General features: G+C 46.3%; 2 long non-coding RNA genes across 2 annotated transcripts; both read right to left on the bottom strand.

Annotated features, from left to right (window-relative positions):
• Positions 1–6,767: 6,767 nt before the first annotated feature.
• LOC125148978 (uncharacterized) lies at positions 6,768–21,100 on the bottom strand. The gene is made up of 3 exons (XR_007145754.1): positions 21,090–21,100; positions 17,700–17,703; positions 6,768–6,964 (listed from the first exon to the last, which is right to left on the bottom strand). It is a non-coding gene; the product is annotated as an uncharacterized LOC125148978 (long non-coding RNA).
• Positions 21,101–35,875: 14,775 nt separating this feature from the next.
• On the bottom strand, positions 35,876–46,155 carry LOC125148976 (uncharacterized). The gene is made up of 3 exons (XR_007145752.1): positions 46,125–46,155; positions 39,484–39,488; positions 35,876–35,990 (listed from the first exon to the last, which is right to left on the bottom strand). It is a non-coding gene; the product is annotated as an uncharacterized LOC125148976 (long non-coding RNA).
• Positions 46,156–67,146: the final 20,991 nt, after the last annotated feature.

Below are 67,146 nucleotides of genomic sequence, written 5' to 3'. Positions count from 1 at the left end.
AGGTTTAAGTGAAAGGATATTTACCTTCCTAGGTCTTTCTTTCTATTTCATTTGGAGATGCTGGATTCATGTGCTCAGCTGGTCCATCCCTATGACCTTGAGTACATATCCGCCAGGGTCACCAGCCACCAGCCCCCCCTCCCCGTTTCTCCAGCCTTGACACATGTCCTGATCTCTGACCCAGGGCTCCTCCACTTCTTCAGGGACTTCACTCGGCTCACCCTACAGATCTCACCTTACATACCATAGCTGTGCTCAGACTCCTCTGTCCCAGCTGCCCATGTGCACCCCACATGCACACAGGCAGTCTCCCCATATGTGTGCCCCTGCCACACCCCCTTCTGTCCTTCCAGGTACCACATACAGCAGGAGACACGGTTGGAGCTCCAGGGATACAGTTGACAGAGATGGACCTTTTGAAATAAATCATAGATTTCCACTGAGGTGACATTCCAGTTAGGAGGCTGTCACTGTTCCCAATGAGAACTTAGACATTTTCTATTCCTTTAGATACTATGGGAAAAAAATAGAAACCAAATAAATTGGAACCATCTGATCTCTGAGTGGTTTCTATATGTTCCCTGGGAAAACGTCTGTATCTTCTGACAATCTGTGGAGGGGTTTTAAAATCACATTTTTTTTTATTGTTTCTAATAAAAGTATTCTACTTACTCAATTTATGTCTGATGGAGCCAGTTTTGTATCTTCCTAGGAAAGCGTGTATTTTTTCCAGTGGAGCAGAGTTGAAACAAAATGTTAGTTTATACCTATGCTTAATACAGGCTCTCAGATTTTTCGTTTTTCATTTTTCCACATAGGACCACCAGGTGATGCTGTGGGACTGTCCTGTGATCCATACACAGCTGCTCAATAAAGATCTTTCTTTCACTCAAAGGAGATTTGCTTCAGGGATGGGCCTTGTGCTCCTGTTGGAGACTCAGAACCTGTGTCCTCTCTGGTCTGATAGAGTCCTCCGAGTAGGAACATGTGTTCCCTCAGCAGGTGTTTCCTCCCAGGGCTCTCCACAGGGGTGAGGCCAACCTCCATGGTCCCCAGTGTATGGTCTGAGCTGAGCTCCAGCACCAGGGCTCAGGGACGGGCTGGGCAGTCACTGGATGAACCACATTTGCATGGACAGCCCCTCCTGTGGCAGAGGGTGGAGGAGAAAAGGAGGCCCGGGGCGGCCCAGCCCACTGTGGGGACCAGGGGCTTTGTCACCATGGCCTGAACTCCTGTCCTCCTCGCGCTCCTCTCTCAATGCACATGTAGGGACAGGCACCAGGGACACAGAGAAGCCTTCCAGGTGGTCTCAGCCCACCTGGCTCAGACACTAGGAAACTTTTTACACTGGTCCCTGCCCCATCGCCCATGAGTGTCTGTGTTTGTAAGTTCCCTGTCCCAGTCTGTGCTGACCCAGCCGCCCTCCCTCTCTGCATCTCTGGGAACAACAGCCAGACTCACCTGCACCCTGAGCAGTGGCTTTGGTGTTAATGCTGTATCCTGGTTCCAGCGGAAGCCAGGGAGCCCTCCCCAGTATCTCCTGTACTACTACTCAGACTCAATTAAGGAGTTAGTATCTGAAGTCCCCCGCCGCTTCTCTGGATCCAAAGATGCCTCGGCCAAGGCAGGGCTTCTGCTCCTCTCTGGGCCTCAGCCTGGGGACGAGGCTGATTATTACTGTGCTACAGCTCATGGCAGTGGGAGTGGCTTTCATTAGTCACAGCATCTCAGATAAGGAGGATGTGAGGCAAAAACTCCTGAACCCACAGACCTAGTCTCTGAGTATTTTTCCTGACAAGCTTCTGTGGAGGCTCCTGTAGGGGAGACACCTCTGTGGTGAGCCCTGTCCTTGAGGAGAAAGGAAGATTACACTGTTGCTGGGACAGCACAGGGGTTCCAGGAGCACATGTGGGTGGGAGCATAGATCCCAAGTGCACATGCCCCAGGGTGTGGAGAAAATTAATAAGAATGAATCATATAAAAGCAAAAGGCCTCAGTTTTTCCCTCCCACTGTATCTCTTTTATTATTCATCCAGAATGTTTTATTTCTCACACTTTGGGTCACCAATTCTATGTTTTGTTTGTCAAGTGATTGTCTACAACATCAGTTGCGGGTTCTACAATTTAAATAAATGTAACACTCAACTTATCTGCCTGGAAATGGTGTCAGATGCACAGGTTAGGGGCTCTGTCCCAGGAGACGACTTCTATTCCAACGCCGACAACAAATAGTAGTTAACCCATAAGTTCTGTCCAACGTGATGCGAACAGGGGTTCCCGTGAACCCTCCACAGGTTTGATTTATTTGCTAGAGCTGCTCACAGAACTCAGGGCAACTCTTACTTCCACTTGCCAGTTCACAGAATGATACTGAAAGAGTAGGATGAACGGTCAGACGAAGAAGCACATGGGTAGGGGTCTGAAAGGAGCCCCCAAACAAGAGCTCCCGTCCCCGTGCAGTTGGGGTGTGTCAACTTCCCTATATGAATGTGTCCACCTATGTGGGAGTCTTTGAATCCCATATTTTGGCATTTTTATTGAGTCTTCATGTAGACGTAATCAACCATTGACTCCACATTCAGCTCTTCTCCCCTCTCAGCAAGGGGGAGGCTGGATATTCCAAGCATCTGGTCATGGCTGAGACTTTCTGGGGACCACCCCCAGCCAGGAGCCTTTCTAGGGTTGCCTCACTGAAACAAAAATGCTCCTAGTGGCCTTGTCACCTAGGAAATGCTGAAGGCTTCGGGAGCTCTATGCCAGGAATCGGGACAGAAACCCGTGGTTTCTAAGATCTCACAATATCGTCTCAACTGAAAATGATGACAGTCATACTCATCCATTAAATGTAACTCTTTGTACTAATGATACATCCATAGCTGATATGTTAATACCTACCTTGGTCACAGACACAATTTTCTCTTTCTCTCAACCAGCTGACAAAAAAGTGGTCACAACTGCTTCTTACACTGACAATACCCCCCCCGCCCCCCCGCGTACCATACCCCACCTTTTCTCCCCTCTGTTCCTGCCTCCCTCAGGCTTCAGTCTATCCCTCTGGCTATTCAGGTGTGAATGCTGTCTCCAGGTTAGGATTTTAGAGAACACTGGAAACGATCTTGCTGTAGTTTCCGGTGTGCAGTGTCCATCTGTAGGGAGAAGTCGCAGAGATTGGATCAGCAGGAAATCCCTTCATCATTTGATTCCTGCTGTCATCCCCAGATTGTAGCTCCTATGCAGCATCAGCCTCCGTCAGTCTCTAATATGCCGACACGATTACTGTATTTCTTACAAACGAATGCTTATCTAGACTTGGAGCTATCGGTGTACTTATTTATCTTCTTCAGAATTAGTGAGGACCCGCAAAAGGTCACTGTTGAAATAGTCAAAAAAAGGAAGGATTGATTGCATATTTCAATACATGCTAACTTCTCTTGTTCCCCAAAATATTTGTTTCCTAAGACCATCAGGACACTCACTCAGCCACACACACTTTGCTCCAATCAGCGGAGTCTCATGCATCGGCCCTTTGCCAGAATAAGAGTAGATGCTCTCTCATGGTCAACACAAGGGAGGCATCGGGAGATCCTGGAGGTGCAGGGAGGATGGCTGTGATGCAGGAGTTGGGGGAGGGGGAATAATGGGGATGTCTGGTAACCCCTGGTCCTGTGCCTGCGAGACCTGAAGACCCCAAAGCTGCGGGGCTTTGTGTCTAGAGGGATGAAAATGGACAGAAGTCTCTCCATCCAGAAGACTTGGACTTCTGATTCAGTGGAATTACTGTCAGAGCTAATCTGCACCAAATTCCTCCTCCTCATGTAAATTCCATCCTTGTGCAAGAGAAATAGCACTCAGGACACTGACCTTCTTTAGCTCCAAGCTTCAGGACACTGGTGTGTGTTGCAATGAGCCAGCCCCAGGAATCAGTTTGCATGGAGATCAACACTCAGGGAGTTGAGAAATCAGAGACGGGCAGGGGAACACTTGTATTCATGCTTGTCCACTGAGTGAAAATCTTCCTGAGGGCACCGGGGCGTATTTTTGTTCTTTCTTTCTCTCTCTTTCATACACACACACACACACACACACACACACAGCTCTCTCCTCTCTCTCAGTGTCTATTGTCATGGGCTCTGCAGTTTCTGGGATTCTCTGTCTTTCCAGAAGTCAGGTTCAGCCTGTGCTCACCCTCAGAGTCACAACGTCCGGGAGGCAGAATCTTTTCAGCAGGAAATACCATGGACATCGAGTGTGACTGGGATTCTGTCACCGGGGCAGAACATGCCGCGAACACCTGCTCTCCTGGGACAAGGCTGATGCTCAGGAATCCCAGGGCAAGTCTCTATCTCTGTGGGCAGTTCAGCCCTAATAATCTTTGAGCTCCAGTCCATGCCTGAGGCTGATCAGCATGTTGATTCTGGGACAGCAGCCTCAGTGTTGCTCCCACAGAGCTCAAGGCCCTGGGGATGTAACACAGTCTCCCTGCGCTCTCAGGGCTGAACTGTCACTCCTGTGACACTCCAGTGGCACCTCCAGCCAGGATGGACCTCTGTTGAAAAGTCAATCTAACCAAGGGCTACAGGGACTGTGACCTCAGGGACATAGTGCCCCTTATCTCCACCTTACCCAGAGTCAAATGTGGGATCTTTGAAAGAATTTTCTGGGTCAAATTGGCCTTGGGTAATAGAAATACATTCCTCTGGTCATGGGTGACTGAATGAGCAATTAATTGCTCTGTCTTGAACATATGGGACACACAAAACACAGCAACGATTGTTTTACCCACCCCTGAGATGAGTCTGACTCCTAGTCAGTCCATCCTGGAAGTTCTGTGTTTAATTCCATCACTGAGATGAGTCTGAAGTTCACAGGAACAGGCTACTAATGGTGCTTCCCTGGGCACCATGTTGGGCTTTCCTTCTTGAAGGACCAGACCTAATATGCAAAGTCATGATTAAAAAATAAATTAATAATAATAACAACAGTAATAAAAATGATTTATTTTTTATTTTTTTCTTAACTTTATAATGTTTATTTAGTTTTGAGAAAGAGAGAGAGAGAGAGAGCAAGCATGAGCAGGGGAGGGGCAGAGAGGGAGATACAGAATCCAAAGCAGTCTCCAAACTCCAAGCTGTCAGCATAGAGCCCTATGCGGGACTCCAACCCATGAACTGTGAGATTATGACCTGAGCTGAAGTTGGATGCTTAGCCAACTAAGCCACCCAGGTGCCCAAAAGCATGAAGTGATTTAGAAACAAGTTTACAAGACCCCAATTAAACCAAGAACTAAAGTCACATCTTTTCCATTAGGTTTTCATCCATTTTCTCAACTACTGTTTCAATCCATAATTTCTCTGCAATAAGCATGAATCTATGAAAACATACTCATGATTGTACCCGCATCTTCCCATTAACAGTGTCATTGAGTTTAAATAATTCCTGCTGAACTGAATTTTGTATAAAATCACCCACCTTCACTTTGAGGTAGCAGTTGTCCAAGTGGTGACAGACACATAAAGTCTGCGACGAGGTCCCCATCAGAGCACCCGCAGCTGTCACTCCTTCCCTCCTGGAGCTTCCTGCAGGTTTGCCCTTCGTGCTCTGAGGTCAGTGCCACACCCGGGCTCCTGCAGACTTGGGTCTGTGTGCTGGGGGGACAGATCATAGGAGGGAAGTACTAAGCACAGGGTGTGGAGAACTGTTGTTTCGCGGAGGTGGAAGTAGTGACAGACGACGAAGATGGTCAGTGTGTAACCCCCCTAGGAAGGCACACGAGAGCATCTACCCACAACCTGGAGAAAAGGGCTCCCTGTCTTCTCAGTGCTGAGGGAACTTCTGGGAAAGGATAACTTTGAAACCAGAAAGGAAACAAGCAGAGGAAAGAAATCAGCCTCCTGCCCAGAACTGGCCAGGTGCCAATGTGGACCCATCACTGTTCTGGTCCTGATCCTCATCTGTGTGGTTGTGCCAGAGTCACCACCTCAGTCCTGCCCCATCAACAGACAAGGGAGCCGTGGACACACTCACTACATGGAGCCTGAGTAGAGCACAGTGTGTCCTGAGGTGATGGGAAGTCACACAGGGGGACACCTGGCCTGGCCTGAAGGAATGGGACAGTGGACACAGCAGTGAGGAGGCAGGAACTCTCTCTGATGGGCTCTAGTCACCATGTCACATAATGTTGTGTCCAGGCCTGGACACCAGGGGGCACATATCACTTGTTTCTGAGGAGTCACAGATGACCAGAGCTGGGACCTGCCACCTGCCATTGCTTGTGCCCTCTGCTCAGGGCTCACAACTGTGACCTCACCACCCTCTTACCCAACAGAGCCCCTCCCCTTCCCTCCACCCTGACATCCTCAGGCAGAGGGACCTGACCCCGTGCCATTGAAATGTCGAAGAGCTGAGGGTCTCATTTGCATGGATGGGCCCTCCCTCTCTCAGAGGATGAAAAGGAGAAGGAACAGATTAGGGGACGTCTGCTCAGCTGTTCAGCCACAGAAGGCAGGATCAGTGATGATCTCGACCATGGCCTGGTCCCCTCTCCTCCTCACCCTCCTCATTCACTGCACAGGTGACTAGATGTGGGAACAAGGGAAGCGGTCCTGGGATAACATGTGTGACCTGATTCTTCATCACCTTCTCTTTGTCTCTCCCACTTCCAGGGTCCTAGGCCCAGTCTGTGTTGAGTCAGCCACCCTCAGTGTCTGGGGCCCTGGGCCACACGATCACATCCCCTGCGCTGGAGGTGCCAACAACATCGGTATTGCTGGTGTGAACTGGTACCAACAGCTTCCAGGAAAGGCCCCTAAACTCCTCATCTATGATAGTAGCGATCAACCCTCAGGGGTCCCTGACAGATTTTCTGGCTCCACATCTGGCAACACAGGCTCCTTGACCATCACTGGGCTGCAGGCTAAGGACGAGGCTGATTATTACTGCCAGTCTCTTGACTTTACTCAAGGTGCTGACACAGTGCTCCAGGCCTGTGGGGAAGTGAGACAAAAACCTGCTGTCCTCCCAGCAATGGGACTTCCCATCTATCCCTGATTTTTGGCCAACTGAGCTGCTGCTTTGTTTGATATAAACTGGGGTCTGAGACCCACCTCAAGGAAGTTTGTCTACAGTCTTTCCACATTCTCTGAAATTTCTCCTTGAAGCCTCTCATTGGGAGCAAGATATTGTGTGATTTTCTCAAACTGAGCACAAATTTCTGCATTCCAGGGGCAGGCTGTCCTGAGGACACAGTCCATGACAGGTCACGGCAGACACAGGGACACAATATTCAGCTCTGTCTGAGTCAGGACACATGAGGAATGTCCAATATGTGTCCTGATAACAACAGTTCCCATAAATTGCCCCTAAATCCTCATCTATTATGATGGTTAGACCCTCTGGGGACCCTGATTCATTCTTTGACTCTGTGTCTGGAAACTCTCACTCTGAGATCATCACAGGGCTGATGTCTGAGGATAAGGCTGCTCCTCCCTGCCCCCTCACCCCCTCTGTGACAGCATCTTGGGCTCACACAGAGTCCCAGGCCCATGAGAACTGAAAGCAGACCCCTTTCTCACCTTCAGAGAGGGCGAGGCCGCAGCAGCTTACCAGGCTCAGCTTGTGGCTTCTGCTTCTGATGCTCCTGCTCCTGCCACCATGGGCCCGGTGCATGCAGCAGCACCACCTGGGAGTGAGGGCTCCTCCTTCTCTTCTGTCCCCAACGTCACGCGCAGCAGCCCCTTCCTAGACAAAGGGTCTCAAAGGACACAAGGAAGCTCCTCTTGCCCATCAGGTTGAGACACAAGGTTTCTTTGCACCGAAGTTCATGGACTGGGGGTTGTAGTTCCAGTGTTCTCAAGTCCCACCTGACCTCTGACGAATCCAAGGTCTCCATCCTTGGTCGTTTACCCATTTCTAGAAGTTTTCAGACCTATGTAACCCTCTTATTAGTCTTCAATAAGAATGCCTGTACTTTTTTTGCTCTTTGGGATGATTTCTTCTCTCACTGCAGCATAAGCCCTGGATTACCTATAGCTGAAACATATATTTCAGTCATTTGAAATGAGTCCCTGTCCATTCCCATCAATGCTGAGACCCAACCAATGACTTTTCTTCTTCACTTTCATTGTATAATACTTGCAGAAAGATGTTGAATAATAATGGTGTTTAGCTCAGATTAGTCTTTTCATCTTATAGAAATGTCCCCCCGTCCCCACCCCATTAGCTAATTTTCTGGTTGTGGGACTGAGTCTGATGTGTGGGTACAGAGTGTTTTATCACATTATAAAATCTCTGCTTCCGTTTTATGTGGTTTTTATTAGAGCTTTGCTTTCAGGTGGAGTGGACCAAGATGGTGGAGCAGCATGGAAGTTCTAGGCTTCTTTCATCCCTAAAATGCAGCTAGATCAGCACCAAACCACTATTTCTAGCACACCTAGAAAATTGCTCTGAGGATTCACACAACAATCCGCATAACTTGAGCCACAGAACTTGGAAGGTACTTGGCATGGAGAGGTGAACTGGGGGAGAGAGAAGCCACAGAGGGTAGGGAATGGTATTTGGGGACAGAGGACAGAGAAAGGAAGGAACATACAGGAAAAGCACTCCCTTCAAAAGTAGTTGGAGAGAAAGAGTGGAAGCACCCATAAGTGCCTGAATAAGAAAGGGAGAAAGCAGAAAGCAGAAAGGAGAGGGTTTTAGTATCATTAGGACTCTATTACCAGGGCAGGACAGCACTGGAAACACTGCAGCGCATTACCTGGCAGCGTGCTGGTGGGAAGACTGAATTCCCAAGGACAGGCAGTGAGGTCTGAGGGATCGACGGGCCACATGGGAGAAGCAGTTTCCCTGGTACCCTGCTAGGAGGGCATTTGGTAGAGGTTGTACAGACTCCCCACAGGCAAAGCTCCCAGCGGACCACGGAGAACACAATTGCTGGTATCGGAACAGAAACGCCAGGGTGAGGCAAAACCTGACGTGGGTAGTGTGTTGTTATTGCGTTGAAATGCTACCACTACACGATCGCACAAACTTATTCTGTGGCAGGCCAGCATCCAGCCACACCTCTGAGCCTCTACAGCTGCGTGATAGCAGGAACGTTCCTGGGGGCAAGCCGGCATCTGGCCATGGCCTAGGGAAACCATCCGTGAAAAGGTTGGAGCGGGTCCAGGTGGCAGGGCCCTCAGAAGTGAAGGGTTTGGAAATACAGCCCCATATGACATAAAATTTGGGAGGGAGGTGCTGCCTGGCAGGCTGATGTCTTGGACAGGGACAGTATAGAAGTGGGCAATGGAAGGACCCCAGAGACCAAGGAGGGGTGCTTGATTGCCAGTCAGAGCACAAAGTTCTGATCTAGAGACTGCAAAGTTAGGTGACGCCATTTTAACCTCTCCCATGCATCAACACACATCCCGCACACGGTGCCACACCAATCCACTTCAGTAAGTTAAGTAGCACCACCTAGTGGAGAATGGAGCCATGACAAGAAGCCCCGACCAACTGCACCAACCAAGCCCTAGAAGAACACCACAGGTCTCTCCCACTCCTTAGGGTATGGACCATAAAGTGCTTCATAGTTTGACTTGTAGGGGAAACTGGATGTAATTTCATTCCGATTTCATTGTGTTTGCTGGTCCATCTATTCATTTCTTTGTTTTGTGTTTTCTTTTTTTTCCCTCTTCTTTCTTATTCTTGGATACAGAAAGAGAAAAAATTATTTTTTACTTTCCACTTTCATATAATTTTTTTAATTTTTTGACTATATTTTTTGGAAATTTATGTTTTATTCTATTTTACCTTCTTCAACTCATTTTATTCTGTTTTATTGTATACATTTTCTTAATTTTTAAACATTTATTTTTTTTTCTTTTCTTTCCATTCCCTTTTTTCACTGTTCAATCAAGCTTCTTTCAACAACAAGACCAAAGCATACCTAGGATCTAGCTTCCTTTATTTGATTTTTTGGTTTGTTTTTAATCTTCTTAATTTTTATTTTTTATTTTATTAATTCTTTTTCTTCCTCCAAAATGACAAAACAAAGGAATTCATCCTAAAAGAAAGAATAGGAAGAAATGACAGCCAGAGACCTAATCAACACAGATATCAGTAAGATGTCTGAACTAGAATTTAGAATCATGATAATAAGAATATTAACTGGAGTTGAAAAAAAAGAAAAAAATCCCTTTCTATGGAGATAAAAGAAATAAAATCTAGTCAGGACGAAATTAAAAATGCTATAACTAGGGGCGCCTGGGTGGCGCAGTCAGTTAAGCGTCCGACTTCAGCCAGGTCACGATCTCGCGGACTGTGAGTTCGAGCCCCGTGTCGGGCTCTGGGCTGATGGCTCAGAGCCTGGAGCCTGTTTCCGATTCTGTGTCTCCCTCTCTCTCTGCCCCTCCCCCGTTCATGCTCTGTCTCTCTCTGTCCCAAAAATAAATAAACGTTGAAAAAATTTTTTTTTTAAAAATTAAAAAAAAACAAAAAAAAAAACCAAAAAAAATACCGCTATAAATAAGCTGCAATCTCGAATTGATGCCATGGCTGCAAGGATGGATGAAGCAGAAAAGCAAATTAGTGATATAGAAGATACAATTACAGAGAATAAGGAAGCAGAAAAAAGGAGAGAAACTAAGGCAAAAGAGCACAATATAAGAATTAGAGAACTCAGTGACTCACTAAAAAGGAATAACATCCAAATCATAGGAGTCCCAGAAGATAAAAAGAGAGAAAAACAAGTAGAAAGTTTATGCAAGCAAATCATAATGGAAAACGTTCCTAACCTGGGGAAAGACACAAACATCAAAATCTAAGAAGCACAGAGAACTCCCATTAGATTCAACAAAAACCAACTATCAATAGGCATAACATAGTCAAATTCACAAAATAGACAAGGAAAGAATTATGAAAACAGCAAGGGGAAAAAAGTCCTTAACCTATAAGGTAAGACATATCAGGTTCACAGCAGACCTATCCACAGAAACTTAGCAGGCCAGAAAAGAGTCGCAGGACATATTCAATGTGCTGAATTGGAAAAATATGCAAGAAATAAAGAAGTTCCCAGACAAACAAAAACTAAAGGAGTTTGTGACCATTAAACCAGCCTGCAAGAAACTTTAAGAGGGAGTCTCTGAGAGAAGAAAAGACAAAACGAAACAAAAAAGGCCAAAAGCAACAAAGAGTAGAAAGGACCAGAGAACACCACCAGAAACTCCAATTCTACACGCAACACAATGGCACTAAATTCATATCTTTCAGTACTCACTCTAAATGTCAAAGTTCTAAACATTCCAATCAAAAGACATAGGATAACAGAATGGATAAGAAGAGAAGATCCATCTATATGCTGTTTACAAGAGACCCATTTTAGAATTAAAGTCACCTTCAGGTTGAAAGTAAGGGAATGGAGAACCATCTATCATGCTAATAGTCACCAAAAGAAAGCCAGAGTAACCGTACTTATATCAGACAATCTAGATTTTAAAATAAGGACTGTAAAAAGAGATGAAGAAGGGCATTATATTAAAAATAAGGGGTCTATCCACCAAGATCTAAGAATTGTAAACATTTATATCCCCAATGTGTAGATACCCAAATATATAAATCAATTAATCACAAACATACAGAACCTCCTTGAAAATAATACCATAAGAGTAGGGGACTTCAATACCCCACTAAACAGCAATGAACAGATCATCTAAACAGAAAATCAACAAGAAAACAATGACTTTGAGTTATACACTGGACCAGATGGACTTAACAGATATATTCAGAACACTTCATCCTAAAGCAGCAGAATACACATTCTTCTCGAGTGCACATGGAATATTCTCCAGAATAGATCACATACTGGGTCACAAATCAGCCACCAGCAAGTTCAAAAAGACAGAGATCATACCATGCTTATTTTCAGACCACAATGCTATGAAACTCGAAATCAAACACATGAAAAAATTTGGAAAGACAATGAATACTTGGAAATTATAGAACACCCTACTGAAGAATGAATGGGCTAACCAAGAAGTTAAATAGGAAATTAAAAAGTACATGGAAGCCAATGAAAATGATAATCTGACAGCCCAAAACTTCTAGGATGCAGCAAAGGCAGTCATAAGAGGAAAGTATATAGCAATCCAGGCCTTCCTAAAGAAGGAAGAAAGGTCTCAGATACACAACCTAACCTTACACCTTAAGGAGCTGGAAAAAGAACAGTAAATAAAACCCCAAACCAGCAGAAGACATGAAATAATAGAGATTAGAGCAGAAATCAATGCTATGGAAATCAAAAAAATAGTAGAACAGATAAATAAAAACAGGAGCTGGTTCTTTAAAATAATTAACAGAATTGATAAACCCCTAGCCAGTTTGATCAAAAAAAAAAGGAAAGGACCCAAATAAATAAAATCAGAAATGAAAGAGGAGAAGTCACAACCAACACTGTAGAAATACGAAGAAGAAGAAGAAGAAGAAGAAGAAGAAGAAGAAGAAGAAGAATATTATGAGCAATTATATGTCAACAAACTGGGCAATCTGGAAGAAATGGACAAATTCCTAGAAACATATAAACTACCAAAACTGAAACAGGAAGAAATAGATTATTTGAACAAACCCATAACCGGTAAAGAAATTGAATTAGTAATAAAGAACCTCCCAAAAAACAAGACTCCAGGGCTGGATGGCTTTCCAGGAAAATTCTACCAAACCTTTAAAGAAGAGGTAACTCCTATTCTTTCGAAGCTGTACTAAAAAATAGAAATGGAAGAAAAACTTCAAAACTCATTCTATGAGGCCAGAATTACCTTGATTCCAAAACCAGACAAAGACTCCACTAAAAAGGAGAACTATAGTCCAATTTCCCTGATGAAAATGGATGCAAAAATTCTCAACAAGATACTAACCAACCAATCCAACAATGCATTAAAAGAATTATTCATCACAATCAAGTGGTATTTATATTTAACATGCAGGACTGATTCAATATCTGCAAATCAATCAATGTTATACATCACATTAATAAAAGAAAGGACAAGAACCACATGATCCTCTCAATAGATGCAGAGAAAGCATTTGACAAAATGCAGCATCCTTTCTTGATAAAAACCCTCAAGAAAGTAGGGATAGAAAGATAATACCACAATATCATAAAAGCCAAATATGAAAGACCCACCGCTAATATCATCCTCCATGGGGAAAAACTGAGAGCTTCCCCCCAAAGGTCAGGAACACGACAGAGGTGTCCACTCTCACCACTGTTGTTTAACATAGTATTGGAAGTCCTGGCCTCAGCAATCAGACAACACAAAGACACAAAAGGCATCCAAATAGGCAGGGAGGAAGTCAAACGTTCACTCTTCACAGATGACATGACACTCTATAAGAAAAATCCAAAATATTCCCCCAAAAAACTGCTAGAACAGATCCATGAATTCAGCAAAGTTGCTGGATATAAAATCAATGCACAAAAATTGGTTGCATTTCTATACACCAATAATGAACAACAGAAAGAGAAGTCAAGGTATAAAACCCATTTACACCTGCACCAAAACCCATAAAATACCTAGGAATAAACCTAACCAAAGAGGTGAAAATCTACACACTGAAAACTATAGAAAGCTTAAGAAAGAAATTGAAGAAGACGCAAAAAAATTGAAAAATATCCCATGCTCAAGTATTGGAAGAACAAATATTGCTAAAATGTCGATACTACCCAAAGCAATCTACATATTCAATGATATCTCTATCAAAATAACACCAGCATTCTTCACAGAGCTAGAACGAACAAATCCTAAAAATTATGAGGAACTAGAAAAGACCCTGAAGAGCCAAAACAATCCTGAAAAAGAAAATCAAAGCTGGAGGCATCATAATTTCAGACCTCAAGATGTGTTACAGAGCTATAATCATCGAGACAGTATGGTACTGGCACAAAAACAGACATTCAGATCAATGGAACAGAATAGACAACCCACAAATGGACCCACAAACGTATGGCCAACTAATCTTTGACAAAGTAGGAAAAAATATCCAATGGAATAAAGACAGTCTCTTCAGCAAATCGTGTTGGGAAAACTGGACAATGGCATGCAGAAGAATGAACCTGGACGACTTTCTCACATCATACACAAAAATAAACTCAAAATGGATGAAAGACCTAAACATAAGACAGGAAGCCTTCAAAATCCTAGAGGAAGTAGCAGACAAAAACCTCTTTTACCTCCACTGCAGCAACATCTTACTCAATATGTCTCCAGAGGCAAGGGAAACAAAAGCAAAAATGAACTATTGGGACTTCATCAAGATGAAAATCTTCTGCACAGCGAAGGAAACAATCAACAAAACTAAAAGGCAACCTACGAATGGGAAAAGATATTTGCAAATGACATAAAGGATAAAGTGTTAGTATCAAAAATCTATAAAGAACTTGTCAAACTCAACACCCAAAAAGCAAATAATCCAGGGAAGAAATGACATGAATAGACACTTTTCCAAAGAAGACATCCAGATGGCCAACCGACACATGAAAAAAATGTGCAACATGACTCATCATCAAGGAAATACAAGTCAAAATCACAATGAGCTACCACCTCAATGAGCTACCACAATGAGCTACACCTGTCATAATGGCTAAAATGAAAAACTCAGGCAAAGACAGATGTTGGTGAGGATGGGGAGAAAGAGGAACACTTTTGCATTGCTGGTGGGAATGCAAACTGGTGCAGCCACTCTGGAAAACAGTATGGAGGTTCCTCAAAAAATTAGAAATAGAACTACACTACAACCCAGCAATTGCAATACTATGTATTTATCCAAAGGGTACAGGGGTGCTGTTTTGAAGGGGCACATGCACCCCAATGTTTATAGAAGCACTATTGACAATAGCCAAAGTAAGGAAAGAGCCCAAATGTCTATCAACAGATGAATGGATTAAGATGTGGTACATATATACAATGGAGTATTACTCGGCAATCAAAAAGAATGAAATCTTGCCATTTGCAATAATGTGGATGGAACTAGAGGGTATTATGCTGAGCAAAATTATTTAGCCAGAGAAAGACAAATATCATATGACTTCACTCATGTGTGGAATTTAAGATACAAAATAGATGAACAGAAGGGAAAGGAAGTAAAAATAATATAAAAACAGGGAGGGGGACAAAACATAAGGGACTCTTATAATACAGAGAATCAACTGAGGGTTGCTAGAGTGGTTGTTATGGGATGGGCTAAATGGGCAAGGGGGCATTAAGGAGGACACTTGGGTTCAGCTATGGGTGTTATGTGTAGGAGACGAATCACTGGATTCTACTCCTGAAATCATTATTGCACTATATGCCCACTAACTTGGATGTAAATTTTAAAAAATAAATAAAATAATTTTAAAAACTTTGCTTTCAATTATGCAGATGACTTTTCACAGTCCAGAGAGATCACGTGATTTTCATCTGTTGATTTACTAATTTGTTGTCTTACCTTAGAGGAATCACCCATATGTAATCCCACTCCATATTTACAAAACTCACATGTGGTCATAGTATATGACTATTTTAGTCTGACAAGGGTATCCCACTATTGATATTTTATTTAGAATATTTATGTCAATATTTCATAATATTCCACAATTTTCCTTTTTCTGTATTTTATGTGCCAAGTATTTGTATCACTGTATATTTCTTTCCATAAGAATTTAAGTTTTCCATTGTTTTTTGATGATTTGAATATATATATATATATGCTTCATATATACATATATGCTTCATATACATGTTATGCTTATATGCATATATATATGCTTCATATATATATATATATATATGAAGCAAGCAAATGAAATTATGATCTCTGAAGATTGCTAGTGGTTTTTTGTGAAGTTAATCACATCTTATGCCTTTTTGTGGAAAAGTTCCTAATAAATTATCTATTCTTTTTCTAAGGAAATTGGTCTGCTTTTATTTTTGGAACTTTGTTTATTTTTTAAATGAAACCATTTTTATTTCCTAGTAAAGTATGCTTTTATTTATTATTAAGAGAGGTTAACAGTATTATTTTTTTTCATTTTTGATTTTTGTCCACGTGTCATTTCTCCTTTGCATATTTGTGTATTATCCACTTTCATGTAAAGGTTAGTAAGTGGATTGTTCTATTTTCTTATCAAAATCCTGATTGTCGGGGCGCCTAGGTGGCTCAATCGGTTAAGTGTCTGACTTCGGCTCAGGTCATGATCTCAGAGCTCGTGAGTTCGAGCCCCTCATCAGCCTCTGTGCTGACCGCTCAGAGCCTGGAGCCTGCTTCGGGTTCTGTGTCTCTATCTCTCTCTGCCCCTCCCCTTCTCTCTCTCTCTCTCTCTCAAAAATAAATAAGCATTTAAAAATGCATCTTCAAAAGACTAAACAAAAACCTGATTTGGGGGAGGAGGAGTTAGGATGGCAGAGCAGCATGGAGACCCTGAACTTGCCATATCCCTGAAATGCAGCTACATCAGCACCAAACTATTTTGAACACTTAGGAAATTGATCTGAGGGTTAACGCAACAATCTGTGCAACTTGAGCCACAGAACTGTACAGGTATGCGATGCAGAGCGGTCATCTGGGGGAGAGAAAATCTGCAGAGGGTATGGAGCCATTTTCGCTGAGGGAAGAGAGAAAGAGAAAGAGAAGGAGGTGGGGGGAGTGCAGTGCATCAGGATCGTGCCAGAAAAGCAGTCCCCCTGCAAAAGTAGCTGGAGACAAAGAAAGAGGGAAAAAATACTTGCAGGGGGCTGAACAAAACAGTCTGTTCCCCAAAACCATTGATGGGGAGAAAGGAGAGGTTTTCAGTGCCACCAGGATTCCATCAATAGTGAAGCACAGAGTCTGAAGTTTTCAGAGCTCAGCCCATGGCAGTGTCCTCAGGACTGGAACTGTGACCTCCTCCCTTTGCCTCCTCTTGCACCTGGACCTCAAACAGGTCAAAGCTGAGGTGTCTCAGGGAATGAGAGCCTTGTAAACCTGCAGGTCCTTGCAGGCACAGAGACAACTACCTCTGCCCCAAGCTGCATGCCTGGGAGGGAAGACTCTGTGGGAGACTCACACATCTTAGCCCTCAGCATCTCTGGGGGACACAGTGAAGTCCTCAGACCCTGGAGTAGCCATGGGACCATCGCCATCATGCTCAATTATCAGTTCCTTGTGCTGCCGTGACCTAGACCCTGTCCTTGCCCCCATTATACTTCCAGTCTGACACATGTGGACATTCCATATGCATTTGCTTAAAGAATGAATGAGTGAGTGATTGAATGGATGAATCAATGATGCAGACAAAGCTCTCAGGTAGGCAGTTACTGTAACAACTGCATTCTTCCTATAGGGGAGGAAAGGCATTCCTGCAGCCTTGATTGTCTGTGACATTTCTACACCTCTCCACACTTCATGGTTTCAATGTGACACAGGGACAGCAGACCCATCACCTGCCCTCCACCTGCTCTCCCACCTGACCTCACCTGTGACATTTGGGGCACCCCTATCTCTGTAGTATCACGATCCATCCACCTGACACTCTGGACCATCCCTCCCTCTCCCATAGCCCAGGGTCCAGTCAGTCATCTCCCTATGCCCCATCCGGGGACTTGTGCCATTTCTCCCTTCCCTGTTTCCTCTGCTGCCATCTTCCTCCAGCTGCCCCTCTGCCCAGTGTCCCCTTCCAGGTATCCCTGTCTCAAGTTCTGTCCTGGAACTTCCCTCAGAGCTCTATCTCTAATAAGCAGCACTGATGACAGGCATAGCTGGTATTAAAAGTCTCCCAGCACATGGAGTGGAGGTCACAGGATGGCGCCGTAGTGGTCCCTGCCCTGCCCAGGTCCTATTCTATCCCCACAACTGCAGCAGCCGCATCAGGGTTTGCTGAGTCCTGTCTGTCCTGCTCCAGAAAGGCCTCACATTCCCACAATGTGTGACCTCCTCAGTGAAGGTGTGTGTCCCCTAAGATAGCTCCTGTCCACACTCTGCCCCCAGAGTCAACCCACCTCCTCTGAGCCCTTCCCGGGGACAGATCCCCTCTGTTCTCTGTTCCCTGTGTCTTGTCCTCAGCTCCACAGCAGTTCACAGGCTTTCCCGGGTCAGGACTGCCTATGTCCTTCCCCTTGACTCCCATCCACAGAGGATGCATTATCAGGGACAGCACACCAGGATGGCATCTCTGTCCTTCCCTGGAGGGCCACTCTCATTTGATGGAAACACAAGCATCAGGGAAGCAGGAGAAAGAGATTTGAGCACAAAGGGAATGAAGGAGGGGTTCTCGTGGAGACCAGCCGGGGGCGATGTAAGACCATGTCTGGGGGTTTCTGTAGGACAGGGGTCCCAGCTGACAGGAGGCCTCAGGGCCTGACCCTGGCTTCCTAAGGGGACAGGGCAGGCATGCCCTCTCTGAGCCTGGCTGAGTCCCCTGTACACGGACCTGTGTGTGGTCTCAACAATTGCTTCCTCCAGGCCCAGTCATGGGGAAAACTAGAACATCAGATAGGCTTCCTGTCCAAAGGCTCCAGACCCTGCGTGTGCATACAAGGAGAGGCAGGGATGGGTCACATGTGCATGAGAAGCCCCACATGTGTGAGTTCCATGGGGAGGGGATAAAAGAAGCCAGAGGCAGCCCAGCCCCAGCTCTGTGGCCTAAGAAGAGGCTGTGTCACCATGGTCTGGACCCCTGTCCTCCTCATGCTCCACTGTCACCGCATAAGTAGAGACAGCCCTCAGGGCCTCAGGGAAGCCCCCTAGCCTGAGACAAATGCCTTTGGCTCGGGTTCCAAATAGCTGCAAATTGTCCCTTCTCTTCATTCTGATGTGCCGGTGTTTGCAGATTCTCTGTCCCAGCCACCCTCCCTCTCGGAATCCCTGGAATCATCACCAGACTCACCTGCACACTGAACAATGACATCAGTGTTGGCGGCTATGGCACATACTGTTAACAGGAATATCAGCATTAGCTGGATATTACCTCAACACCGAAATTTTCCATATTTTTAATATAAACAAACACTAACAAAAAGAATACTTCTTGGGAAATTAGAGGCAGATAAAAAATAAATTGTTTTATTTCATTTTTTATCTTATATCTAACATTGACATAGAGGGTAAAAATTATCAAAGAATATTGCTATGGCCAATACTACTTAATATTTCTCTTCAATTTCTTACTAATACAAAACGAATCTAACTAAAATGAGAAGTAAAGTGTAATGAGAAGGAGTCGAGTTTTTTTTTTTAACTTTATTTATTTATTCTGAGGGGGGAGGGGCGGAGATTGAGGGAGAGAGAGAATCCCAAGCCCGCTCCACACTGTCAGCTCCGAGCCTGATCCAGGAACCGTGAGATCATGACCTGAGCTGAAATCAAGGGTCAGATGCTTAACTGACTGAGCAAACCAGGGACCCCAGGGTTTTTATTTGAGAGAAGAAATATATTACATAGTGAGTTCAGGGTACTTACTTTAAAAATATTTTACTGATAAAATAATTCAGTAAAACCATTAGAAATATATAAAATAAAACTTGTATTACTTATTTTAATCATTTTAAAGAAGAATTATACTTCTTCATAAATTAAAGATAATGAAAGTGATTCTAATGGTATTACCAAAAAGGTAAACGTGCCAAGTAAACATCTTGAGACGTGTGCAATCTGTTTTAAAAAATAATTGCAAACTCCCTGAAAAATATGAAAGCAAATTGGAAAAACAAATTGAACATTTTTTTTGTCTTGAATGAGAAAACCAACTGAGTACATCAACAGTTAGTAGGTGATGCCATATAACTTACTTTCTACTTTCTGTTTTCCAGTGTGGAGTCTGAATGGAAGATGTTTTCTAACTACAAAGAAATTGAGGAAAATCTGACTATGTATTGCAGACAGGGAAAGACATAACAATGGATTACAGAAAGGAATGTGAGAAATGAAAGGTCATGGAGTGTCTGAACTAGGGACACCCCGGAGGGAGTTTCATAAATCCATGGTGGGAGCCGTCAGCATGGCCGTGTGCACCTGCAGCCACAGTCAGCTGGCAGATTGAGGGGGAGAAGAAGCATCCTGGTGGATGCCATGGGCGTGGGGAGGGGCTAGTGAGGTGAGGAGACTAATCCTTGGTGGGTGATGAGGGATGGAGCACGGTGATAATGGTGACCCATGACTTGATGTAAGTGAGGAGGGACAAGGGGTATAAGGAAGTGAAGAAATCAGCAGGGAAAGGGAAAGAGAAAATGCAGTTTCTTTCCTATTCCAAAAACCCTCCAACTCACCTTCACCCTGGACAGGAGGGGGTGCTATCTCTCCCACCCTGCCTCCTGCCTGGTCACCTTGACACCTTGGTTGTCGTAATTGTCACAAAAAATTGATTGTGATAAAAGTTGATCTATTAAAAACTAGATGACAGCAGGGCTCCCTCAGCCTCTCAGGAGGTGTGATTCTCTTCCAGAGACTTCCTGCAAACTTCAGAATATAGAATCATTTTTCTTATGCCCCAGAATCTCTTTCTTAAGAACTATCTGGACAGTAGATCCCCCATGGAACCATTCTCCTCTTGTCCCTTATATCACAGGCTTTAGCCCATCTCTGTCTCCTACTCAATCCCAGGAGACACCTGGGGACCCAGGGGGCTGTGGGTTGGCTGTGGGTTGGCTGTGGCTGTGGGGGCAGGAAGGAGGGGGTGTGTGCTCACCCCCTGTCCTGTGATCTCTGACACTTGAGGATAGGATGACTATAAGCTTTGTGTCTGTAGACAAAAAAATGGGACAGATTCCTGTCACTCAATAAGACCTGGACTTCTGATTCAGTGAATTGCTAACAGGTCTGTTCTTAAAGGAGTCCTCACTGCCGAATTAAATACTCCTCCAAGAAAAGTTCTTTCAGACCCTTGCCCTTTTAATCCAGAATCCAGGGTCCTGAACATTTTAACAGAGAATCAGCTTCATGGATAGATTTTTATGGAGAATCATCTTTCACAGTGTAAGAAAGCCACAAGAAGAACTGAGGGCCAGTTGGCCTCATTTTTGGTCACACAGAAACACACACACACACACACACACACACACACACTCATAGACACACAAGGATCTTCCCTCTCTCTGAGTGTCTACTATTTTTGACTCTTCAGTTCCTAGGCCTCTTTGTCCCTCCAGAAGTCAGGGACAACCTATGGTCACCCAGCCATCCTCAGGATCTCAGTAACTGGGAGGCAGAATCCCCATTAGCAGAAAACCCCAGGAATAATGAGTGTAACTGGGGTCCTGTCACCAGGTAGCCAGGATGTGCACTAAACACCAGCTCTCCCGGGACAAGGCCGATATCAGGAAACCTATAGCAGGTCTCTGTCCCCATGGGAAGCTCAGTCCACAACCATCTCTGGACTCCAATCTGCACCTGAGGGGCTGTGTGGTACATTGATTCTGAGAGCAGCAGCCTGAATGCTGCTCTCATGAGGCCAAGGCCATAGGGAAGTGACACACAATCTCCCCCTGCTGTCAGGGCTGGGCTGACACTCTCTCAGCGACACCTCCAGACAGGGTGGACTTTTACAGCAAACTCTACCGTTCCAACCCAGAGCCACAAGGCTTGTGACCTCAGGGACACAGTCCCCCTTATCTCCACCTCTCCACCACTCACATGTGGGCTCTTTGAATGACCTGGAACTTCTGGGTCCAGGTGGCCTTGGGTAACAGAAATTCATTCTTTTAGTCATGGATGGATGAATGAGTACTTGCTCTGTCCTGAATATGCTGCACACAAGGCACAGGGATACAACTTTGCACACCCCAGAGACAATTCTGACCCCAAATAGTTTTGTCCTGGAACCTCTCTCAGTGTTTAATAATTCCATCACCGAGATGGCTCTGAGATTCAAAGGAACAGGCCCCTTATAGGGTTTCACTGGATACCATGTTGGGCTTTCCATCTTGCTAAATCAGACCCATGATAATAAAACTCATGACTAAAAAAAAATAAGAAGAAATGAATAAAAAATCAAACTACTTTAGTAAAATTTTATAGACTCCTATTCACCTGAAAACAGAAGGCATTCCTATTCCATTGTTTTTCTATCCTTGATTTTAACCACAATCTCCATCCATATTCTCTCTGGAGTAAGCACAGACCTGGGAAAAATACACTAATGATTTTACCTGCATCTTCTCAATGACATCAGCATCGAAATTAAATCAATCTTAATGAGACGAATTTTATGTAAAAGGACACACCCATTTATATGCAGGTTTGGCTAAGTGGTGACTAATACATAATCTCTGTCAACGGATCCTTGTCAGAGCATCCGCAATTGTTATTCATTTTCTCCTAGAACTTCCTACAGGTTTGTTCCTTGTGCTCTGAGGTCAGTGCCACACACAGCCTCACATGGCAGGGCTCCTGCAGACTGTGCGCTGGGAGAACAGATCCTAGGAGGGAATCACTGCCCACAATGTATGCAGAACTGTTGTTTTAAGCAGGTGGAAATCATAATGGATTACAAAGATTTTCAGTGAGTAACCCCTCTATGCATGGGCACTAGGACTTCTATGCACAACCTGGAGAGAATCTCTCCCCATCTCCTCAGTGCTGCAAGAACCTCAGAGGAAGGAAATCCTGGAAACCAGGGAGGAATCACATAAGAGGAAAGATCCAGTGACCTGCACAAAAGGGGCCACGTGTCCATGGGGACCGGTCAGTGCTTTGGACTTGAACCTGATCTAAGAAGAGTTTGTGTAGAGACACCTCATCAGACCAGACCCATGAATAGCCAAGAGAGACATGGACAGACTCACCCTGAAGAATCTGAGTAGAGCATAGAGTCTGCCTTCAGGTGATGGGAAGACATATAAGGGGACACTTGACTTGGTCCTAATGCAGGAAACCGTGGACAGAGCAGTGAGGAGGCAAGAGCTGTCTCTGATGAGCTCTGGTCACCATGTCACACAATGGTGTGTCTGTGTCTGGACATTAGGGGGAGCTCAAGGCCAGTTTCAGAGGAGTCAGGGGTGATCAGAGCTGGGACCTGGCACCTGGCACTGCTTGTGCTTTCTGCTCAGGGCTCACAGCTGTGACCTCACTGATGGCCAAGGGACCTGACCACGCCCAGTGAGGGATCTAGAGCTCAGGTTCTCATTTGCATGGATGGGCCCTCCCTCTCTCCGAGGATGAAGAGGGTAAGGGAGACATTAGGGGAGGTCTGCCCTGCTGTGGGCCTGAAGAAGGAAGGAAGGATCCGCAATAACCTCCACCATGGCCTGGTCTCCTCTCCTCCTCATCCTCCTCGCTCACTGCACAGGTGACTGATGTGGGGACAGGGGAAAGGGACACACTTTCCTGGGAGGACAAAATGGGCCCTGCTTCTTCCTCCTGTCTCTATACCAGCATCACCTTCTCTGTCTCTCCCCCCTTTACAGTGTCCTGGGCCCAGTCTAGGCTGACTCAGCCGCCCTCAGTGTCTGGTTCTCTGGGCCAGAGGGTCACCATCTCCTGCGCTGGAAGCAGCTCTAATATTGGTGGTTATGTTGTGAACTGGCACCAACAATTCCCAGGAATGACCCCCAAAACCATCATCTATGGTAATAGCAATCGACCCTCTGGGGTCCCAGATCGATTCTCCGGCTCCAAGTCTGGCAACACAGGCACCCTGACCATCACTGGGCTCCAGGCTGAGGACGAGGCTGATTATTACTGCTCATCGTGGGACAGCAGTAGCAGTGCTCGCACAGTGTTCCAGGCCTGTGGGGAAGTGAGACAAAAACCTGCTTTCTCGTCTGTAAAGAGAGGGAACAGACCAGCAGTCGCCTGCTCAGCTAGGCCTGTGATGCTCCTTATTTTTTTGCTGATACTCTGGGCCCAGGTCCATCCAGCGACACCTCGTGTGACTGAGGCTCTTCCTGTCCCTTCTGTTCTCAAATTCACTCTGAGCAGACCATTCTTAGACAAAGAGTCTTCACGAAACAGATGTTTTGGTTTTGTTTTTTGTTTTCTAGGTTATTTTGCTTCTAGGCTGGATCATATTATTTTTTTCTTTTTTTTTTTTAAATAAATGAAACATTTTATTTTGCCTCTGAACTTACCATGGGACCTCAGTTACACCCATGCTCTTCTTGAAGAAAAAGTCAGTCTTGTTTGCGTATGATATTTTACCCAATTGGTTATAAATGGTGCTGGTTAGTTTTTGTCTTATTTCCTGATTTGAGAAATAGATGCCAACTTAAAATTACAAAATTATAAAAATAAACCCCAAAAAAATTTGTCCATAGGAAAAAAACTGCCTGTGAGTGTCTATAGCAGTTTCATTCATAAACACTAAAAATTGAAAGCAACCAGAAATCTGCACAGGGATGTTTTTTCCAGGCTTATCTCTAATCACTCAAACCTGGAACCAACTAAGATGCCACCAAATAGGTGGTACATTTATAAAATGGGATATGATTCACAGGATGATTAGAGTTATAGCACATACTGGAAAGGGCAAAACTCTCAAGAGTATGAACATTTGTGGTTCCTGGGGGACTGAAAGTAGAAAAAGAGTTGATCATATGAAGAGAGGAAAATGTTTCCCAGCAATACAATTATTCTATATGATAGTATAATGACCCTGAAATGACACTATGGCATTGCCAGAACTCATGGAAAACTGTACAGCCACATGACAGAACCTTAGAGTGCACATGCAAAAAACTAATTTAGGAGAGTTGGGGCCCATGATGGAATGCAGAATGTGACAATTCTATTGACTTCCAAGACAAATGCGTGAACCCACCTCGGTGCAGTGGTTGGGAGAAAGCTGCTGAGCTGTGTGACTTTGCAAATGAGTGGAGCCTCTACATGTAAAGACGTAAGAAACTGCATGCAAGTTCTGAACTCTAGGAGATAAGGTGGTATCCCATGGGGGAACAGGTAGATTATTTTGAATTGGCTGCACTATGTACTGGAACGGAACAAGCAAGTAAATGGTGGTGGTGGGGCCAGATTGCTCACTTTAAGAATGGAAAGTCACAACTATAACCAAGGGAAGAGACTTAAGTGAAGTGTGTGGTCATGGATTAGAGCGGGAGACGGCAGTTTGGAATCATGTGTAATATGGAAATAGTCACCAATATGTGCACATTGTTGGGTTAGTGTACTCATATATATGTCTTTGTCATCTGAACAAGACTGGAAGCAATGATGCCTCATAGCCATGAGATGCATTTTCCCACATACTGCCTTCTAATACTGTTCTCCAGGGAAGAGATGTAGGCTTCTTTGGAGAAATGCTTAATTCCTAGTCAGGAATTACACAGGATGAGCATAGAGTAACCTGTAGTGTCAGAAAGTGAAGAATCCTTCAAAACACACAAGCGCATCCATGCACACCCACCACATACATGCAAGTGTGTGTGCGTGTGCGCGTGTGCACACACACACACACACACACACAGCAGGGTGTGTCAAGGACCTCATGAGCCAAATTAAAGGGCTCCCATTGGGCAAAACTGGAAAGATTTGAGCAACCAAATAAATGTAATAGTATGGGGTTAAAACTCAAAGTCTAAAATATCTGTCCATGATCCATATTGTTAACTGGTTGTGTAAGTGAATAAATGGAAGGAGAAGAGACATATTCCCATGCAGATATTTCAAGGAACAAGTGTAAATACTTGGCCCTGAAGGATGTCAGGCATAATCCCCACTCAGTAAGTATGGACAAAGGTACAAAAAAGGAGAGTCTAGGGGCGCCTGGGTGGCTCAGTCGGTTAAGCGGCTGGCTTTGGCTCAGGTCATGATCTCACGGTCCATGAATTTGAGCCCCGCGTCGGGCTCTGTGCTGACAGCTCAGAGCCTGGAGCCTGTTTCAGATTCTGTGTCTCCCTCTCTCTCTAACGCTCCCCCGTTCATGCTCTGTCTCTCTCTGTCTCAAAAGTAAATACACGTTAAAAAATTTTTTTTAAAAAAAGGAGAGTCTAAGAAAGTTTCACAATAAGAGAAGCTTAAGGAAACATCATGACTAAACATCACAAAGAATCCTTGAACTGGATCTTAGAACAGAAGAAGGACATTAGGTAAAAACTAAGAAAATCTGAATAAATTGTTATGGGTTAAACTGTGTCTCTACCAATTCATGTGATAAAAAGTTCCCCCAAATCTTATATTTCAGGATGTAACCTTATTTGAAATGAGATTGCTGCAGATCTAATTGGCTAAGGTGAGACCACTAAGGTTTAATTGCATGTGTCATAATTCTTTTCTCTCTTTGGTTTTCCTCTGACTCTTTGGTTGGAGTGATGGTCAATTGTGTATGAATATTTTAGAGAACAGAGCCTATGAACCCATTCTTCAATTTCATAGAAGGCCTTGAGATTACAGAAAAGAAATATATAAAATGCTGTTTTCTTTTTAAGGTCAATCCCTAGGGCATTTACCAAATAAACATGATTAAGGCTAAATATGGGTTGGGTACCTTATCCTGGAGGCCCTTTCATGTAGAAATGGAGAAATTCTAAGACAGCAGAGGGCCCTTGTACAGTGTAATGGTTTATACCGGTCCTCATACTGAGAACAATTATAAATCTGGACTAATAAAAAGGAAAGTGAATCATATGTATGTCAGAGAGACAGAAGAAATAATGAATTCCCAGGGTAACTGTAAAGGGTAAGTGAAAACCCAGCCTGAGAAGCATGAACAGTAGACACGTTTTGGTTGAAAGCATTTTAGTCTCATGACAAATACAGACATCAAATCTCAGGACCTGTGCAGGGGGTTATGGTATGTAACAGGACACTCTCATAATACAGCAACATTGGTCTCCCTGTAAGGAAAACTCAAACAAACTTTTTAAATTTTTATTTACTTAAACTCAATTAGTTAACATACAGTGTAGTATTGGCTTCAGGGGTAGAACCCAGTGATTCATCACTTACATATAACACTCAGTGCTCATCCCAACAAGTGCCCTTCCTAACGCCCATCAGCCATTTAGCCCATCCCCCCACATACCTCTCCTCCAGCAACTCTTAGTTTTTTATGATGTATTTAAGAGTCTTTTATGGTTTTCTTCCCTCTCTGTTTTTATCTTATTTTTGCTTCCCTTCCCTATGTTCATCTGTTCTGTTACTTAAATTCCACATATGAGTGAAATCAGTCTTTCTCTATCTCACTTAGCATAATACACACTGGTTCCATTCACATTGTTATAAATGACAAGATTTCATTCTTTGTGATTGCTGAGTAGTATTCCAATGTATATATAGATACCACATCTTCTTTAATCATTCATCAGACGATGGACATTTGGGCTTTTTTCATACTTTGTTGATTGTTGATAGTTCTTCTATAAACACCAAGGTGCATATGCCCCTTCAAATCAGCAGTTTTTGTATACTTTGGATAAATACTTAGTAGTGCAGCTGCTGGGCCATAGGGTAACTCTATTTGTAATTTTTTGAGGAGTCTCCATACTGTTTTCCAGAGTGGCTGCACCAGTCTGCAATCCCACCAACAGTGCAAAAGTGTTCCCCTTCTACACATGCTCACCAACACCTGTTGTATTTAGCCATTCTGACAGGTGTGAGGTGGTATCTCATTGTGGTTTTGATTTGTATTTCTCTGATGATGAGGGATGTTGAGCATCTTTTCATGTGTCTGTCAACCATCTGGATGTCTTCTTTGGAAAACTGTCTATTTATGTCTTCTGCCCATTTCTTCATTGGATTATTTTTGGGAGATGTTGAGTTTGATAAGTTCTTTATAGATTTTGGATATTAACCCTTTATCTGATATGTCATTTGCAAATATCTTCTCCCATTCCATCGGTTGCCTTTTAGTTTTGTCGATTGTTTCCTTCACCATGCAAAAGCTTTTTATCTTGAAGTCCCAATAGTTCATGTTTGCTTTTATTGCCTCCAGAGACATGTCTAGTAGGAAGTTGCTGTGGCCAAGGTCAAAGAGGTTGCTGCCTGTTTTGTCCTGTAGGATTTTGGGTTTTTGTTTTGGGTTTTTTATTAATATAATTTATTGTCAAATTGGCTTACATACAACACTCATTCCAACAAGTGCCCTATTCAATACCCTTCACCCATTTTCCCCTCTCCCCCACCCCCATCCACTCTCAATTTGTTCTCTTAAATACAGAGGCAAGCCCTCCCTCTCTGTAACTATGTTTTCCCCTTCCCTTCTCCCATGGACTTCTGTTAAGTTTCTCAAGATCCACATATGAGTGAAAACATGATATCTGTCCTTCTCTGACTGACTTATTTCACTCAGCATAATACCTTCCAGTTCCATCCATGTTACTGCAAATGGCATGATTTCATTCTTTCTCATTGCCAAGTAGTATTCCATTGTATATATAAACCACATCTTTTTTATCCATTCATCATTTGGTGGACATTTAGGCTCTTTCCCTAATTTGGCTATTGTTGAAATCACAGCTATAAACATTGGGGTACATGTGCTCCTATGACTTAGAACTTCTATATCCTTTGGGTAAATTCCTAGCAGTTCTATCGCTGGGTCATAGGGCAGTTCTATTTTTAATTTTTTGTTTTCGAGAGCAGCTGCAACAGTTTGTATTCCCACCAACAGTTCAAGAGGCTTCCCGTTTCTCCACATCCTCGCCAGCATCTATAGTTTCCTGATTTGTTAATTTTAGCCACTCTCACTGGTGTGAGGTGGTATCTCAGTGTGGCTTTGATTTGTATAACCCTGATGATGACTGATGTTGAGCATCATTTCATGTCTGTTGGCTATCTGGATGTCTTCTTTGGAACAGTGTCTAATCATGTCTTCTGCCCATTTTTTTCACTAGATTATTTGTTTTTGGGATGTGGAGGTTGACAAGTTCTTTATAGATTTTGGATACTAGCCCTTTATCTGATATGTCATTTGCAAATACCTTTTCCCATTCTATTGGTTGCCTTCTAGTTTTATTGATTGTTTCTTTTGCAGTGCAGAAGCTTTTTATCTTGATGAGGTCCCAATAGTTCATTTTTTGCTTTTAATTCCGTTTCCTTTGGAGATGTGTTAAGCAAGAAATTGCTGCGGCTGAGGTAAAAGAGGTTGTTGCCTGCTTTCTCCTCTAGGTTTTGATGGTTTCCTGTGTCACATTTAGGATATTGTTGTGTTTCATTGCATCACTTAGTTCTCTAATTCTCCCCTCATACTCCTGGATTTTTTATCTCTCTTTTTCTCAGCTTCCTCTTTTTCCATAATTTTATCATCTAGCTCACCTATTCTCTCCTCTGTCTCTTCAATCCGGGCTGTGGTCGCCTGCATTTTATTTTGCACCTCATTTTTTAGCATTTTTTAGCTCCTCATGACTGTTTCTTAGTCCCAAGGTATCTGTAGCAATAGATTCTCTGCTGTCCTCTTTGCTTTTCTCAAGCCCTGCGATTAATTTTATGACTATTATTTTAAATTCATGTTCCGTGATATTGCTTAAATTGTTTTTGATCAATTCGTTAGCTGCCGCTACTTCCTGGAGTTTCTTTTGAGGAGAATTCTTCCATTTTGTCATTTTGGATAGTCTGTGGGGTGGCACAGAACTGCAGGGCACTTCCCCTGTACTGTCTGGAGTAACTTGTGTTGGTGGGCGGAGCTGCAGTCACACCCGATGTCTGTTCCTAGTCAATCGCTGGCATCACAGTCAGACTGGTGTGTACCTTATCTTCCCCTCTGCCTGGGGCAGGACTCATTGTGGAGTGGTGTGGCCCCCGTCTGGGCTACTTGCACACTGCCAGGATTGCGGTGCTGCTTGTATGGGATCTGGTGTATTAGCCAGGGTGGATCCGCAAGGTGCACCAGGGAGGGAGGGGTAGGCTCAGCTCAGTTTGCTGTCAGTGGTCACCTGCGGGAAGGGCTCTGCAGCACCAGGAGGGAAGCAGACAGAACCTTCCAAGGGATGGATCTACAGAAGCACAGTGTTGGGTGTTTGTGCGGTGCAAGCAAGTTCGTGATGCAACTGGTTCCCTTTGGGAGTTCGGCTCCAGGATGGGAGAGGGAGATGGTGCTGGAGAGCACCCTTGTTCCCCGTGGAGCTGAGCTCTGTCTTCTGGGGCTCAACACCTCTCCCACCCGGTGTCCTTTTGCCCTCCCGCTCTCCGAGCAGGGCTGTTGACTTTTAACATTCCAGATGTCAAGTCCCGCTGGTTTTCCGAACTCATGGAATCCGGCCCCTCCGCTTTTGCAAGCCATACTTGGGGGCTCTGCCTTGCCTGGCACGCTGCCCGCCCTCTGCCCCAGATCCCTCCCACCAGTCCGTGTAGTGGGCACCACCTCTCAGCCCTTCCTACCCTCTTCCATGGGCCACTTGTGTACGCTTGACTCTGGAGAGTCCATTCTGCTAGTCTTCTGCTGGTTTTATGGGTTATTGAGCAGATGTGGGTGCAATCTAAGTGATCAGCAGGACTCAGTGAGCCCAGCATCTTCCTACGCAGTCAGCTTCTCTGAAGAGCCTGCCTGTGTATATAAAATTCTAAAGATTGTACCAAAAAAATGTCAGAAGCAAGAAATAAATTCAGTAAAGTCACAGGATACAAAATCAATGTACAGAACTCTGTTGCATTTCTATACACTGATAACGAAGCTGCAGAAAGAGAAATTAAGAAATCAATCCACCTGTCTCTGGTTCTCACTGTGGCTTATCCTCTGGGTGCTCACAGGCCCTTGGGGAGCCCCAGGTCAGGCCCCACAGCTTTCGCTCCATCCCCTCCTGGGGTGAGATTTCCAGACAAGGGTCAGGTTCAGGGTTCAGGCTGGGGCTGGCCAGCCAGGGGGAGGGGACTGGTTTGCATGAAGGGTCTCTCCCTCCCCTTGGGCTGCTGGAGGCAATAAGAGAGACTCTGGGAGCCCATCTGAGGGACATTGAGGACACACTGCTGAACAGGGGTCTCCACCATGGCCTGGGCTCGTCTCCTGCTCACACTGCTGGCTCACTGCACAGGTGGCTGGAGGCTGGGATCAGGGCTGGAGATGACAGGACTGTGGAACCATGTATGGGCGGTGTCCATTGACCCCTCTCTCTCACCCCGTGTCTCTCTTCTGACTTGCAGGGTCCTGGGCCCAGTCGGTGGTGACTCAGCCATCTGCAGTATCCTAGCCTGTGAATAAGACTGTTACCATCTCCTGCACCAGAAGCAGCAGCAATGTTGGGGCTGGAGGTGTGTCCTGGTACCAGCAGCTCCCAGGCAGTGTCCCCAACATTGTCATCTATGGTAGCAGTGCTCCGCCTGCGGGGGTCCCGTCCAGACTCCCAGGCTCCAGGTCAGGGAACGTGACCTCCCTGAGCATCTTTAGCCTCCAGGCTGAGGATGAGGCTGATTATTACTGCTCAGTGTGGGATCACAGTCTCAAAGCTCACACACTGCTCCAGGCCTGTGGGGAAGGGAGACCCAAACCTACTGTCCCCTCAGCAATGGGACTTCCTGTGCAGCTCACACCCCTTGGCCCACGCAGCTGCTTCTTTTTCGTGTCTTCTAATAGTGGAGTCTTAGGCAAGGCTAGGGAATTTCGTCTAGAAATAGTGTCCTTGTTCTCTCCAATTGTGCCCGTTAACCCAGCCCTACTCAGCAAAACATTGTCTCATTTTCTTCCGTTGGGCAAGATTTACTGCACACCTGGGGTCAGGCTGTCCTGAGAATTGAGTCCCCGTTGGGTCAGACCCCGGCAGGTTTCATGTGTTCCTGATCAGGATAGACGACTGTACAGAGATCCGTCCCTGCACAGCCTGTGGTGAATACCAAGTATGTGCCAGGCATGACCCTTGGGCTTAGATACAGCATGAGTGCGCTAGGGACAATCTACGTCCTCATGCTGCTGAAAATGTCCTGGGAGAGAAAGAGGACAAAGAAGTATGAATAGCAACACATAAGATGTTTCTGGAGAGTGAACAAGGGTGAGGCAGTGAGGTGGACCTGGAACATTGGAGGGGTTGACAGGAAACCCCTGAATCTGACGTGCTGAGATGATGTCTCAGTGCTACATAGATGATCAAGGAGCCAGAGGGGAGCGTGAAGAGAGGACCTGGCAGAGGCTGTTGACTGTGTCCCCATCAGACCCCTCCTCCTCAGGTCAGGGGTCCAGGCTTGGGTCCTGCTGGAAGAGCTGTGCTGAGAGGTGGGTCCCAGGGAGCCACCTCTGTCTTTCTGACAAGGCAGAGCTGCCTTTTTCCAATCCCTTCCCCTGTGGTCCTTGTTGATGGACTCCCCAACTCCCACAAGCAGTAGACAGAAGAGGAATCCAGGGGAGGGCCCGGGGGTCTCACCCTGCTCAGTAAAGTGGGGTCAGAGGGAGAAGGAGCGCCCCAGCCTTCCCAAGCAGTGGGATGTGGCCAGTCCAGGCTTCTGTCTGCCCCCTATGCCAGCCGCAGGACACATCATTCCTCAGGGGCCAGGTCTCTGGTCACCCTGTCCTCCACTCATGTAAACCCATGAGGGAGGGTCAGGATCTGGGGAGGCTGCTGTAAGGAATGGAAGGGTGGGTGGGGGTCAGAAGGTTGCAGCCTAGTAATGGGCCCAGAGGTGAGGGATCTCCCCCAGTAGTGAGGAGGGGGCCTTGGAACTGGCGGGAGTCAAGAGGGCCTTCCCTTCCCCCAGGCGCGATACTCCCATTGCCTTTCACGTGCTTTGTCACCTGTAACGGGGCCAGAAAGGGGTGCTGTGGGCACGTGTATGAAGCACACGGGTGAGCCCAGAGCTGTGGACCCAGCACCTGGCAGACATCAGGAGCAGCTCAGTAACGAGGGTCCAGACAACCACAGGCCTCTAACTGGGGTGCCAGTTTTGTCACAGAAGACAGGGTGTTTTTGGGGTGTGAAGGTATGTGGGATAGAATGGAATAATCCATGTGGTTTTGGCCAGCAATCAGGGACAGAAGTCAGCGCCACCAGGGGGCCAGCCATCAGTGTGATCGCTAGAGGATACTCACCTGATAGGACCTGGGGCTCATCACCACCCAGGCTGCCTGTGCCCTTAGGTTAGCTCCTCTCTTCTTCCTCTGGCTCATTCCACCTGTGAAATCCCAGGGCACGGGAGCTGGACAGACGTACAGCAAGGGCGTACCTGAGTGCAGCAACTCCACCCACATGGGAATTTCTGGATAGAAGGAGATTTTCAGGAGCCCAGTCTCCGTAACAGAGCTTTAGAGGTCAGAGTCTGCGTGTCCATCATGACCTGGGCCCCTCTCGTCCTCACCTCCTTTCCTCCCCACACAGCTGAGAGCCAGACTCACCCAAGGTGGGTGGGAGATGCGCCAGCTCTGCTCCAAACCCTCACTCTCATTCACAGTGGACTCCTGCCCTGCTCAGACTCCTCTGGGTCCCTTTAGAGTGTCTGTGAGACAGGCAGAGCTGACTCGGCCACTGTCAGTGATCAAGGTCCTAGAATGATGGCCAAGTTCTCTTATACTGGACACAGTAACATTGCTGGAAATGAGGCAGAAGCTTGGCTTCAGCAACACCTGAGCCATGTCCTCAAACTTCATTTCAATGGAAGAACAAACATCTAGCCCTCTGGGATCTCCACAGATTTTCTGGATGCAGGGCAAGCAGCCTGGCTTCCCTGAACATCCCTGGTTCCGGCTGAGGGGGAGGCTGTTTATTTCCGGTCAGCATGGAAAAACAGCCTTGGAGTTGCACAGTGCCTCAGGCCAGTTGGGAAGCGACACCCCAACCCTGAGCTCCCAGGCGTCACCCATCACCTGAAGACCACGTCACTGGCCCCTGAAGAGACAAGAGCTGGGTTTCCACTGACAATCCTGTGGACCACTCAGGATTGGAAGACATAATAATGTGAGGATAAAAGGTCATATCTGCAGAATTAGCAAGTGCATGGGAAGTATCATTACGAATCTATTTGGCCTTTATGAATATATGTACATTCACGTGCTTTCCTGAAGGGGAGACACAGATTTCATGTTTAAGTAAATCGGTACTTATTTTTCCAGGTCTTTCTGTTCCATTTGGAGATGCTGAATTCATGTGTTCAGCTGGTCCATCTCTCTTCCCTCCAGGAGACATGTTCACCAGGGTCACCAGCCCCCACCCTCCCCTGTTTCTTGGGCCTTGGCACATGTTCTGCCCTCTGACCCAGGGCTATCTCCCTTCTGCAGGGACATCAGTTGGGTCACCTTACAAGATCCCACCTTACATACCACAGCTGTGCTCAGACCTCTGTGTCCTGATTCCCGTGCACACCGCTCATGCACCTGGGCAGTATCCCTGTCTGTATGTCCTTGGAGCACCCCGTGTGTCCTTCCAGGTACCACATGCAGTGTCTGACAACAGGAGACATAGTTGCAGCTCCACGGATACAGTTGACAGAGGTGGCCCTTTTGCGATAAATCATAGTCTTCACTGAGGTGCTCTGCCCTGAACACCTGCTCTCCTGGGCTGAGGCTGATGGTCAGGAATCCCCAGGAGAGTCTCTATCCCTGTGGACAGCTCATCCCCCAACCATCTACAGCTCCACTCAGAGCTTGGTCAGGACACTGATTTTGTGACATAGCCTCAGTGCTGCTCTCACGGAGCTCGAGCCTCATGGGGACAACAGACACAAACCCCCTGTGCTGTCAGCGGTGGGCTGTCACTCCCTCAGTCACTGCAGTGGTACCTCTATCCAGGCTGCATTCTGAAGGAAAGTCTTCTGTCCCAAACCAGAGCCACAGGGGCTGTGATCTCAAGGACAAAGCCTGACTTTTCTCCACCTCTCCATCACTCAGATGAGATAGCTTTGACACAATCTTTGGGGTCCAGGTGGCCTGGGGTACTAGAAATTCATTCATCTCGTCACGGGTTGTTGAATGAATAATTGCTCTATACACAACATGCTGGACACAAATTGCGGGGACTGTAGCTGTTCCCACTGCAGAGAGTGGTCAGCCCCAAATCCTTTTGCCTTAGAAGCTCTGTCTTTTGGTAATTTTATGAGTATTATTGTTCTGAGTGCCTAAGTAGAGACCCCTCAAAGGGTTTCATTGGGCATCATGTTGACCTTTCCTACCTGGAAGACTAGACCCACAATATAAATAAGTGATTTTAGAAAAAGGATATAAACCCCTCTTATACTGAGAACAGAACAAATTCCTGCACAGCAAGACCTTTCTCTTTCCCAGGAGGGTCAATCTCAAGTTATGGAAACACAGGCATCAGGGAAGCCAGTGGTGGGAAAGGAGAGGTTCACCCAGAGACCAGCAGGGGGCACTGTGACACTGTGTCTGGGGCTCTCTGCAGGACAGGGGCATCCAGCTGGGCAGTCCTCCACTGACAGAAAGCAAGGACTGGGCCCCTTGCGTCTAGTGGGCCAGGGCAGGTGTGTCTGGTCAGGACCTGGAGGAGTCCCTGGACCTGGGGCTGTGTGTGGTCCCCACAGCTGCTGCTTCCAGGCCCACCCAGGGGAACCCAGTGCATCAGGAAGTCTCCGTGTCCAAGGGCCACAGACCCTGTGTGTGCACATGGAGAAGAGGCAGGTGTGGGTCTCATTTGCATGAGCAGCCCCTCCTCTGTGACCCTGTGGTCGGGGATAAGACAGGCCAGGGCCATCCAGCCCCAGCTCTGTGGCCTAAGAAGGGCGTCTCTGTGTGTCACCATGACCTGGATCCCCATCCTCCTCGTGCTCCTCTGTCACTGCACAGGTAGGGACAGGATCCAGGGCACCAGGGTGGGCCCGCAGCCAGAGTCAAATCCCTGTGGCTCAGCTCCCCAATCTCATGTACCCTGTCCCTTGTCTTCCGTCTGCTGTGTCTGTGGTTGCAGGTTCCCTGTCCCAGCATGTCGTGACTCAGCCAGCCTCCCTCTCTGCATCTCTGGGAGCCACAGCCAGACTCACCTGCACCCTGAGCAGGGACATCAATGTTGGAAGCTATAACATATACTGGTACCAACAGAAGCCAGGGAGCCCTCCCCGGTATCTCCTGTACTACTACTCAGACTCAGATAAGCACCAGGGCCCTGGGGTCCCCAGCCGCTTCTCCGGGTCCTAAGATGCCTCGGCCAATGCAGGGCTTCTGCTCATCTCTGGGCTGCAGCCTGAGGACGAGGCTGACTATTACTGTGCAATTTGGCACAGTAGTGCTGGTCACAGTGACACGCACTCATGGGGAAGTGGGACAAATACCTCAGCCTGCTCAGACCCCTGCACTCTGACTCTCTTCCAGTTGAAAATAACTTGAATGCACACTGACTGTCTTTGGAAGTAGCTTCTAGGTCACAATACGCTTCCTCCTCCCACTGTCCTATTCAAGTTCTTTGTGTTGTCAGGAAAACAAACAAGCCAACAAACAAACAGGCATCAAAGAAACCCACGACAATGCCAACATTTTGTCTGGTGGTTAAAGTGTAAAACTCAGAGAGTGTTGAGCTGGCCCTTTTTCTCTTTACAAAGGCACATCCACTGTCTTAGTTTTCTGGTCAGAGTCTGGACCATCGCAGCAGGTGGACAGTCCTCCAGAATGTGGACTCTGTTCCTCCAGGGATTGGGGCAGAGGCTCCCTTCCCTGCAAGCTCCTGTGCTCAGAGCTGGCTGAACAGCTGTGTGTTCCAGGTAGGATGTACTAAATACGATTGGTGCCCAAGGAAGACTCAGAAGAGAAGAAATAGCGGGCACAGAGCTGGCTGGGCAACCAGGCTAGCTACTTGGCCCTTAAATTGTGACGTCAGGGGAGGGGGGTTAGCCAGGGGAGAAACTTAGGTGTCAGCAAAACTCTCCGTAGTGCTTGTGAAGGTAACATGCAGCGCTCCTTCATTGCTACAAAATGCTGGGTCTGCTCTTGGGAAGGTGGGAAGTAGATCCCACAGATGTGAATTTACCAAAGCAGACACCATCAGGGACTTTGGGTACCTCTGTGGCTGGTTTCCTGAACTCCAAGGCCCTGACTCTGTCCTCCTCTCTTCTCCTGTGACATCAGGGCTCATCTGTGATCCAAGCAGCAGGGAGGTTGTGGGGCGACAGGGCAGGAGGTCCCCTATCTGTGCACAAAGAAGTCCAGTCCTATGTCTTTCCAGAACGAAGTTCTTCCATTTGTGACAACATGGACGAACCTGCCAGATATTACCCTAGGAGAAATAAGCCCTACAGAGAAAAAAAATGCTATATGATCTCATTTATATGTGGAATCTACAGGAAAAATAATTTTAAAAATTACTGTCAAGTTTTACTGATGACGATGAGTTACAATAGGGTACCACATACCAGGACAAGAAGGATATTTGTATTAGTACAGCTTCTTACATATAATTTGATTTTGAACTGATAATTTATAGTGATGAAAATAAACATAACAAGATTTAATATTTTAATCACTCTTTATTGTGGAATTCAGAGATACTGAGTATACTCACCATGTTTTGTAACCACCACAACTGTCCATTTCCAGAGCTTTTTCATCATCGCGAGCACCCAACAGGGGAATGGGTAATCAGGAATGGCAGAGGAGCCAGGCCCCAGGAACCCATGCCAATGCAGGAAGCAGCAGAGGGCAGAGGGCAGCTCCCATGGGGGCTGTTGGCAGATGTGGCCTGACGCGGCTGAGAGAGTCTTTAGGCTGGGCTTCTTACCCCGGATTGACCATGTCGATGCATGCTGACCACCATGGCATGCGTACCAATGTGTCCCATTGCCAGGTGTCCAAGAATACCAGCTTTCTCTCCCAGAGTGTGTCAGGAACACCAGTGAGAACCTTAGGATCTCGATTGGGTCACCTGCTGTATGATTCATCCATATGCCTATCTGAATCCCCTCCAAACTCCATGTCACTTCTCCTCTAGGAACTTTGCAAAGGCCCTGTTTTCAGTGTACTTACTCCTTGGTGGTCAAGAGGAACTTGGATTACCTTCTGGTCTTTTTATTCTGTGGTATCTATCTATGTGTGGCTTTCTAGGCCAGTTTCATACTGTTTGTATTCCTAGAACCTTGTGTTAAATTTAAGCAGGAAGTATGGTGCCTCCAGATTTATTCTCCTTTCTCAAGATAGCTTGGGCACTTTTAGGTCTTTTTCTGCCTCTATATAAAAGTCAGGACTTTTTTTTCTATTTCTGTGAAAAATATCATAGGAATTTTCATAGGAATTGCCGTGAATCTATAGATTGTTTTGGGTAGTATGGTCATTTTAAGGTTACTTTTGTTGTGGAAAACACTGGATATAGGAATTCTGGATGAAATACATTATACACACAGCTTCCCTTATCAGCAATAGTCACAGATAAGGTTCAGAGTATTCTGTGACTTCTCATGTGCTTCAGCATTTTGTAGTGACGGATGTGAACTGATAACTTTTCTCTTAAGTTTTAGGTCTTCTTCTTCATCTTGAAATCTGATGCATATAATTACACCTTAACCACTGCCTCAAGAATGATTTTGGCTAATAGAATTGGATTTAATATGAATCTTTTTTTGACATTTATTTATTTTTGAGGGGGTGCAGAGAGAGAGGGAAACAGAGGAACAGAAGCAGGCTTGGCATTGATAGCAGAAAGTCCGATGCAGGGCTTGAACCCAGGAACTGTGAGATCACGACCTGAGCTGAAATCGAAAGTCAGATAGTTAATGTACTGAGATACCCAGGTGCCCGAATTTACTATAAATCTTTATGTCTGATGTGAGTTAAGTCTCTGAACACAGTTGATGACAAAGAAAGCAATGGCCGTATACGTATCACGAAACAATCTACTAACCATTCAGAAACGAGCATTGGATCACATTCTTATTCCACAGTGGGATGAAGTCCAATTTTGTGGCTTTTCTTTCACCTATTACTCCAGAAATTGTATGTTTTTCCATTTCCCCGGCCACCCTTCTAGTTCTTTCTGCTGCATAGCGACTACACAAGGCAAGGGTATTTTACAATGCCTCGGGATGGTTACACAATGTTTTCAGACAGTGCCATTTTCGTTCAGATTCTTATTTTCCCTGATGTTTGGAGAAATCTCATAATTTAATGGTGATATGATTACCTTCCCCTCAAAACCAGCAGTTACACTGTTGCTACTTCAGATAATAGATGGCTTCCAAGAGCAAATGAGGGTGACTTCCACAGCCTGGGGTGCCTCTGGTGTAGACTCCCCCACCTCTGGTCTTCTGCCCCGTGGCTATCAGGAGACAGGGACTAGGACTGAGTCAGAAGAGACCCTGTTTGTTCATACCCAGTGCGGGCTTTGAAATTCCCAGTGGACTCACTCCTGGAGGACTGACCACTAAGTTTCTCCAAAGAGACAAGAGTCCATTTCATTGGGGAGGGCAGAAAATATTCCCAGGGATGGGGTACATGTGGAATGAACTAGAAGCATGGCCAGGATGTGAGAAGCAGATGCATGCCCTCAGTCTGCCTTTCCAGGCAAGAAACTTGGGACTGAGGCCACCAGGGACATGGAGGAGATGACTCGGGGCAAGATGTCACCTTGTCACTCAGTGTCCCAGGCTCCCTGCAGTCATTGATTCTGGGTAGTCCCAATATATGCCTCTTTCAAGGTCTCCCCCAGGGGACATCAGGGTGACCAAGGGGCAGTAAAAGAGAGGAAGTTAATTTGCATGAAGCACCTCTCCTCCTCATAGGTCTGCAGGCATGAAAAGGCCCAGAGGAGACCCCAATCCAACCCAAGAACATGAGGAGGAAAGACCTGTGAGGATCCCCACCATGGCCTGGATGGTGCTTCTTCTCAGGTTCCTTGCTTATGGCTCAGGTCAGGGGAAGAGACTGCTTTCTTGGAGGGCACATAAAATCAAGGTTTCAGGGTGACCCTTGCTTCTCATAATAACACATGTGCCTCCTTTTGGTTTTAGGAACCAATTCTCATACTGTGGTTATCCAAGAGCTATCACAGTCAGTGTCTGCAGGAGTCATGGTGACACTCACCTGTGACTAGCTCTGGGTCAGTATCTATCAGTAACTTCCCTGGCTGGTACCAAAAGACTCCAGGCAGGGGTGCCCACACCCTTATCTACCATAAACAGTCACCTGTCTCAGGTCCTTGATCACATCTCCAGGTCCATCTCCAGGAACAAAGCCGTCCTCACCATCACAGGGGCCAGCTTGAGGATGTGGCAGATTAGCACTGTATGCTGTCTCCGGGTAGTGGCATTCCACAGTGATCTCAATCTATGGAGATGTGCAACCAGGGCTCAGAATGTCTCAGCCCTGAGCAGCAGGGAAGCAAGCGAGGGGGAGGATGGTCGACACCACCATGGGAAGGGAGGCTCCCTAGCCTGATTGTGCTGTGCAGTGGTTCATCCCGATGTGCCCATCCCATCTCTCCCAGTGTGTGTCCATCTCACCAGTGTGACCCCAAGACTGGGCTTCCTTTCTACATCTGCACATATAATGAAGGGGAGGGGGTTCAGCACCTAAATATATCAACAAATGGTCAGAGCCAGCAACCTCAGCAACCTGCTCCCTGTGAGATGCTTATTCATATGACATTAAGAGCCATGTTGTCATTCACTAATCTGCTGATGGGGACAACTGAATAAGTTATGCAGGCCAAGCCGTCAGTCAGGCAAATACTGTAACACCCACATCCTTCCTATGGGGGACAGAAGGCGTCTCTAAAGCCCTGGTTGTCTGTGATGTTTCCACGCCTCTCAACATGTCACACCGTGGTCTCAGTTTGACACGGGGACAACAGACCCATCACCTGCCCTCCATCTGCTCTCCCACCTGACTTCCCCTGTGTCAGTCAGAGCATTCCTGTCTCTGTGGGCATCACCCTCTAGCCACGTAACTCTCTGGACCATCACTCCCTCTCCCACAGCCTGCGGTCCATTCAGTTACCTCCCTGTGTCCCACTAGGGGACACAACCCATTTCACCCTTCCTGTTTTCTCTGCTGTCATCTTCCTCCAACCATCCCCCGGGGTTGCCTTCTACTTCTCCTCGCCCCAAAATCTGTCTTAGAACTTCCTGCAGTACTAAATCTCTAATGAGCAGCACTGACCAGGAGAAGCCCAGCTGGAATGAAAAGACTCCCAGCACAGGGATGGGAGGTTGCAGGATGGCCCCACAGTGGTCCTACTGGACTCCCAGGCCCTGCTCTGTCCCCATACCCTCAGCAGCCTCATCAGAGTTTGTGGAGTCCTTTCTGCCATGCTCCAGAAAGGCACAGATTTCCATAATCTGTGTCCTTCTCTGTGAAGGTTTGTGACCGCTCACCAAGTTCCTGTTCACTCATCACCCAGAGTCAGCCTGCCCCCTAGGAGCCCCCTGTGGGGGCAGATCCCCTGCTCTCTGTTCCCTGCATCTTGTCATCAGTTCCACCGGGATTCCTAGACTGTCCTGGGTCAAGATTGCTCCTGTTCTTCCCACAATAGCCCTGCCCAAGGAAAAACCCGGTTCAGGGAGAGAACACCAGGACCTCCATCCTTCTCTGAAGGGTCTGTCTCACATGGTGGAAGCACAAACATCAGGGACGCAGGTCAAGGAGAGCATTAGCAGCAGTGGGAAAGAACGAGAAAGTGGAAAGAATGAGACGTTTGCCCGGAGAGCAGCAGGGGTTGCTGTGAGATCATGTCTAAGGGTTTCTGCAGGACAGGGGATCCAGCTGGCAGTCCTGCACTGACAGGAGGCCCCAGGTCTGGGCCCCCGTGTTTCCTGTGGGGACAGGGCAGGTGTGTCCCATCAGGGCCTGGTGGAATCCCCTGGACTTTGACCTGTGTGTGGTCCCCTCAGCTGCTGCCTCCAGGCCCACCCAGGGGGAACACAGTGCATCAGGAAGTCTCCGTGTGCAAGGGCCACAGACCCTGTGTGTGCACATGGAGAAGAGGCAGGTGTGGGTCCCATTTGCATGAGCAGCCCCTCCTCTCTGAGGCCTGTGCACAGGGGATAAGAGAGACCCGGGGCAGACAAGCCCTAGCTGTGGGCCGAAGAAGGGGGTGTGTCACCATGACCTGGATCCCCATCCTCCTCGTGCTCCTCTGTCACTGCACAGGTAGGGACAGGATCCAGGGCACCAGGGTGGGCCCGCAGCCAGAGTCAAATCCCTGTGGCTCAACTCCCCAATCTCATGTACCCTGTCCCTTGTCTTCCGTCTGCTGTGTCTGTGGTTGCAGGTTCCCTGTCCCAGCATGTCGTGACTCAGCCAGCCTCCCTCTCTGCATCTCTGGGAGCCACAGCCAGACTCACCTGCACCCTGAGCAGGGACATCAATGTTGGAAGCTATAACATATACTGGTACCAACAGAAGCCAGGGAGCCCTCCCCGGTATCTCCTGTACTACTACTCAGACTCAGATAAGCACCAGGGCCCTGGGGTCCCCAGCCGCCTCTCTGGATCCAAAGATGCCTCGGCCAATGCAGGGCTTCTGCTCATCTCTGGGCTGCAGCCTGAGGACGAGGCTGACTATTACTGTGCTATATATCAAGGTAGTGGGAGCAGCTATCGTTACTCACAGTGATTCAGATAAGCAGGAAGTGAGACAAAAACCCCTGCATCTCTTTTATTGAGAAGCTTCAGTGGAGGCTTGTGTATGGGACACCACTGTGGGAACACCTGTCTTTGAGGAGGAAGGAGTGGCACAGTGTTATTGCCTGACACAGCACAGGCATCCTAGGAGTGCACACAGGTGAGGGAATAGAGCCAAGTACACATGCCCCAGGGTCTACAATAGGTAGACCCTTTATGATGATACAAACCCAGTTGGAGGTTTTAGTCACATTCGGTTTGCAGAAATGACTGAGTTTATATCTCCTAGCTGAGGCCAGAAGGTATCTGTGTCCTGCTAAAGGGTCAATCAGGGAACATAAAAAAAAGTCTACGGTTTGATTGAACGACCTTCCTCCCCCTGGGACTGGGCAACATAAGGATGGTTTTCCTGGAAAGAAACCTGGTCATGGCTACGCTGCCTTCTTTCTCTTTTAGGACCTGTGGCTTCAATACGCATATGCCTAATTGTTGCCCCTTCCCCCCTCCAATTTAATCCACTTTTGAACTTTGTGTCCTCCAGAATGCAAGAATTCCATATATGAATGATGGTTCAACAAGGATTCCAGCCCGGGGCACCAGAGGATCTGCCCCTCCTAAATCCCATGGACCAGGCCACCAAGGAATCTCACTCAAATCACCCGTCAGCATGATAGTATAATAACATGCTCTGGTCTATAACTGCACAGAACCCCAGACGGACAGACAAGTTTATGTATGGACAGCACACCCCCACTGTTCAACATGAGCCGCTACTGAAGATGAGACCTCTGCCTAAATGGCAAGGATTTGTCATTGTTGATCTAGCAAGCGGGAACATAGAGGCCAGTTTTAGGCGACAGGCTTGAGCAATGGTCACCTGAGTATGGTAGAAGGTCCCACAGTGACGAGTGGGCTGGATGCAAACAGGCCCGTTAGACAAGTCACCTCAAAATATCTATAAGCCCTAGCTGACTCCTACCCAGACACAGGTACCAAAAAAGGAAAAAAAAAGCCAAATATTTCACACCTCCTTACCTTCCCCTCTTGACCACAGCCCCCACCACTGCCTCCTGGGAGACCATCTCTGCTTTGCTGTCCTGCCTGCTGCTCCCTTACAGCGTATTCCCTAAACTTCTATCTCCTTTGCTCTGCTTGGGTGAATTCTTTCACCACCCATGCTGCTGGCCTACACCTGATTGGGTTGCCCAACAATCCAAAGTTTACTCCTAAATTAATCTAAGAAAGCAAAAACCTTTGTTGCACAGGTGGTAAGGAGGCTGTAGTGAAAATGGCGTCCCCAGTCTCACGGGTAATTATGACACAACGGTGCCACAGGCCCACTAAACTGGGACACTGGGCTGGTGCTCCTGGAATAGACCTTCCAGCACAAACAAACTTGAAGGTTGAGGTGACAGATGTTTCCTAGGGTCTGGAAACTCTCATGACTAACTCCCCCAACAGCAGGCCCATCTGGACCAAGAGAGAGACAGAGGCATAGACAGACAGAGGGAGAATGTTCTCCAGTCTGTTTGGTTGGCCAAAAAGTTGCACCCAAACAGGTACATTTTCCAGACTGTGAACACCAAGCAGAATATGCTCACTAGTCATAAAGCCAAGATATTAAGGTCATACAAGATGAAAGAGAAATCCACATCTGTTTATAATAATAATAACAATAATTATTATTATTCATTTATTCTGGCTAGGGCTTGGTTTCTTCAGCCACACCAATCCCTAGGAGGGATGTGGCATGGGGTTGGGAACTGAGGGGTGCTTTACAGTATACCTTCTTTCATGGAAGTTTTCCTCAGATTGACAGATCACCTAGTATCAATCTAATTTATTCTGCGACCAATTTATACTAACACATGTGTCTTCTTGAAGTGCTGAGTGCTCTAAATGCTTTGAAGACCTAAGCTCTGGGGAACTAGATGGCTCAGTTGGTTAAGCATTCCCATGTTGGCTCAGGTGATGATCTCATGGTTCATGGGTTTGACCCCATATTGGGCTCTGTACTGACAGCTGAGAGCCTGGCACCTGCTTCCAATTCTGTGTCTCCATCTCTCTCTCTGCCCTTCCCCCGCTCACACTGTGTCTCGCTCTCTCAAAATAAATAAATAAACACAGACAGTGTAAATAAATAAATAAACACAGTGGGTAATGGACAGAAGCCTGAGACAAAGGAGAGGTGACAGGGTGCGCATCCAAGAGGGTGTGAAATTTTTCTGCTCAGGAGACTAGAGAGCAGGATGCAGCCATTTTCGCCTGTAGCAGACCCACACTTACCCACCCCAGTGAGCGAAGCAGCACCACCAAATGGAGAATGGAGCCATTACACAGAGCCCTATCCATCTGCAACCTCTGGGCACATCCCCCAGAACAAGGCAAACCCCTTCCATGGGCTGAATCTGGGGACCATGTTGTGCTACAAAGTTTCAGTTCTAGGAGACACTGGATCTAGCTTCTTTCAATTTCATTTTGTTTGCTTGTTCGTTTGTTCTTTTGTTTGCTCCAGTTTTTGTTGTTGTTTTTATTTCTTTTCTTTCTTGGATAAAAAAAGAGCAAAACTTTTTACTCTATTTTATTTTCTTCATTTTGTATACTTTTATTTTTTAAAAAATATTGTAAATTTGTAAACTGTTTTTCTTTTCTCTTTTTTCTCTTTTCCATCAAAGATCTCTCCTCAAGCAGACCAAGACACATCTAGCATCTAGCTTCCTTTCTTTGCTTATTTTAAAAAATTTGTTTAATTTTAATTTTTAATTTTAATTTATTATTATTTTTCCCCAAAGTGACAAGATGGAGAAATTCACCCCAAAAGAATGTAAAAGGAGAAATGATGTGCAGGGATATAATCAACACAGATATAAGTAAGATGTCTAAATTAGAATTTAAAACCATGATTATAAGAATTCTAGCTGAGATTGAAAAAAACATAGTAGACCCCTGAGAATCCCTTTTTGCAGAGACAAAAGAACTAAAATCTAGTCAAGCCCAAGTTGTAAATGCTGTAACTGAGATGCAATCTTGAATGGATGCCATGACAGTGAGGATGGATGAAACAGAGCACAATCAGTGTTACAGAAGATAAAATTATGGAAAATAATGATGCCGAAAAAAAAGAGAAAAACAAAGGCAAAAGATGACAACACAGGATTTAGAGAACTCAGGGACTTACAAAGAGGCATACGTTCATATCATGGGTGTCCCAGATGATGAAGAGAGAGAAAAAGGGGAGAACATATATGTGAGCAAATTATAGCTGAAAAGTTCCCTAATCTAGGGAAGGTACAGACATCAAAATCCAAAAGGACAGAGAGCACAAATTAGATTCAACAAATAATGGGCATTACCAAGGCATATCATAGCTAAATTCACAAAATACACAGAAAAACTGAGAGTCATGAAAGCAGCATGGTGGAAAAGGTCCTTAACCTCTAAGGGAAGACAGATCAAGGTCACAGCAGATCTGTCCACGGAAATTTGGAAGGCCAGAAAGGAGTGTCAGGATATACTCAATGGGCTGAATGGGAAAAATATGTAGCCAAGAATCTTTCCTCCAGGAAGGCTGTCATTCAGAATGTAAGGAGAGATAAAGAGTTAACAGGGAAACAGAAGCTAAAGGAATTTGTGACCACTAAACAAATCCTGCAAGAAATTTTAAGGGGGAGACTCAGAATGGAGAAGACTCCAGGGTGCCCAGCCTCTTCGCTGGATCCAAAGATGCCTTGGCCAAGTCAGGGCTTCTGCTCCTCTCTGGGCCGCAGCCTGGGGACGAGGATGACTATTACTGTGCTACAGCTCATGGCAGTGGGAGCGGCTTTCATTGCTCACAGCATCTCAGATAGTGAGCAAGCGAGAGAAAATACCTTTGAACAAAGATCATGATCCCAACATCTTTTCAGTATGAAACTTACCTGGAGACACATGCAGATGGGATTCTACTGCAGAAAGATCTTTCCTTGAACAGGGAAAATAGAAATGCTCATGTTTGAATGTAATGTGAGAAAAAATTGGGCATCCCGGGAAGACACTGACAGTTGACATAACAGAGGCCAACCGCACATCCCCATGGGGTCTGGAGAAGATGTACAAGAATAAATACTGTGTCTGCACCTGAACGTGCTGCCCAGCAAACATTCATCCACACATCAGTGTCACCATGTGGTCCTTAAAGGGCTTTGTGTCACTACTGATGTACCCACAGGTGACATATGGACAATAACCCTAGTCATAGTCAAAGTGCCCTCTGTCTGAACCAGCTACATGTGAATCTGGACCAGATCCTGCAGACTCTCCCTGCCAACACCCCCCAAACCCTCCCTCCTCTTTTCCCATCTGTTCCCATGTCCCTCAGACCCTCAGTCTCTCCCTCTGGCTCTTCAGGTCTGACATCCATCTCCATATTAGGATTTCAGAGGAAACTAGAAGTGATCTTGCTGTAGTTTCCTATCTCCAGGGTCCATCCCTCGGGAGGAAAATGGACAGAACATACAACTGCATGTAGACCCCTCACATTCCCTTCCAGTTCTCAGACAACTGGGGAGTCCCCTGTCCCTCTGTCAACCCCTTTGGATCAGACCCCCAAGCAACTTCACCTCCATCCCTGCCCCATTACACAGGAGTGTCTGTGTTTGGAAGAAGCAAACCTCTCCCAGCCGGTGCTGACCCACATCTGCACCCTGAGAAGTGACACCATATATAGGCACTGGCAGAAGGCAAAGAACCATCCCTGGTTTCTGCTGAGATCCAAATCAGAGTCAGATGCACTCCAGGGATCTTGGGTCTCCTATCATTTTCCGGATCCAAAGATGCTTTGACCAGTTCAGGTTTTCTGATATCTCTGGACTCCAGCATGAGGACAAGCTGACTATTACTGTCTCATATGCCAGGATAGTGCTAATGCTTATGTAGTGCGTCAGTCCCATTGGGAAGTGAGACAAAATCTCCCTTCACTCTCTGGGTCTGGTGACATTACCCTTCAGGTGGCTCAGGGGGTGACTTCTGTGCTCAGATCTTCAACAGACCCTCCGTTGTCCCAGAGACAGATGATGTGACACTGTCATATCCTTTCCTTCAGTTATATTTTTAGACTGATGACCCATTCTCACCGTGCTCATGTTTTCAAAGGCAAACTTTGTTGCTGAGAGATAAAGAAAATATTCAGTGGAGATGTCCGAGAAGAAAAGGTGTTGATTCCCAATCAGATCTAGGGCTCAGTCGCAGATGGTTTGGGTCTGATTGCTTCAATTCTGGCCTTCAGGTTACAAAAACAGAATGAGGAGATAAATGGTAGTCTATATAGAGGCAATAAACCATCAATACATAAAAATAAAAGCAGTTCCATTTATAGTGATATAATTATGCAATTCTTAAGGATGTATTTTGGAAAAATTGAAAGCCTTGTATATGGAAAACTACAAAGCATCGTAAGAGAAATTAGAGAAAACTGGAATGAATGAATAGATATTCCTTGCTTGTCGATCAATATGCTGAATTGGGTTAAGGTAAGAATTCTTTCTTTTTTTTAAGTTTGTTTGTTTTTGAGAGAGAGAGAGAGAGAGAGAGAGAGAAAACGAAAGAGGGGAAGAGAGAGAGAAACCCAAGCAGATTCTGCACTGTCAGCACAGAACCCTCTGATGGGCTTGATACCATGAACCGTGAGACCACAACGTGTGCAGAAATCATGAATAGTACGCTGTGCCACCCTGGTGCCCCAGAAATCATTCTTTCTTAGATTGTCATTCAGTAGCTGGTGTCAATAGCACCCTAGCACAAAATAGACAAAAAATGGAATATGTCACACAAATAAGCAGAAAACTATTTCAAAGAAAATAAAAAAAAAAAAGGTATTCAGTTATCTACATGTATCACAAGAAATACACACAACGATGAAATGGGGTGTATTGTGGGTATGCAAGGCCAGTTTTATATTAAACAATCATTCAATGTAATCTCTAATATTAACAGGCTAAATAAGAAAAACCCTGGGGCACCAGATTGGCTCAGTTAAGCATAGGACTCTTGATTTCAGCTCAGGTCATGATCTCAGGGTTCCTGAGGTCAAGTGCTCCATGGGGCTCCACGCTGACAACATGGAACCTGCTTGAGATCCTTTCTCTCCTCTTCTCTCTCCCCCTCCCCAGCTCAAGCTATCATTCTCTCTCTAAATAAATAAATGAATACACTGAATTTTAAAAATTATTTAAAAAAAAACCTGGTCTTATCAATCAATACAGAAAAAGCATTTCACACAATGCAAAACCTATTCATGACAAAGAATGAGAATGAATGAATGAATGAATGAATGAAAAAGACAACATTTCTCAGGGAATGAAAATAGAGGAGCACATCCTCAGCTTGATAAAGAAAATGATGAAACACCACAGCTAACACACACTGAGGTGAAGCTCTGAAAGCTTTTCCCCCAGGGTGGCAACCAAGGTCATCATGTCCAGTCTCAATACTGCTGTTAGCCATAGGACTGGATGTGACTGACCAAACCATAAGGCAAGTCAAACAATGAGAGGCACCAGACTAAGGAGAACAAGAGCCAAAGGTCCCTATTTTCAGGCCAGAGGATGATATAGGGGAAAAATACAAAGGGAGCTATGAATATGTATGTAAATATATGAATTCAAAGGGTAATAAGCAATTTCGGGAAGGTGGCAGAACACATGATCAATGTAGAAAGATCATTTAGTTGCGTCTATACGAGCAATAAACTTGTGAAAAACAATGTAAAAATAACACTTCAAACCACTCCATGATGAAGTATTTGGGTGAATATTTAACAAAATATGTACAGGACATGGATGCTGAAATCTCGACAATGCTGGGAATGTAATCAAAGTGGATCTAAAACCGTGGAGGGATATGTTGTGTTCAAGGATTAGAAGAGTCAATATAGTAGAGATGACAATTCTTCCCAACTTGTAGAGAAGTGTAATTCAATTCCTATCACAAGACAGAGTGGTGTGGATGGAAGGTAGACACAGTGGCCAAAGTAACAGAACAGAAAACTCAGAACCAAACTCACAAAAGCATGGATAAGAAATACTTATGGATACTTATGGATAAGAAAACCTTATTGACAAGGTTGCAGAAGCCTTTCAGAGGAGGAAGGATGGCCTTTGAACAAATGTCCACAGAACCACTGGATGTCCATCGAGAGAAATGAAGCTCACCGAAAACTGTCACTTCATAAAAAAATTCACTAAAAGGATTATTGACATACTGTAAAGTATACAGTTGTAAACATAAAAATGGAAAAAATCTTCAGGCTCTAGGGTTTGTATAAACATGTTTAGATAAGACCCCATTAGCACAAGCCATAAAAAAACTGATCCATTGGACTTCATCAAAGATAAATTCATTGTTTTCCCTTTCCTTGATAAATCACTTAGCCAATAAATGAGCTAAAAAATCGCAGATTAAAACAAAACCCAATTTACTGGACACTCGTTGGCATCCATTGCTACAATGCATAGGAGCTGAAAAACATTCCCAAGGTTTACAGATGCTACATCACACACCAGTGCAGGGATATGATGTCAGCAGTATCTTCTGCCAGATGTCAACAACTTACCACTAACGGGAGGTAATGTTTGCATCTCACAGAGACCAGGACTCCTTCTGAGAGTGCAAAATACTGCAGTCATCACAGGCGGTACTATGGGATCACGTTGGCCATGATTCAGCTCAAGGATGTGTGAACAAAAGGAGCTGAGGAAACCAGCTGGGCTCTCAGGGCTGTTGGACACAGTGAGGTATGTGCCTGTCAGCCAAGAGGGGGCGCTGTGGGAGTACCCTGTGGTATCTTCACAACTGTGCAGAGCCTGGGTCTGGGGACTGGGCTCTGCGCTCCCTGATGGGAAGTCGGCACGTGTGTCCCTTCTGGTGTGGCAAGGTCCCCCGAGCAGGGACCTGTGCATTGTGCATGCAGGTGCTTCCTCCCAGGGTTCTCCCCAGTGGTGAAGCCAACCTCCATCGTCCCCAGGGTATGTCCTTCAGCTGGGCTGAAGCACCAGGGCTCAGGGAGGGGCTGGGCAGTCACTAGATGGACTTCATTTGCATGGACAGCTCCTCCTGCAGCAAGGGTAGAGGAGAAAAGGAGGCCTGGGGCAGCCCAGCCCAGTGTGGGTACTAGGGTCTATGTCACCATGGCTTGGACTCTTCTAGTCCTCATGTTTGTGTCTCAATGGACAGGTAGGGGCTTGCCTCAGGGACACAGGGGGATCTCAAAGGGTGCTTGCCATGCTCAGCATCCTGGGACATTTTCCTTGCATTTCTGGTTCCATTACTGACGAGTGTCTGTGTTTGCAGGTTCCCTGTCCCAGCCTGTGCTGACCCAGCCGTCCTCCCTGTCTACATCTCCGGGAACAACAGCCAGACTCACCTGCACCCTGAGCAGCGGGTTCAGTGTTGGAAGCTACCACATATACTGGTACCAACAGAAGCCAGGGAGCCCTCCCTGGTATCTCCTGTACTACTACTCAGATTCAAATAAGCACCAGGGCCCTGGGGTCCCCAGCCGCTTCTCCGGGTCCAAAGATGCCTCGGCCAATGCAGGGCTTCTGCTCATCTCTGGGCCACAGCCTGAGGACAAGGCTGACTATTACTGTGCCATAGCACATGGCAGTGGAAGCAGCTTTGGTTACTCACAGTGTCTCAGATAACGAGGAAGTGAGACCAAAACCCCTGGGTCCACAGACCTTGTGTCCAAGCCTCTTTTATTGAGAAGCTTCTGTGGAGGCTCCTGTAGGGGAGAGTCCTCTATGGTGAGACCTGTCCTTGAGGAGGTTGAAATGACACACAAGAAATTTAATAGTGAACATATGGGAATCAACAGAGACCTAGAAAGTCAAAAGACATGTAGAGAAAATGAGATCTATGTTTTTCTGAATTACATGGACGAGGTAGGGGTCTAGTATTCAATGCAAAGAAATGCACATCACAGAGAGAAAAGCATAGAGTAGATGTTGGGAAAACAATGTGTGCAGGGCCCCTGAGAAATGATGGGACACAGAGGACTGTGACCAAACAGGCCTTGCTGGCCGCCCCTCCCCCCACCACGGTCTCCCCCACCATGTCCATATCCTAGTGCAGTTGTCTGTGGTGCCAGCTGGCTTCCCAGAGCAGGTGCTCACACTGAATTTTTTATTCAGTTGAAGAGACATGAAGAGCTTCTCCTGTGTGTGTGGACCTTGACTGCTTTTTAACTCAAAATAATCTTCATCCCAGGGAGCCTGGGTGCCTCAGTCATTAAGTGTCTATTTCTGTCGGGTCATGGTCTCCCGGTTCGTGGGATCGAGCCCTGCATGGGGCTTTGTGCTGACAGCTCGGAGCCTGGAAGCTGCTTCAGGTTCTGTGTTTCCCTCTTTCTCTGCCCCTCCCCCACCGTTGCTCTGTTGCTCTCTGTCTCAAAAGTAAATAAACACACGAACGTTTTTTAAAAATAATACATAAAAAAACTTCATGCCCAGTGGCTCATCGAGGGGAGGCCTGCCCTTGTGTCCTGCAGTTCCAGTAAGAATTTGCTATGGCCGAGGTCAAAGTTTGCTGTCTGCGCGCTTCTCTTGAATTTTGACGGTTCCCTGTCTCACCCGTGGGCCTTTCATCTATTTTGAGTTCATTTTTTTAAATTTTTTTTAAAAATTTTTTTTCAATGTTTATTTATTTTGGGGACAGAGAGAGACAGAGCATGAACGGGGGAGGGGCAGAGAGAGAGGGAGACACAGAATTGGAAACACGCTCCAGGCTCTGAGCCATCAGCCCAGAGCCGGACGAGGGGCTCGAACTCACGAACTGCGAGATCGTGACCTGGCTGAAGTCGGACGCTTAACCGACTGCGCCACCCAGGCGCCCCTATTTTGAGTCATTTTTGATATTGGTGTAAGAAAGTGGTGCAGTCGTTCTTCTGCATGTTCTGCACGTTGCTGTCCAGTTTACTCCACACCATTTGTTGAAGACACTGTCTTCTTCCCATTGGATATTCTTTCCTGCTTTGTCCAGCATGAGCTAGTGTATAGTGTCCTGGACTTGACACTTTCCAGGTTCCTCTGTCTCCCCAGGAGTCATTGTCAACCTGTGCTCACCCAGCCTTCATCAGCGTCACAATCGAGGAAACAGAATCCCCATGAGCAGGAGACCCAGTGACAGCGAGTGACAAACGAGAGCTTCTACACAACCTGGAAAGGAGTGCTCCCCAACTCCTCAGGGCTGGGTGAACACGTGTGGAAGGGAAGTTCCGGAAACCAGGGAGGATTCCCATAAGAGGAACAGCCAGCCTCCTGGACGGAAGGGAACACCTGTCCATGGAGACCTGTCACTGTTCTGAGCTTGATCATGATCTCAAAGGAGTGTGTCCCAGAGATGCCAGCTCAGTCTTGACCCATGAACGAGCAAGGGAGCAGTGGGGAGGCTGGAGCTCTCTCTGATGGGCTCTGGTCACTATGTCACACAATGGTGTGTCTGTGACTGGACACTAGGGGTCACTCAGGGCCTGGTTCTGAGGGGTCAGGGTTATTGACTCTTGGGATGTGCCACCTGGCACGGCCTTTGCCTTCTGCTCAGGGCTCCCATCTGGGACCTCCCCACCCCCTGGCCCCACACAGACCCTGCCCTGCCCACCCCTGACCTCCTCAGGATGAGGGACCAACCGGGGCCTGTGAAGGGTCAGAGAGCTGGGGGTCTCATGCATGGATGGGCCCTCCCTCTCTCAGAGGATGAAGAGGGGAAGGAGGGGTTAGGGAAGGTCTGCTCAGCTGTGGGGTCACAGAGGGCAGGAGCAGTCATGAGGAACGGGCCTCCACCAAGGACTGGGTCTCTCTCTTCCTCATCGTACTTGCTCACTGCACAGGTGACTGGATGCAGAGACAGAGGAAGGGGCCCTGCTTCCTCCTCTTGTCTCTAGACCCCAGCCTCATCCTCTCTGTCTCTTCTTCTTCCAGGGTCCTTGGCCCAGTCTGGGCTGACTCAGCCATCTTCATTGTCTGGGTCCCTAGGCCAGATGCTCACCATTTCCTGCACTGGAAGCCCAGCCAACATTGGGGCCGGTTATTGTGTGTTTTGGTACCTACAGCTCCCAAGGATGACCCCTAAAACCATCATCTATGAGAACACTCGTCTTTTGGGGGTCCCAGACCAGTTCTCTGGCTCTGGGTCTGGCAATTCTGGCTCCTTGACCATCACTGGGCTCCAGGCGGACGACGAGGCTGATTATTACGACTAAGCGTGGGACAAGAATCTCACTGCTTACACAGTGCTCAGTCCTTTGGGGAAGTGAGACAAAAATCTGCTGTTTCCCCAGCAACGGGGCTCTTCTCACAGCCTCCTCTCTTTGACCAAGTCAGCTGCTTCCTTCGTTTGGTGTAAACTGTAGTGTGAGAACAATGTCAAGGAACTTTGGTTAGCAAATGATCCATATTCTATTACCTTCAGGCCCCCAAGCCTGTCCTCGGCAGGAACACAGTGTAGGAGATTCTTCTACCGAGGAGAAATTCCTGGGCGTCAGGGGCCAGCTGTCCTGGGGACAGATCTGTGACGGGTCAGGACAGAGCCAGGAACAAAGAGTCCAGGTGTGTCTGAGTGTTGATACAGTGCTGCCCAGATAATGTGCATCCATAGCACTTCCTGAACACGTAGTGTGTGCCACAATGACTCTAGGGATGTGGGATCCATGTGGACGTGACAGGAAGGGTCCCCATGTTCAGGGCGTTGACGGTGTCTAGGACAAGAGAGAGGACACAGAACCTAAACGTGTTGTAAAGGAAGGTTGTGTCCCAGGATCTTGAGGAGGGGTGAGGTTTTTGGGGTTGGAGCTGGAGCACTGTAGAGTTTGACAGTGAACCCCAGATCTGATGCCCCGTAATGACATCCCAGTTGTGCACAGATAAGGAAGGAGCAGGAGGGGAGCAGGAAGGTGTGACTTGGCAGGGGCTGTGGACTGAGCCATAGTCAGGTTTGGGGTTCCGGATGAGAGGTGGAGGGATGGGGAAGGTCAAGGGCCTCATGACAGGAAGGAATCAGGGGCTGAGGATGGGGAAGGGAAGGAGAGGAAGAACATGAAGGCTCCCTCTGTGTGAGCTGCTGTGAAGGTACATCAACTTTCTCTGAAGTTACAGCAAGTTGTTCAGATTTACTTTGCACGACTCCTGGCAAAGGGCAGTGTTAGTCCAGCTCAGCTGCTGGGAGAAAATTCACAATGTTAGGCTTGAGGGGCACCTGGTGGCTCAGTCAGTTAAGTGCCTGAATTTGGCCCCTGTCATGATCTCAGGGTTTGTGGGTTCAAGCCCCGCGTCGGGCTCTGTGCTGACAGCTCAGAGCCTGGAGCCCTGCTTTGGGTCCTGTGTCTCCCTCTCTCTCTGCCCCTCCCCTCCTCAAGCTTTGTCTCTCTCTGTCTCTCAAAAATAAACAAATGTTGAAAAAAATTAAGATAAAACAATATTACATTTGAGACTTGTAGTCAGACAGTGTAGGAAGCTATAGAAATCAGTTTCTAGTCCAGGTTATAATGAACAGGATTAGAATCAAGTATTTACTCATGTGTTTATTGAAAAAATTGTTTTTCTCTACAACGCCCCCTGTATCTCCAACTTACAGCCAAATGGACATTCATTTGTTTGCAAAATAAGTGTAGTTTGAAAAAGAACTTGCTGTGATGATTATTTACCTAACTACAGCAAAATAGCTGTTGAAAACCTGCTTTGCTGGAACTTTTATAAGAAAGCTCTACGGTGAACATTTAGCAGCCCCTGCAGGCCAAAAGTCCAGCCAAACTGGTGCCAAAAACCTGCCATCAGACTTAGCCTGCAACGTCTACAGAAGTGGGCAATTTCTCTGTGCTCAGGGTCCCAGTATATCCCAAGTTTCCTGCAACTTCCAGAAAATGTCCTGCTTGACACACTGGAAGAGTTGCTGGGAACTCTGTAAGCAGGTGGCAGGCTGATACTTCCAAGAAGCTGCATTGGAACCATAAAGTCAAGGTTAGGTCCGTAAAGCTGTCTGGTGATATTGAGTATCTGCATCTGCATATCTCTTTCAAATACGACATTCTTGTCAACCTCTTGGTAATACGACCAATGTTTCCAATTGTAGTCTGTTACAAGAAAAATGGAATCTTATCAAACTTGTGCTAATAAATGTATCACCATAAAAATATGAGAGAGTCACTGACAGTTTCTGAGGTCTGGAGGGATCAGGTAGGGAAAAAAATTAAATGGCTTCATTGGTTGACAAAGGTAGATTTCATCATGTCATTATGTGTAAGTGAGCTTAAAAGAAGTGTCTTGAAACTGAAGGAAAAAAACCTGTTTTTAAAAGGCAGCAATGTTTTAAAGAAAACATCACGAAAATTGTACGTATCCTTCTCTGTACATTCAGTGTCATGATATTAAGTTTTGTGCCATTTGAATCCAGTTTTCCTATTTGTTCTTGGAATTTATACCTCTGTGTTACTATCCTAACGGTATCAAAACCCGAAGTTTGTCAAAAGACCTCTCCATGAATATCCTTGACGATGAAACACATTGCAGGAGCCTGGGAGTAACATGGTCACTGTACATGAGAAGCCGTACGTCTTCTCATGGCCATGGTCATGGCCAAAGACGTGAGTAGAGTTCATTACGATGCAATCGACACGAAAATGTGTTTATTCCTGTGACACCCAACACAAACACATTTTAAAAGCAAGTAAAGTTACCTAGTTATAAGCAACACGTAGGACTTCTGAAATGTTATAAATAATTTGTTTTCAATGAATGACATTTCTGATGAACATAGGAAATATTTTGGCAAAACAGAGTGCTTGTATTCTAGGCAGATAAGGTTAAAAGTGAATAAGCCTTTTGTTTACCGTTTTTAATAAGAGCAGACCAATAGTTCAAGAAAATTTTCACCTTTTAACCCAGAGAAAACACAATTTTAACTTTTCATCCATGTATTTTGATATGAAACACCACTTCTTTACTGAATATTTTTAAAATTTGAACCAGTACTGACCACACTTAAAATTCCTTTCCAGGTTTCTTTTCCAAAATCCTACTACAGCTTTCTCTTATACATTTAGATCTTGATCTAAGGATTCTTTGAATAACCAGACTCATGTTAGGACAAAATTATTTTTCTTTTCCTTCAACACAAAATGTATTCCCATTCTTCATACCTTCCCCCCCCCCCAAAAAAAAAAAAACACATGTCTTACTTTCCTGGAGCACATAGTTGTTTTCCTTATTATTTTTAGTCGTCTAAATTATATTTATTAGAATTCCTAACTCTAGAAACCTTAGTTTTCTGGTGAAAATTAAATAGGAAGTAAATGTGAACTATTTGCTATGCTAGTATTCTTTAGAATAGCAACTTTATGACTACATTTCACAATTTCCAGAAACATAATAAAATATTTGAGTAAAAAACAACCCGTGTTTACTAATGGACCCGTATTTATCTTTATAGTTTTTCTGTACTAAGACAAAAGTAGATAAACAGATGTTTAACATGAATGTTTTATTATTTTACCTTATTTAACTTGTAACACAAATAAAGAACTACAATTGTTAGGAAGCCATACTCTCCGTAGCAATTGGTAGATTACATGCAATCCCTATCAAATGTCCAAATGTCTATTTTGCACTGTAAGAAAAGATGACCTTAAAATTTCTGTGGATTTGCAGGGACTCAGAACATCCAAAAAATCCTGAAGAAGAACACATTTTCAGGACTGACAATTCTAGATTTCAAAACTCACTGGGACACCTGGTCGGCTCAGTTGTTTGGGCGTCCGACTTCTGTTCAGGTCATGTTCTCACAACTGTTGAGTGCAAGCCCCGCATTGGGCTCTGTGCTGAAAGCTCGGAGCCTGGAGCCTGCTTCCGATTCTGTGTGTCCCTGTCTCTCCGCTCCTCCCCTGCTCGCACTCTGTGTCCATCTCTCTCTCTCTCAAAAATATATAAACATTAAAAAAATTTTTTTTTAGATTTCAAAACTCACTTACAAAGCTATAGTCAAGATGAATGTGGTACCGGCCTAAGGATAGACAGAGGTATAAATTAAACTTATCTCGGGGCACCTGGGTGGCGCAGTCGGTTAAGCGTCCGACTTCAGCCAGGTCACGATCTCGCGGTCCGTGAGTTCGAGCCACGATCTCGCGGTCCGTGAGTTCGAGCCCCGCGTCAGGCTCTGGGCTGATGGCTCAGAGCCTGGAGCCTGTTTCCGATTCTGTGTCTCCCTCTCTCTCTGCCCCTCCCCCGTTCATGCTCTGTCTCTCTCTGTCCCAAAAATAAATAAACATTGAAAAAAAAATTTAAACATATCTCAGAGGCCAGAAAGAAATCATTCATCTATGGTGAACTGATTTTCAAAAGGGTTCTCAAAGAATGTAGTGTGAAAAAAAGTTCTCTCCTACCAATGGTGCTGGACCAACTAGATATCCACACACAAAAGAATGAAGTTAGACCCTTACCACATACTATAAACAAAAATGGGTGTAAAATGGATCAAAGATCTAAATTTTAGAGCTAAAACTATAAAGATCTTAGAGGAAAACAAGAAGGAAATCCCTATGATTTTTGGGTTTCGCAATAGATTCTTCACTTAGGATATCATAAGAAACAGCAGAAAAAGGGGGGAGATCATCAATTGAGCCTCTCAAAAGTTACTATATTTGAACACCCAAATATACTATCAAGAAAGAAAATGCAACCCTAAGTATAACCCCATCTCCCAGACACCACTGAAGGAGATAAGAAATGTCTGGGACAGCCTAGCTCCAGCCATGGGTTCTCAGTAGGGCTGTGACCACCATGGTGTAACCTCTTCTCCTTGCGTTCTCTTCTTACCACACAGGTAAGGACGGTCCTCGGTGACCCAAGCAGCCTCTGAGCCTATGTCCACACCTTTGGATCAGACCTCCAAGCAGCTTCACCTCCATCCCTGCCCTATCACCCATGAGTGTGGGTGTTTGCAAGTTCTTTCTGCCAGCTTTTGCTGACTCAGTCACCCTCCTTGTCCGCATCTCTGAAGAATCTAATAGACTCATTTTCACCCTGGGAAGTGACATCATTGTTGTTTTAAGAAATATGCATAATGGTGCCAGTAGAAGCCATGGAATCCTCTGTGGTATCTCCTGCGATTCAAGGCAGGGTCAAATACCACACCAGAGATCCCAGTGCCCTGTCATTTTCTGGATCCAAAGATGTTTTGACCAATGCATATGTTCTGACGTCTCTGGAATCTTGTGTGCAAGGAAGTGACTCTGTGTCATATATGCCAAGATAGTACCAATGCTTACACAGTGCTTTAGATCCATGGGGAAGTGAGAGAAATTCTCCCTCCACTCTCTAGACCTGGTGGCATCCCCTGTCAAGAGGTTCCAGGAGTGACTTTTGTTGTCAGATCTTCCAAAAGATTATTTGTTGTCCGGGAATAAGATGATCTGAGAGTGCCATATCCCTTCCTTCAGTTATATCTTCAGAGTGATCCTTACTCACCCTGTGTTCATATTTTCGAAGGCAAACTAGCTTGTTCAGAGTTACAAATGACTCAGTGGAGGAGAGCCTGGCTGTCTCAGTGGTTAGAGCATGCAACTCTTGACCTTGGGTTCATGAGTTCAAACCCCACTTTAGGTACAGAGGTTACTTAAAAACAAACTGTTGAGGGTCACCTGGGTGGCTCAGTTGGTGGAGCGTCCAACTCTTTGATTTCAGCTAGGTCATGATCCCAGGGTGTTGGGATCGAGTCCTGTGTCAGACTCCACACTCACTTTCTCCCTTTTTCCTGAGATGGAGCTCTGCTGAGCTCCTGAGTTCCCTGGTGCTGGGCAGTGCCTTCCCAATGAGCAGATCTGAACAGATCCCTTAACAAGGAAGATAGACAAAATGACTATTACACATGCAAAGTGATTTCCAACTTCATATGTCATTGTGGTATTACAAATTGAACAAGGACATACCAGAAGCCTCCCATGACCATGGCTAAAGTTCAATACAGTGACAGCAGCAATACTACCGAGGATGTGGGGCAGCAGGAACTCTCATTCACTGCTGGTGGGAGTGCGAAAAGCCCCATCACTTGGGAAGATTCCTTGGCAGTGTCTTCCATGGCAAACAAAGCCTTAAGGATAATGCAAAAAGAACAGTCCTACGGATTACTCTAAATGAGGTTCTTGTGTGCAAATGAGAATATGCACCTAAATGTTTCTTGCTGTCTTATTTATGATTGCCAGGACTCGAAAGTGACCAACGTACCCTTTAGAATGGGTAAACAATATCTGTGTGTCCACACATGGAATAGGATGCAGGAGACAGACATGAGTTATCAGGCCACAAAACACATGGATGAAACTTCCATGCATATGTCTTAGTGTCAGAATCCACTGTGAAGAGTCTGCAACAGTGAGCAGGGGGGATGAGGGGCTGGGACCCAGGCCTTGGGTCACTGTGCATCCCATGTCCACCAGAGGGCGATGGTGTTCCCCCAGTTCCTTAGCTGAAAGGTCCCCTTTCCCTGTATCTAGAAGGTTCTCCTGATGATTTTCACAGATGGGATTGCAAGTCTGCCAGAACACGGAGGTGAGGTCGCAAGATGGCCTTGAAGTGGTCCCTGCACTGTCCCCACACCTGCAGCACCCTCATCAGGGTTTGCTGTGTCTTGTCTAGAGGGACCCAGCATGCCCATTCTACGTGTCCTTCTGTGTGAGTGTGTGTTCCCTAGGTGAGCTCCTGTCCACATCCGGCACCCAGAGCCAGCATGCATTGTCTGAGCTGGACCATTGGGACAGATGGTTTCTATTCCCTCTCCCATGTGTCTTGTCCTCAGCTCCATAGTGGTTCACAGGTTCTCCTGGGTCAGGACTGCATGTGTCCTTGTCACAGACCCCGCCATCCATGAATGATACCTGATGGTACAGCAAGATCTTTCTCTTTCCCTGGAGGATCACTCTCAGGTGGTGGAAACATAGACACCAGGGAAGCCTGCATTGGCAAACGAGAGGTTCACCCAGACACCAGCAGGGGGCATGGTGACAAGGTCTGGGGGTTTCTGCAGGATGGGGGCTCCATGCTGAGGAGCCCTCCATGAAAGAAAGCTCCAGGGCTGGGCCCCTTGTTTTTAGTGGGGACAGGGCATCTGTGTCCTCTCTGTTCCTGGACGAATCTCTGAACTTGGGCCTGTGTGTGGTCCCAACAGCTGCTTCTTCCAGGCCCACCCAGGGGGAAACCAGTGCATTACATGGTCTTGCTGTCAACGTGCTACAGGCCTCTAAGTGCACAGGAGCGAGAAGCAGGCGTGGGTCCCATTTGCATGAATAGCCCCTCCTTGTGAGCTCTGTGGACTGGGGATAAGACAGGCCTGGGACAGCCCAGCCCCAGCTCTGTGGTCTAGGAAGGGCGTGTGTCATCATGGCCTGGACCCATGCTCTCCTCGTGCTCCTCTGCCACTGCACAGGTAGGGACCGGACACAGGGCCCCAGGGTGGGCCTGCAGCCAGGGTCAAATCCCTCTGGCTCAGCTCCCTAATCCCATGTGCGCTGTTCCTTCTCTTCTCTCTGCTGTGTCTGTGTTTGCAGGTGTCCTGTCCCAGCCTGTCGCGACTCAGCCAGCCTCTCTCTCTGCATCTCTGGGAGCAACAGCCAGACTCACCTGCACCCTCAGCAGGGACGTGAGCGTTGGTAGTAAAAACATATACTGGTACCAACAGAAGCCAGGGAGCCCTCCTCGGTATTTCCTGTACTACTACTCAGACTCCAGCAATGAGCTGGGACCCGGGGTCCCCAATCGAGTGTCTGGGTCCAAAGATGCCTCGGCCAATGCAGGGCTTCTGCTCATCTCTGGGCTGCAGCCTGAGGACGAGGCTGACTATTACTGTGCAATCTGGCACAGTGGTGCTGGTCACAGTGACACAGACACATGGGGAAGTGGTACAAATACCCAGTCTGCTTAGACCACTGTACTCTGACTCTCTGAAGTCTAATATAACTTGAATGCACAAGTACTATACTTGGGTGTAGCTACTGGATCTGAATGTCCTTCTTCCCAGTTTCCTACCAAACCTGAGTGAACTCTCTGGAAAAAAGAAAAAAAAAGAAAGACAAACGACAACAACAATAAAGCAAACCAAAGACAACAAAAAAGTCATAATGATGCAGAAATTTCACCTACTGATTCACACATAAAATTAGAGCCTGTGGATTTGGCTTTTTTCTCTTCACAAGGGTAAATCAACTTGCCTTTTTTTCTGGTCAGAGTGTACAGACCATCTCCCCAGCAGACAGTCCTCCACTGCATGGCCTGTGTTCCTCCAGGGGTCAGAGCAGAGGCCTTCCCTTCCCTCCAGGCTCCTGTGCTCAGGGCTGACTCAGTAGCTCTGTGTCCCAGCGAGGAGACACTAAGGGATCACAGGCGCAGAGCTGGCCTGGCCCACTGGCTGGGTACCTGCCCTTCAGTTTTGATGTCAGGAGAGCGTGACTGCCCTGGGAGAAACTGTGTGTGCAAGTCAGCAAACTTCTCAATGGGGCTTGTGAGGGAAAGGGGGGAGTGCCACCATTGCACCAAAATTCTCAGTCTGCTTGAGAGGTTTCACCAATGTGACTTTCCTACAGCTGACATCATCAGGGCCCACGGCAGACTTGTGGCTGGTTTCTGGAGCCCAGAAGAATGGACTGTGTCCTCCTCTCCTCTCCTGCCACATCGGGGTTGTCTGTGATCCATGCAGTAGAGGGGCTGCGGGGCACGATGTTGTATAAAGGAAGTCGATCCCATGAGCCTTTCCAGGAGAACGTCTTGTCATTTGTGACAACATGGACGAACCTGTGGGACATGACCCTAAGAGAAATAAGGCCTACACAGAAAGGCAAATGCTTTATCTCATTTACATGTGGAATCTACAGGAAAAAGATAATAAAATCTCTGTCAATTTTTAGTGATGAGGATGGGTTAGAATAGGGTAACACATATAAAGATGGGAAAGAGATTTGTGTGAGTGCAACTTCTTAAACATAATTTGCATTTTCAGCTAGTAATTTTTAATTATGAAAATACACACAACAGATATTTACTCTTTTCATTACTTTCTTGTGCAATTCAGAGATATGAAATATATTCCCCATGCTGTGTGACCATCAAAACTCCCCATTTCTCAAAACTTGTTATCATCCCAAACAGTAACTGTGCACCCAGTAGGAAAATGGGTCAGCTGGGTATACAGAGAAGCCAGGGCCCCAGGAGCCCATGACAATGCAGGAAGCAGCAGAGGGCAGAGGGCAGCTCCCATGGGGCTCTTTGCCGATGTGGCCTGACCCAGGTGGGCTTCTTACCGCGGAATGACCATGTGGGTGCACGCTGCAGCCCATGGCACGGGGATCCGTGTGCCCGCTGCAGGAGGTCCAGAAACTCCAGCTTTCTTTCCCAAAGTGTGTCAGGGAACATCTGTGAGAACTGAGGTCCTCCTATGAGGCATCTGCGATATGATTCATGCTTATTCTTGTCTGAATTCCCTGCAAAACCCATGTGTGCTCTCCTCCAGACACTGAGGAAAGCCCTCATTTTCAGTCTCCATTCTCTGTGCTTGTCAAGGGGAACTTGCACTTATTTCTGGTCTTCTTATTTATTCTATTTGGGTATTTTTAGGTTTATTTATTTATTTTAAGAGAGAGAAAGAGAGAGAGAGAGAGAGAGAGAGAGAGAGAGAGGAAGGAGCAGAGAGAGAGGGAGAGATTATCCCAAGCAGGCTCAGAACCCGGCTCAGGGCTCAATTATACAAGTTGAGGTCATGACCTGAACTGAAATCAAGAGTCTGACACCCAACCGACTGAGCCACCCTATTTCTGGCCTTTTGAATCTGTACCACTGATATATGTGTCTGTTTGGGACCGATACCATGCCAATTATAGGTAATGTAGAAAATGCAAAGTTTGATAGATGATAGAGAGATAGAATATACTCACGTGATCTATAGCCATGCACCGTCATTGATCTACCTCATCGAGGTCAGTGCAGAGGGTAATGGGGACTGGCCCACCAGAATGGGAATTGAGATGAGAAAACTGGGATGTCCCCTCAGGGCTCCCGAAAAGGCTGTGGAGGGGCGTGCATGCTCTCGGCTCTTGTGCTCACTGGGCAGAAACATCATCTCCGAGCGGTCCACGAGTCTTGGCCCCAACAACACAAGTCTCTAAGTAGTGGGAGGAGCCCAGGGTGATTCATGCTGAGGAGGCCCTGTGTCTGCAGCAAGGACTGAGGTGTGGTGGCACCTGCAGCACAGGAAGAAGCCCTGAGGGAGGAGAAGATCTGGCCCTGTGTGGGGGTGGACAGTATGCCAGGCTGACTGAAGTCCTTAGTGCCCTGGTGTCTCTCTCACAGCTCCAGGATGTCCTTTCCAGTCATGGGTGTGGCTGGACACTGAGACAGCAGGGGGCGCTGTGGGCCTGTCCCCGAGGGGTGTGTGTGGGGGCAGAGGTCCCAGCTGAGCACCCAGGCCTGGAGCCCTGCCTTGTGCCCCCTGCAAAATTGTGCCTAGAGGAGTTTCCCTGGTCCCACCCCACACTCAGCTGTCACCACATTCAGTCCCAGGGGAAGGAGAGATTTGCATGAAGGCTTCCTCTCTCTCTTCCAGGAAGGCAGAGGATAAGAGAGGCTTTGTGCAGGTCTCTCCCTTGAGGGCTCAGAAGCACAGCCTGGGGTGTCTCCACCCTAGTCTGGATCCCTCCCCTCCTCACCTTCCTTGCTCTCTGCTCAGGTTACTGGCTGTGGAAAGCAGAAGAATTGCTTCTGGGGGACCCCTAAGTTGCTTGTTTCCCCCATTTTGAGAACACACTGTGAGTAATAACCTGACACTGACCTGTGTCTCCACTGCTGTGTTGCTGGGTCCTGGGCACTGTCTGTGTTGACACAGGAAACCTCTTTATCAGGGTCTGTGGGCTAGAAGGTCACCCTCAGCTGCACGGGAATCAGCAACAATGTTGGGTCGTATTAGGTGGGCTGGTACCCACAGATTCCCCACCGTGTCCCCAAAGCTGAGATGCTCAGAAGCACTAGGCCCTCCGGGATCCCAGCTGGGTTCTCGAGAACAGGGCCTCTCTGATCATCTCGGGCCTGCGGCCTGAGGACGAGGCTGGTCATTAATGACACAGTGCTCTAAGCCCGTGGGCAAATGATACAGCAACGTGCCCCAGTTTCCCATGGTCACTGCCAGTGACAAATAAACAGGGAGACCGAGGACACCCCGGAGGGTCTGAGGGTCTGACTCTCTGAGCACAGAACAACTATGAAGAGTCAGTGACAGTAGCTGCGTCTTGTGTTGTTTTCTTCTGAAAATAAGACAAATCTCTTAAGATAATTTACAGGCATAAAGTGCAGTGATTTAAATGGTACGATTCAGTGGTCTGTAGTATGTTTCCTGAGTTTGGCAAACATCATCAGGATCAAATTGACAACATTTCCATCACCTGCAGAAAAACCCCTGACCCCCGAGCAGTGAGTCCATGGCCCCCCTGCATCAGCTCTTTGGAGCCAAAAATTCCTTTCTGTCTGCAGTGATTTTCCTGTTGTGCACATTTCACAGGTGCCGAATCACACCACGTGCCCCCGGAAGCGCACCTTTCAGTGGCATCAGCGTGTGCATTGTTGAAGGAACATCATGGGCACCATATTTAAATACAGGGAACGTTTCATCGTTTCATCTAGAAACGTGTTCATCTTGTGCCTAGGACACACGGATCTATATAGATGGCTGCAATTTTAATAGAGGCTGTCCAAATAACATAATTATTTTCCATGATGGTGTGTAATCACAGATTCTTCTTTAAAAGTTTATTTTCCGATGGCTATTGTCCCCCATTGTCAATTTTTATTTTGTAGATTTTTGCATACTGCAATTTTATTCAATAATTTAGCCGGCATTTGTTTATTATTATGAAGAATAATATTATGTGTTACGGTCCATATTTCAAGTTTTTGTCTCATACCTTTTTCCTTTCCTTGTGGTGGGGAGGTGGGCTCTCTGGCCTTTCTCTTTTTCCCATTCCCTCATGCCCAGCAGACTCTACATGTCTCCTCCGCCCTCTTTTTCCTTCGTGAGATGTTTCCAGAGCGTCCTTCCTGACTTGGCTTTCTCTCCCATATACCCACAGCACTGCATCTGAGAACTCCCGTTTCACTATTGCTTGCCCTCAATGCCCATCCTGTGGTCAGGGCTTGGGTCTCTCCACTTGCTGTCCTGTGTCTTCACTCTCAGGGGCTGCCTCGAGTGATGGTGGTTCAGACCCACGGCTAGCTTTCCCTTTCTGTCACCCCAGCCTTTTTGGGAACTGACTTCTCTTTCCACTGACACTCATGATTTGTGATGTGAGCCTGGGAGCCAGGCCACCAGGGATTCTAGGCTGGTTTTGTGTTCATTTATCATTGATTTTCACTTCCAGGTTGGAGAAGTTGATACATAATAAGTCTCATTTGGATATTACTTCAGCTACCCAGAATTTTTCATGAAAAATATTAAGTCTAAACTAATAACAATAAAAGGAGACCTCCCTTAACAACAGATACCCTTAAAATTATTTCATTTTTTTCTAACTTACTTCGATATAAAGGGTGAAAATGAGCAGACAAAGATAATTTTAAGAAAACTGTTACTTAATATTTGTCTGAAATTTCTTATTAAGAGACTTAAATGTCACTAAAACCACAGGTAGAGAGTAGAGAGAAGAAGGCAGGTTTCCAAGTTAAGGGATGAAATATATTACTTAGAAGTGTTGGAGCTCCTTTGAGTTCACTCCTTGGTGAGGTACAGGCAGAGGCTTCAGCAGATGCTGTCACACAAAGGAAACTTTATTTGCCACAGATAAGGGGATCAGGGACAAGAATTATCAAAGCTGTGTCTCCCTGAGTGGAGGCGAGTGGGTTCCTTTCGTTCGGGGTTAGGATGGATACCCAGAAAAGGGAGTTTTGTCATCTTATGCAAGAGTGGGCATGAGGTTGTGTAGGAATCTGGAGCAAAGGAGCTTGTGTCCCCATCATGTGGTAGGTCAATGAAGCTTGTCCTCCTCCTAGGGCAGAGGCTTAACGTTATAAAGAGGCAGAGGTCCCTGGAGGACACTCCCTGGTCCACCTGCACTGGTGGAGCTGTTGCAGGAGATAAAACTGGTCTAGGCTCCCAGGCTCTTTCTGCTGTTTGCCTCTGAAATACTGGAACATTCCTGTGAAAAAGAGGGGTTGTCAGCGGGGGTCCTGCTGGTGACTGTTTTAACCTCATTACCCTGTGGGGCAAGGTTTCAATCCTGCAAAAACAACTCAAGCATGTGCTTTAGGTCAAAGTTTACTTTTGTTCCTGCACTGGGACTTTTCCTCTGGGTCACTGTCTCTGAAGCACTCAGGCTATTTCCTGGCCTGGTGGAGACTGGTAGGTTGGCATCCCCTTTGTTCTCCTCAAACCCTGAACTCCTGACCTTGTTGCATTTCTGTTTTCTTTTCCTCCCAGGAAAGTGCTCAGTATGGGTGCTGTGCACGTAGAACCTGCAGGGCACAGACCACAGAAAATAGCTCGGGGCCTCAAATGAGTGCTCTTGGGGCAGGAAAGCTGTCTCCTCTTTATATACAGAGATTGTTTTCCCACCTGGGGACCCCTTCAGTTCTGCTTTCAGACGGCTCAGGGTATTTAGTTTAAAAACATGGTGCTAACAAGCGGCCCTGGACGGCTTAGTCAGTTGAATGTCAGACCTCAGCTCAAGTCATGATCTCCTGGTTTGTGATTTCAATTCCCAAGTCCACCTGTCTGCTGTCAGCAAGGAGCCAGCCTAGGGGCTAAGGCAGACAGGGGGAA

Source organism: Prionailurus viverrinus, chromosome D3, assembly GCF_022837055.1.
Source record: "Prionailurus viverrinus isolate Anna chromosome D3, UM_Priviv_1.0, whole genome shotgun sequence".
Lineage (NCBI taxonomy): Eukaryota > Metazoa > Chordata > Mammalia > Carnivora > Felidae > Prionailurus > Prionailurus viverrinus.
Note: the sequence above shows the minus strand (reverse complement) of the source record. Positions and strands in the feature narration are given on the sequence as shown.